This window comes from Salvelinus fontinalis, chromosome 34 (assembly GCF_029448725.1).
Source record: "Salvelinus fontinalis isolate EN_2023a chromosome 34, ASM2944872v1, whole genome shotgun sequence".
Lineage (NCBI taxonomy): Eukaryota > Metazoa > Chordata > Actinopteri > Salmoniformes > Salmonidae > Salvelinus > Salvelinus fontinalis.
The window spans coordinates 5,962,564-6,023,511 of record NC_074698.1 but is presented as its reverse complement, the minus strand read 5'-3'; the positions used below and the strand labels follow the sequence as shown (position 1 = coordinate 6,023,511).

At 43.8% G+C, this 60,948-nt stretch overlaps 2 pseudogenes; both read right to left on the bottom strand.

Annotated features, from left to right (window-relative positions):
- Positions 1-1,634: 1,634 nt before the first annotated feature.
- Positions 1,635-10,759, bottom strand: LOC129833906 (keratin, type I cytoskeletal 13-like; annotated as a pseudogene).
- Positions 10,760-31,678: 20,919 nt separating this feature from the next.
- Positions 31,679-36,281, bottom strand: LOC129833905 (uncharacterized; annotated as a pseudogene).
- Between the last annotated feature and the right edge of the window lie 24,667 nt (positions 36,282-60,948).

Sequence of the window (60,948 nt, the reverse complement as noted above, 5' to 3'; positions counted from 1 at the left end):
ATTATGGATTATTATTTTGTCCCAGTTTGGTGAAAATCCTCTGAGTGTCTTTAAATCCCAGACGTTAGACAATGAGATCAGACCAAACCCTTTCGAAAGATCAACAAAAGCTCAACTTCCCCTATGTAGTAGGCCTATCTAAAATGGTTACTGTACTCAAAGATAAAGCTAAGACACCCGAGGGTTATGAACAGAGCACGTCGACTGCACACGTGTATAAGAGCCTAGAAGACCTACCAGAGGGACCTCCTTCCTCTCTCAGTCCCGTGAATCAACTGACTCAACATTCCAATGCAACATCTTGCCATACAAAATCTGAATTGATAGCCTGCCCTACATAATCAGCTAGGCCAGTGCTTCCCAAACCTTTTCACTCATGCCCCCCTTTTATCATGGAACATCTCGTGTACCCCCATGCCCCACGCCTGCCCCAATAGAATACACTTCTACTCTTGTTACAATACAATATGTTAATGAAATTATAAAAATGTACTCTTTAAAATGAGCCTTTTAATGAACATGAAACAGAACATACAAGTACCAGTACTCAATCCATATTGAAATCAAGAAGAAAAAGAAGAATTGACCATCTTTCTGCTGTACAATGTCACATTCTTATAACTAGGGTGGGCCAATTTGTATTGTAGATTTTCTCAATTTGAAATCAAAATAAAAGCGTTTCTGGAAGTTTTCTAAGGGTGATTATTAGGTTGCATAAACATGAATAGAGCTTTCCCCTTACAATTCCGTCCCAAAAATATATTTTCTAAACATAATACAGAGGATAGATTACTACTGCTAGTCAGAGTCAGGCAGGCTGCTACTGACAGGGGAAACAGGCTTGCTTGTAGTATACCGTTATATCTGTAGCATACCGATTGGATGTTTTTGTGAGAAGATCGATTTTTCGGGATATGTCCTGGTCTGACACACAGCGCTGTAGGAGCTGCCACTTTCCACTGCAGATGCGGAAGGGCGGCATAGGCAGATGCGGTGGATTGAGACGCAGCCCATACAAGCCCATGCAACAGACATCTATAGCTTAAACTGATGTAGTTTGATTGGGATCTTTTTATTATGTTACTTAGATTGACACACCGGTGCGTCAATAGGGGGTTAAGTCCTACCCATTCGTACTTGATTTTCTATGTACCTGGCTGCTTGGGTGGTCCCACCCTGGAGTATCTTGTCCTTCTGATTATCCTGACACAAATTGGAGATTGGGAATGGTTGTCAAACTTTTACCTGAATTTCTGTAATTGTAACATATTACATTTAAGAATAAATGAGTGCTGGAAATAACATATTTCATGTAAATATGTTAGATTATCTTGATGGGACATGTACATGTAGGTTTGCTTATTAACATCTACTTGCATCCCTAAAGCCAACACTAGGTGACACCACGTAGCTAGTAATCACCTCAACACCGAGCTCAACCTTACCACTACTCTGAAACTATTTCATGATGTTTCATTGAATTGGCACACATGAAATCATTCATGAAACTAAAGCAGACGTTTTTTTTTAAATATATATAATTCTTGCGATTACGAAGACAAAGTAATTGAACAAACAAAGGATTTCAGATTTATAATTTTTATTGCTGTTGCCTTCCAGATATGCACTGGATGTTTAGTGAGTCAGATAATCAGGTGTTGTATTTCCCTCAGTACACTCATGGACTGCATCAGCGGCGTGCATATGAAGAAGCTGAGGATTGGGTGGAGGAGACCACTTTCCCATCCACCACCTCTTCTACCACTGTGAAGACCTTCCTGGTGCTGGTGGAGGAGGAGGAGTCCCTGTGGACCAAACAGAAAACACCAAGGAGCACAAAATCGACTGTACCAAACACAATATGGCAAGGTCTTGACCTTGCAAGGTTTTGACATGATTCTATTGGTAGTGTACAAACTGGTGGGGCCACTGTTTTGCTTTTAAGAAAGTAAGTGAGTCCAGCCTAGAACCTGCTCAAAGTTTAGAATCAAAACACCCTTGATAGCTTAAAAATCGAATTTGATGGACTAATAAAATAGGCTTGTTTGGCTCACCTGCTTGTCATCTCTCCGTCCCGCAGTCTCTTGTACTCAGCGATTTCCATCTCCAGCCTGGTCTTAATGTCCAGCAGCATTTTATCAACTGTTCCTCCAAGCTGGTCACCTGCTTCTTATAACTCGACAGCTGCATGGAGAAACGGTTCAGTGTCTCTGCGAGGGTATTTTCCATGGATGATTTCTATTGAAGAGAAATGAAGAGCAAAACTAAACATCAGGAAGCAGTTGAACAAATTAATTGATCGGTGGCAGACATTGGAACAAAATAAATATTTAAAAATATTTTTTTAACAGTCTAGCCATGCTCATTTGTAATTGAAGTTCGATTTCAAGACTCTGCACTGTGCATTCGACTTCTGAAATTTCAGATCTGGACGATTGGAGAACTTCTGTGCTAAATGCAACCTCCTTGTTCAGCGCCTCGGTCTGTGGACAACACCATCCAAAATAGTGTTTTTACATGAACAATTCAATTGATGGGACATTTTGGATATTGTGAACCTAAATTATGGAATCATATTTACAATGAGAAACAATATTACCTGTGGAACCAGCCCTCCAGATCTCTGTTATTCTTGGCAGCGACAGCCTGAGGTCTTCTGAGGTCTTCCTGTGGTGCAGCGTCAACCTCCACATGGACCTGGCCGCTCATCTGGGCACGCATGGACAACAGCTCCCAAAGAAGGACAATGAAACGGGTTCAGGTCTCTAGGTCATCATCATGGTTCAGAAAGTGCTTCTAGATTTAAATAGATTATGATGTATTACTTGCTCACTAAAATGTTGTACAGTAATGCCTGGCTGGATCTGTTATTTTAAGAGCTGACACTATAGATAGAGGAGCGACCCAAAAGAGGAGTGACCGAGGGATGTGTGTGCTTTGGGAACCTTTAACAGAATGTGACTGGAAGAAACGGGTGTTGTATGTGGAGGATGAGGGCTGCAGTAGATATCTCAGATAGGGTGAGTGAGGCCTAAGAGGGTTTTTATAAATAAGCATCAACCAGTGGGTCTTGCGATGGGTATACAGAGATGACTAGTTTACAGAGAAGTATGGAGTGCAGTGATGTGTCCTATAAGGAGCATTGGTGGCAAATCTGATGGCCGAATGGTAAAGAACATCTAGCTGCTCGAGAGCACCCTTACCTGCCGATCTATAAATTATGGTCATCTGAATCAGGGTTAGTTTGGCAGCTGGTGTGAAAGATGAGTGCATACGATAGAGGAAAACAAGTCTAGATTTAACTTTAGCCTGCAGCTTTGATATGTGCTGAGAGAAGGACAGTGCACCGTCTAGCCATACTCACAAGTACTTGTATGAGGTGACTACCTCAAGCTCCAAACCCTCAGAGGTAGTAATCACACCTGTGGGAAGAGGGGCATTCTTCTTACCAAACCACATGACCCTTTTTATTGCTCTGTGCATCTAGTACCGGGTGTTCTTCTTACCAAACCACATGACCTTTGTATTGGAGGTGTTCAGAACAAGGTTAAGGGTAGAGAAAGCTTGTTGGACACTAAGAAAGCTTTGTTGTAGAGCATTTAACACAAAATCATGGGAGCGGCCAGCTGAGTATAAGACTGTATCATCTGCATATAAATGGATGAGAGAAGCTCACTGCCTGAGCTATGTTGTTGATGTAAATTGAAAAGAGCGTGGGGCCTAGGATCGAGCCTTGGGGTACTCCCTTGGTGACAGGCAGTGGTCAAGATGTTCAATCAATGATATTTACAGTGGTCGAAAAAGTACCCAATCATCATACTTGAGTAAAAGTAAAGAAACCTTAATAGAAAATGGCTCAAGTAAAAGTGAGTCATCCAGTAAAATACTACTTGAATAAAAGTCTAAAAGTATTTGGTTTTAAATACACTTAAGTATCAAAAGTAAATCTAATTGCAAAAATATACTTAAGTATCAAAAGGAAAAGTATAAATAATTTTAAATTCCTTATATTAAGCAAACCAGATGGCACAATTTTCCTGTTGTTTTTTACGGTTAGCCAGGGACACACAGACATAATTTACAAACAAACCATTTGTGTTTAGTGAGTCCACCAAATCAGAGGCAGTAGGGATGACCAGGCATGTTCTATTGATAAGTGTGGGAATTGGGCAATTTTCCTGTCCTGCTAAGTACTTTTGGGTGTCAGGGAAAATGTATGGAGTAAAAAGTACATGATCTTCTTTAGGAATGTAGTGGAGTGACAGTAAAAGTGAATAAAAATATAAGTATTAAAGTGAAGTACTGATACTCCCAAAACTACTTAAGTGGTACTGAAGTGGAAAATTTTACTTAAGTATTTTTACACAACTGGATATTTACCAAATATCATGTTGAAGAAAGACTGAAAATTCAAGATTGTAGTAGAGAAATAGATTGATACATCAAACTTAAACAACAACTATGATAACAAAGGATTTCTACACAGTTTTTATCCTGGCCATGAGCATGGTAAAGTGCTGGCCACAGGGAAGCCTTTCAAACTGAGAATGTAGAGAGTGGGAGGGATCACCAATTACAGTGAGAGATTTCCTTGTAACTGAAATACGGAATGTCACCAAGGTTGCCAATTTTGCATACTAGACTTATCAAGTTAGAATGCTCTTGACCAATCTACTGTAACCCTCTCCAAAATATAGTTGCTGTCGGTTGACCTCCAAACAATCAACAATTTCTTATGGACATTGCAAAATGAGGTTTCTATTAACATCAATCCCTATGCTAGTATTATGAATATTTTAATGTGGTAATGTCAGTGCTGTTTTTGCAGACAGAAAATGTATCCCTTCATTGAAAAGAGATTTCACAGAAATTAATTTTGGGTTTATGGCGTAATTCACAAAATATTATAATTCAAAAGTTTGGGGTCACTTAGAAATGTCCTTGTTTTTGAAAGAAAAGCACATTTTTTGTCCATTAAAATAACATCAAATTGATCAGAAATACATTGTAGACATTGTTAATGTTGTAAATGACTATTGTAGCTGGAAACTGCAAATATTTCATGGAATATCTACATGAGCGTACAGAGGCCCATTATCAGCAACCATCACTCCTGTGTTCCAATGGCACGTTGTGTTAGCTAATCCAAGTTTATCATTTTAAAAGGCTATATGAAATTGATCATTAGAAAACCCTTTTGCAATTATGTTAGCACAGCTTAAAACTGTTGTGCTGAATAGAAGCAACAAAACTGTCCTTCTTCAGACTAGTTGAATATCTTGAGCATCAGCATTTGTGGTTTCGATTACAGGCTCAAAATGGACAGAAACAAAGAACTTTCTTCTGAAAGTCATCAGTATATTATTGTCATGCTATTCCATGCGAGAAATTGCCAAGAAACTGAAGATCTCGTACAAAGCTGTGTACTACTCCCTTCACAGAACAGCGCAAACTGGCTCTACCCAGAATAGAAAGAGGAGTGGGAGGACCCAGTGCCCCAACTGAGCAAGAGGACAAGTACATTAGAGTGTCTAGTTTGAAAAACAGACACCTCACAAGTCCTCAACTGGCAGCTTAATTAAATAGTACCCGCAAAACATCAGTCTCAACGTCAACAGTGAAGAGGCGACTCAGGGATGTTGGCCTTCTAGACAGAGTTGCAAAGAAGAAGCCATATCTCAGACTGGCCAATAAAAATAAAAGATTAAGATTGGCAAAAGGACACTAGACAGAGGAAGATTGGAAAAAAAGTGTAATGAACAGACAAACCTAAGTTTGAGGAGTTCGGATATGTCTGTTGCCCAAAATAAATACACGCACAAGACAACCATTTTTTTTTTAGCCTTCAGCCGTACTCTTATCCTACTCCTCCTCTGTTCCTCTGGTGATGTAGAGGTTAACCCAGGCCCTGCAGCCCCCAGCATCACTCCCATTCACCAGGCGCTCTCATTTGTTGACTTCTGTAACCGTAAAAGCATTGTTTTCATGCATGTTAACATTAGAAGCCTCCTCCCTAAGTTTGTTTTATTCACTGCTTTAGCACACTCTGCCAACCTGGATGTCCTGACCAACCTGCCCTCTAAATACACCTTTGCTGTCTTCAACCAGGATCTCAGCGATCACTGCCTGCGTGCGTAATGGATCCACCGTCAAATGACCACCCGTCATCATTGTCAAACGCTCTCTAAAACACTTCAGCGAGCAGGCCTTTCTAATCGACCTGGCCCAGGTATCCTGGAAAGATATAATGACCTCATCCCGTCAGTAGAGGATGCCTGGTTGCTCTTCAAAAGTGTGTTCTTCTCCATCATAAATAAGTATGCCCCATTCAGAAAATGTAGAACTAAGAACAGATATAGCCCTTGGTTCACCCCAGACTTGACTGCCCTTGACAAGCACAAAAACATCCTGTGGCGTTCTGCATTAGCATTTAATAGCCCCCGTGATATGCAACTTTTCCGGGAAGTCAGGAACCAATATACTCAGTCAGTTAGGAAAGCAAAGGCTAGCTTTTTCAAATAGAAATTTGCTTCCTGTAGCACTAATTCCCATACATTTTGGGACACTGTAAAGTCCATGGAAAATATGAGCACCTCCTCCCAGCTGCCCACTGCACTGAGGATAGGAAACACTGTCACCACTGATAAATCCACGATAATCGATCATTTCAATAAGCATTTTTCCACGGCTGGCCATGCTTTCCACCTGGCTACCCCAACCCCAGCCAACATCTCAGCAACCCCCTGCAGCAACTTGCCGCCGCCAACTTGCCGTTCTGATCATGGGTGCACCTCAGCCACGCTCAAGGTCCTATACGATATCATAACCAACATCGATAACAGTCTCTATGGGGGTGCCACAGGGTTCAATTCTCGGGCCGACTCTTTTCTCTGTATATTTCAATGATGTCGCTCTTGCTGCTGGTGATTCTCTGATCCACCTCTACGCAGACGACATCATTCTATATACATCTGGCCCTTCTTTTGGACACTGTGCTAACAAACTTCCAAACAAGCTTCACCGCCATACAACACTCCTTCCGTGGCATCCACCTGCTTTTAAATGCTAGTAAAACTAAGTGCATGCTCTTCAATGATTGCTGCCCGCACGACTAGCATCACTACTCTGGACGGTTCTGACCTAGAATATGTGGATAACTACAAATACCTAGGTGTCTGGCTAGACTGTAAACTCTCCTTCCAGACACACATTAAGCATCTCCAATTCAAAATTAAATCTATTTCACAACAGTGCCTCCTTCACTCATGCTGCCAAACATAGTCAGTTTTACGAGGGTATCTTACCGATCCTTGACTTTGGCGATGTCATTTACAAAATAGCCTCCAACACTCTACTCAGCAAACTGGATGTAGTCTATCACAGTGCCATCCGTTTTGTCACCAAACCCCCATATACTACCCACCACTGCGACCTGTATGCTCTTGTTGGCTGGCCCTCACTATCCCCATATTATTACTTACCAGAGGTGGGACCAAGTCATTGTTTTACAAGTCACAAGTAAGTCTCAAGTCTTAGCACTCAAGTCCCAAGTTAAGACAGGCAAGCCCGAGTCAAGTCTCAAGTCAAGACTGTCAAGTATCAAGTCAAGTCTCAAGTCCTAAACTTTGAGTTTCGAGTCCTAAACAAGTCATAATGTGCTCTTCACCAAATGTTATGCCTTTTCATATTCTTAACAATGGTAATAGTTAGTATATTACATTTACGTAAATCATGAATGCTTTTTAAAATATCTCTATATATTTATTACTTTCCAAATAAACATTATATTTCCATGGAAATACATGGGTAGCCATGAGAAAGACCCCCCCCCCCCCCCCCAATAGTGATCGACTATCAATGATCGCCATGGGGCGCAATCGGGCGATGTAGGCTTGTACACAATCGCCCCACCTTAACACACACACACTCTCTCTGTGTGGTTACAGTAGGCTAACTTATGATTTTACGAACAGCAGTAACATCAGGCAGGATTTAGGCTACCAACTGGCCAGTTGTAGCTCAATCTTGGGTGCAATGATCACGTTCCCGCACTGGCTGACTGTGTGGAGGCTCATTGATTTAACGTTACGTTAGTCTACATGCTACACTAGTAAAGTTATAAATTATATAGCTGTCGGCTATATTAGCCACGACTTACTGTTCTTTGTGCAGCTTCAAATGTCGAGCAAAGTTGGAAGTTGTTGCGCCTCCGTCTGTAATTTTCTTCCCGCGTGTTTCGCAAGTTGTGATCCATTTTTTGTTGATACAGCGTCGTCTTTATATCGGAAAATAATAATTTGGGGTATCATCTTTCCAAGGGTTCCATCTGAATTTACCCGCCGACGTTCCTCTGCACTTCCATGCACAACTTTTTCTCAGCTGGCACAATTTGATTGGCTGCTATCCGATTCAAACTGTAATCCCTTAAATGAAGAGTTGATGCGCTGCACACTTTTTTTATTAGCATAATTTTTAATATTTGGGCTTGGGGAGGGTATCAAGTCAGGTCGAGTCAAAAGGCTCAAGTCCAAGTCAAGTCACAAGTTATTGGTGTTAAAGTCAAAGTCGAGATGCAAGTCATTATATTTGTGACTCGAGTCTGACTTGGGTCCAAGTCATGTGACTCGAGTCCACACCTCTGTTACTAACCCTCTTGCTCTTTTGCACCCCAGTTTCTGTACTTGTATATCATCTGCACATATATCACTCCAGTATTAATGCTAAATTGTGATTATTTTCACCTCTAGGGCCTATTTATTCCCTACTACCTCCCTACTCTTCTACATTTGCACAAGCTGTACATAGATATTTCAATTTTTATTTTCTATTGTGTTATTGACCGTACGTTTATTTATGTGTAACTCTATGTTGTTGTTTTTGTCACACTGCTTTGCTTTATCTTGGCCAGGTCACAGTTGTAAATGTGAACTTGTTCTCAACTGGCCTACCTAGTTAAATAAAGGTGAAATATATATATTTTTAAATAAAAATATATATTACTTATTAATCACTACTTTATAGGAAACAGTTTTGATGTAAAAAAAAACAAAAAAAAACGCAAGAGACAAAAATGTTGTTCCATCACCTCGGAACACTTTTATTTCTTAATCGCTCTGAACAAGGTTGACAGCAGGCATCAGATGACTTGTGTTCTGTTATGTGTGGCTCCCAATTCAAGATTTATCTTCATACACGGCCTCTTGCTGTTGGTGCTGACCACCTCGCCGTCAACAATCTCCTGCACATAGGTCACCACCTTCTGCAAAAAGGTATTAGTGGTGGTGGCGGCGGTTGATGGACTGTAGAGGCAGAGACAATATTGTTAGAAAGGCCTACTTTTGCCTAATTATTTTTGGCACACACATTTCAAGACCTTCAATGTTTTTCAATGATTTATGTAAAGATCCAGGCTCAACTGGAAAACTATCCAGCAGCCTCCTGTACTCAGCGATCTCCATCTCCAGCCTGGTGTTGATGTCCAGTAGCATTCTATACTGTTGGCCCTGGCGGTCCAGGTCAGCACGAAAATGACCCAGCTGGTCCTCCAGGCTGGTCACCTGCCTCGGTTAGCCGGCCATCATATTGGCGTAGCGGCTCTGTGTGTCAGTGTAACAGTTTAGCTTCCGTCCCTCTCCTCGCCCCAACCTGGGCTCGAACCAGGGACCCTCTGCACACATTGACAACAGCCATCGTTACCCATCGCGCCACAAAAGCCACGGCCCTTGCAAAACAAGGGGAACAACTACTTCAAGGTTTCAGAGCGAGTGATGTCACCGATTGAAACGCTACTAGCGCGCATCCCGCAAACTAGTTAGCCATTTCACATCGGTTACATCAGCCAGGGTGCCTTCCAGGGATGCTTTCTGACAGGAATAAGAAAGGAAAAAGAAAGAAAGAGAAACTTTTATAGATGACAATGTAAGTGCAGAGGTATACAATTTTTCAACTTTGTATTTTTTGTTTATCTCAACATGCTGAGTTGGGAGTGGAGTTTGATTTCCAGACTTTACTGTGTGCGCTTAACTTCAGTGATTTCAGATTGGGATGATTGGAGGGTCTCTGTGCTGTCTGCCTGCCATGACATTGTTGATTTCTTCTGACTGTGAATGAAAGACAGCATACCGTTGGGGGTCATTACTGATTACATTCACTGAAGACTATAACTGGAAAACATAAACATGTCATTGGCCAAAAAGAAAGGATGTAGTATTACCTTGGCATTGAACCAGCCCTCCAGATCTTCACGGTTCTTGTTAGCGACTGCCTCGTAGTGGTCGCGGATTTCAGCCATGACTTTGGTGAGGTCTTCCTGTGGTGAAGCGTTCACCTCCACGTTGATCTGGCCGCTCATCTGATTATGCATGGCCAAGAGGTCCTGGGGACAAAGCATTAACATATATCTGGTCAATATTCAATCATGTGCCTTATCATTACAAAGTAGAGTAATGTTCAATCATAACACTGTTCACCCCATAGCCTCTGCTTGAGGTCTTTAGCAAACCCACCTCCTCGTGGTTCATCTTGATGTGGGTCAACTCCTCTCTAAGTCCTTCAATCTGCATCTCTAGGTCAGATCTGGCCAAGGTCAGCTCCTCCAGCACCCTCGTCAACCCATTGATGTCGGCCTCCACAGTCTGTGTCACGTATGCTCTCTCTCCGGTGCTCTAGGTCGCCATGTTCTCGCGCCTCAGCCGGACTGACAGGTTTCCCGCGCCTCAGCAGAGGTGACCGGTCCGCTCCTGATCCGCGGGATCATCATTTTGGTCGGCGTCCTGTGACTGGAGCCGCTTGTCGGGGATGGGGTACTGTCACGTGTTCTCCTTCTTCGGCTTCTAGGTCACCAGGCTGCTCGTTATGGCGCACACCTGTCACCATCGTTACAAGCACCTGCGCATGATCAGACTCACCTGGACTCTATCACCTCCTTGATTACCTGCCCTATATATATGTCTCCCTTTGGTTCGTTCCCCAGGTGTCGTTGTTTCAGGTTTGTAGGCCTCCTTGCTCGCACATGCTTTTTCAGTTCTGCCCCAAAATTTTCTATAGGATTGAGGTCAGGGCTTTGTGATGGCCACTCCAATACCTTGACTTTGTTGTCCTTTAGCCATTTTGCCACAACTTTGGAACTATGCTTGGGGTCATTGTCCATTTGGAAGACACATTTGCGACCAAGCTTTAACTTCCTGACTGATCTCTTGAGATATTGCTTCAATTTATCCTCATCATTTTCCTGCCTCATGATGCCATCTATTTTGTGAAGTGCACCAGTCCCTCTTGCAGCAAAGCACCCCCACAACATGGTGCTGCCACTCCCATGCTTTATGTGTTCTTCGGCATGCAAGCCTCCCCCTTTTTCCTACAAACATAACGATGGTCGTTATGGCCAAACAGTTCTATTTTTGTTTATCAGACCAGAGGGCATTTCTCCAAAAAGTACGACCTTTGTCCCCATGTGCAGTTGCAAACCGTAGTCTGGCTTTTTTATGCCGGTTTTGGAGCAGTGGCTTCTTCCTTGCTGAGCGGCCTTTCAGGTTATGTCGATATAGGACTCGTTTTACTGTGGATATAGATACTTTTGTACCTGTTTCCTCCAGCATATTCACAAGGTCCTTTGCTGTTCTGGGATTGATTTGCACTTTTCGCACCAAAGTACGTTCATCTCTAGGAGACAGAACACGTCTGTTTCCAAGCTGTTTAAAGGCACAGTCAACTATGTAAACCTTTGACCCACTGGAATTGTGATACAGTGAATTTTAAGTGAAATAATCTGTCTGTAAACAATTGTTGGAAAAAGTACTTGTGTCATGCACAAAGTAGATGTCCTAACCGACTTGTCAAAACTATAGTTTGTTAACAAGAAATTTGTGGAGTGGTTGAAAAACGAGTTTTAATGACTCCAACCTAAGTCAAATCAAATTTTATTGGTCACATACACATGGTTAGCAGATGTTAATGCGAGTGTAGCGAAATGCTTGTTCTTCTAGTTCCGACCATACAGTAATATCTAACAAGTAATCTAACAATTTCACAACAACTACCTTTTACACACAAGTGTAAAGGATTGAATAAGAATATGTACATATAAATATATTGATGAGCGATGGACGAACGGCATAGTCAAGATGCAGTAGATGGTATAGTAGATGGTATAGAGTACAGTATATACATATGAGATGAGTAATGTAGGGTATGTAAAGCTTATATAAAGTGGCATTGTTTAAAGTGACCTGCGATACATTTATTACATCCAATTTTTAATTATTAAAGTGGCTAGAGATTTGAGTCAGTATGTTGGCAGCAGCCACTCAATGTTAGTGATGGCTGTTTAACAGTCTGATAGCTGTGAGAGAGAAGCTGTTCTTCAGTCTCTCGGTCCCAGCTTTGATGCACCTGTACCGACCTCGCCTTCTGGATGATAGCGGGGTGAACAGGCAGTGGCTCGGGTGGTTGTTGTCCTTGATGATCTTTTTGGCCTTCCTGTGACATCGGATGGTGTAGGTGTCCTGGAGGGCAGGTAGTTTGCCCCTGGTGATGAGTAGTGCAGACCTCACTACCCTCTGGAGAGCCTTACAGTTGTGGGTGGAGCAGTTGCCGTACCAGGCGGTGAAAGAGCCCGACAGGATGCTCTCGATTGTGCAGCTGTAAAAGTTTGTGAGTGTTTTGGGTGACAAGCCAAATTTCTTCAGCCTCCTGAGGTTGAAGAGGCACTGTTGCGCCTTCTTCACCACGCTGGGTGGACCATTTCAGTTTGTCCGTGATGTGTACACCGAGGAACTTGAAACTTTCCACCTTCTCCACTACTGTCCCGTCGATGTGGCTAGGGGGGTGCTCCCTCTGCTGTTTCCTGAAGTCCACGATAATGTCCTTTGTTTTGTTGACGTTGAGTGTGATGTTATTTTTCCTAACACCAGGTTATTTTTCTGACACCACACTACGAGGGCCCTCACCTCCTCCCTGTAGGTCGTCTCGTCATTGTTGGTAATCAAGCCTACAACTGTAGTGTCGTGGTGTATGTAAACTTCCGACTTCAACTGTATATTTTATTTTTAATACACTTTTTTGTATATATATCTTTCTTTCAGACTCCTCGCAGGCGTATACAAACATAGAATACCAAATAAATCAAGAGGAAGAGGAGGAAGAGGACGCTGATGACATACAGAGTAAAACATCTACGCCTGTTGATACATTCAATGGTGTTAATGTCAAGGAGGCTAAGGTCAATGATGTTGCTGATGAATGGTTGCGCTATGATGAGGATGATGTGTTGATGTATGATGCGACTCAACAGCTTGATACAATCAATTCCGAGGTAGAACCAATAGTCATTGAAGATAGCATCAATGAGGACACTGATCCTGAAATAGAACTTCAAGATAGGTTTCTCACAGCCTTTTACAGGGCTCTAAAAGCCAGAGAGGTTCAGCTACACACACGTATGGTTGCTTTACTAAGACGTCAGTACAGTCAAGATCTATCCTTCTGGCATAAAATAATGCCACGCTTGTTAAGCATCGATCTGATTAAAAAACGGCCAAACAAATGATTAAAAAACGTATGTAACATGGATACTTCTAGAATACCACCAGAACTGATCTCCTTAATTAACCAAATTAACGAGAGAAGTCCAACCCCCCCCCCCCCCACATCAGCCCTCACCTCCTATAACCCTTACACATGAACACCCATTATCACAGGTTCCCCTTGAACTCATATCCTTAATTAACCAAATGAATGAGAGCACACAGCTTTCAGCAGACACACACACACACACACACACACACACACACACACACACACACACACACACACACACACACACACACACACACACACACACACCTCTTATAACTCCTATACCTGATGACAATGAGCAACCACATGATGCTTTTGATGAATTGGAAAATTGTGTAATAAATCAGAGGTGGGGATGGTATTGATAGAAGTGTCCGTGTTCTGTACCACAATAAATTTAACAATACAGAGATTTGTCCGGTGTCACGCCCTGGCCTTAGTATTCTTTGTTTTCTTTATTATTTTAGTTAGGTCAGGGTGTGACATGGGGAATGTTTGTGTTTTGTTGGTTTTGGGTGATTCTATGGTAAAGGGGTTGTTGGGTGTAGTATATGGGTTTGTGTTGAGTACATGTGTCTAGCGTTGTCTATGTATGTTTAGTTGTCTAGGAGAGTCTATGGTTACCTGAATGAGTTCCCAATTAGAGACAGCTGATTTCGGTTGTCTCTGATTGGGAGCCTTATTTAGGGTAGCCATAGGCTTTCATTTGTGGTGAGTAGTTGTCTATGTGATACGTTTGTAGCCAGTGTGTGCACATCGTTGTTTAGCTTCACGATCGTTTTCTTGTTTTGTTTAGTGTTTAAGTGTTTTTGTTTCGTTTGCCTTCTTCGTTAATAAAAAGGAGATGGCTTATTTTCCTGAAGCTGCGTTTTGGTCCGTCAATCCTCCACACGATCGTGACAGAATTACTCACCTATACAGGACCAAGCGGCATGGAAAGCGGCAACAGGACCCACCTACACAGGATTCGTGGACATGGGAGGAGATACTGGATGGTAAGGGGCCGTGGGCACAACCGGGAGAATATCGCCTTCCTCGTGAAGAGCTGGAGGCAGCTAAAGCCGAGAGGAGGCGATATGAGGAGGCAGCACGGAGACAAGGCTGGAAGCCCGTGAGTACAACCCAAAAATTTCTTGGGGGGGGCTTTAAAGGGAGTGTGGCGAAGTCAGGTAGGAAACCTGCGCCTACTCCCTGTACTTACCGTGGAGAGCGAGAGTACGGGCAGACACCGTGTTACGCAGTAGAGCGCACGGTGTCTCCTGTACACGTGCATAGCCCGGTTCGGTACATTTCAGCTCCACGTATCGGCCGGGCTAGACTGAGCGTTGAGCCGTATGTCATGAAGCCGGCCCAACGCATCTGGTCACCAGTGCGTCTCCTCGGGCCGGCGTACATGGCACCAGCCTTACGCATGGTGTCCCCGGTTCGCCTACATAGGCCGGCGCGGGTTTTTCCACCTCCCCGCACTGGTCAGGCGATGGGGAGCATACAACCAGGTAGGGTTGGGCAGGCTCGGCGCTCAAGGGAGCCAGTACGCCTGCACGGTCCGGTATTTCCGGCGCCACCTCCCCGCCCCAACCCAGTACCACCAGTGCCTCCTCCACGCACTAGCTATATGGTGCGTGTCTCCAGCCCTTTACCACCAGTGCCTAAACCACGCACCAAGCCTCCTGTGTGTCCCCAGAGTCCTGTGCGTCCTGTTGTTGCTCCCCGCACTAGCCCTGAGATGTGTGTCCCCAGCCCGGTGCCACCAGTCCCGGCACCACGCATCAGGCCTACAGTGCGCCTCAGCCGGCAGGAGTCTGCCGTCTGCACAGCGATGCCTGAACTGCCCGTCTGCCAAGCGCCATCTGAGCCATCCGTCTCCCCAGCGCCATCTGAGCCATCCGTCTCCCCAGCGCCATCTGAGCCATCCGTCTGCAATGAGCCTGCAAAGCCGCCCGTCTGCCATGAGCCTACTGAGCCGCCCGCCAGACAGGAGCCGCTAGAGCCGCCAGCCAGACAGGAGCCGCTAGAGCCGTCCGTCAGACAGGATCTGCCAGAGCCGCCAATCAGACAGGATCTGCCAGAGCCGCCAATCAGACAGGATCTGCCAGAGCCGCCAATCAGACAGGATCTGCCAGAGCCGCCAATCAGACAGGATCTGCCAGATCAGTCAGCCAGCCATGAGCAGCCAGATCCGTCAGCCAGCCATGAGCAGCCAGATCCGTCAGCCAGCCATGAGCAGCCAGATCCGTCAGCCAGCCATGAGCAGCCAGATCCGTCAGCCAGCCATGAGCAGCCAGCCATGAGCAGCCAGATCCGTCAGCCAGCCATGAGCAGCCAGATCCGTCAGCCAGCCATGAGCAGCCAGATCCGTCAGCCAGCCATGAGCAGCCAGATCCGTCAGCCAGCCATGAGCAGCCAGATCCGTCAGCCAGCCATGAGCAGCCAGATCCGTCAGCCAGCCATGAGCAGCCAGATCCGTCAGCCAGCCATGAGCAGCCAGATCCGTCAGCCAGCCATGAGCAGCCAGATCCGTCAGCCAGCCATGAGCAGCCAGATCCGTCAGCCAGCCATGAGCAGCCAGATCCGTCAGCCAGCCATGAGCAGCCAGATCCGTCAGCCAGCCATGAGCAGCCAGATCCGTCAGCCAGCCATGAGCAGCCAGATCCGTCAGCCAGCCATGAGCAGCCAGATCCGTCAGCTAGCCATGAGCAGCCAGATCCGTCAGCTAGCCATGAGCAGCCAGATCCGTCAGCTAGCCATGAGCAGCCAGATCCGTCAGCTAGCCATGAGCAGCCAGATCCGTCAGCCAGCCATGGGCCGTCCCTCGGTCCGGAGCTGCAGTCCCTCGGTCCGGAGCTGCAGTCCCTCGGTCCGGAGCTGCAGTCCCTCAGTCCGGAGCTGCCGTTCCTCAGTCCGGAGCTGCCCCTTATCCTGGTGCTGCCCCTTATGCTGGTGCTGTCCCTTACCCTGGTACTGCCCCTGACCCTGGTACTGCCCCTGACCCTGGTACTGCCCCTTACCCTGGTACTGCCCCTTACCCTGGTACTGCCCCTTAGTCCGGAACTGCCCCTTAATGCAGTGGGGTTAATGTGGAGGGGGGTCATTTGGAGGAAGCTAAGGAGGCGGTTAGGGACTGTGGTGACGTGGGGACCACGACCAGAGCCGGAGCCGCCACCGTGGATGGAAGCCCACCCAGACCCTCCCCTAGACTGGTTAATGGTGCGCCCGGAGTTTGCACCTCAAGGGGGGGGTTATGTCACGCCCTGGCCTTAGTATTCTTTGTTTTCTTTATTATTTTAGTTAGGTCAGGGTGTGACATGGGGAATGTTTGTGTTTTGTTGGTTTTGGGTGATTCTATGGTAAAGGGGTTGTTGGGTGTAGTATATGGGTTTGTGTTGAGTACATGTGTCTAGCGTTGTCTATGTATGTTTAGTTGTCTAGGAGAGTCTATGGTTACCTGAATGAGTTCCCAATTAGAGACAGCTGATTTCGGTTGTCTCTGATTGGGAGCCTTATTTAGGGTAGCCATAGGCTTTCATTTGTGGTGAGTAGTTGTCTATGTGATACGTTTGTAGCCAGTGTGTGCACATCGTTGTTTAGCTTCACGATCGTTTTCTTGTTTTGTGTTTAAGTGTTTTTGTTTCGTTTGCCTTCTTCGTTAATAAAAAGGAGATGGCTTATTTTCCTAAAGCTGCGTTTTGGTCCGTCAATCCTCCACACGATCGTGACATCCGTTTTTTTATTTCACATGTATGAATCAAAGCCATGATTATGCAGTTTTTTATGTGATGATTTCGGATACTCTGGGAGAACTTTTAAAAAGGGCTACACATTTTGCCGAACCTCGGGATGTCTTACAGCTTGAAATATGTGGCGATAGTATGCAAAACACAGTATCTCTTGTTTTACCCAAAAGTGAAGCAGATCTTGAACAATTTATAGCCCTGCTGGAACGTCTTGTTCAATCTAATTCATCCATCATAGCTGATAGGACCTTAGAACTTGTTGTACAAATAGTCCGCCAACCCCTAGGCGGAGGGGGTCAGAGAAGGAAACATGATAGTCTCATGCATTCAGAAATCATCAAAAATAAGCAGACCTCTTAAACGTTTACAATCCTAGCAATCAGCTATGCTTTGCAATAGGCCTGTCACATTTACTCCACCTTGAATGTACTGATCTAGAAGCTTTACAAAAGGTTAGTGAGCTCCAAACGGCTGTAGGTCTAGGTATTACAGGAGGCCTTGGCTTTCTCTGACATTGTCAAATTTGAAAATTTGCTGAACATCAAGACTGTGGTGTTGTACCATAGTAGAGCTAATTCAGCTCTATTGATATTCCAAAACAACCCTCAACCTCATCCTCATATTCTGTACTTTTCTGTGCAAAACAACCATTTTTATGGTATTACCAACATCAGAGCTTTCTTACGAGCACAATATGTGTGTCCATCCTGTCATTCAGGCTACAGCCGGCAGGGGTGGGGGTACTCTTGTCGTTATAACTGTTCAGTGTGTCAGGACAAAAAATGTCCGATGCAGCCCTTTACACCTAACACCATGTGAGGATTGTCATCGTACATGTCGTTCCGCCTACTGCTACGAAAAACACCAAATTTAAACATGGCACCCCAAGGCATATAAATCTGTAAGCAGTTGTGACATTAACAAGAAATGTCCAAAATGCCAATGCAATTACAACCTTAAAATAGACAACCCAGCCTCCCGGGTGGCGCAGTGGTCTAAGGCACTGCATCGCAGTGCTAGCTGTGCCACCAGAGACTCTGGGTTCGAGCCCAGGCTCTGTCGCAGCCGGCCGCGACCGGGAGGTCCATGGGGCGACGCACAATTGGCCTAGCGTCGTCCGGGTTAGGGAGGGTTTGGCCGGTAGGGATATCATTGTCTCATTGTGCACTAGCGACTCCTGTGGCGGGCCGGGCGCAGTGCACGCTAACCAGGTCGCCAGGTGCACGGTGTTTCCTCCGACACATTGGTGCGGCTGGCTTCCGGGTTGGATGCGCGCTGTGTTAAGAAGCTGTGCGGCTTGGTTGGGTTGTGTTTTGGTGGACGCATGGCTTTCGACCTTCGTCTCTCCCGAGCCCGTACGGGGGTTGTAGCGATGAGACAAGATAGTAACTACTAACAATTGGATACCACGAAAATTGGGGAGAAAAGGGGGTCAAAAAAATAGACAACTCCCAACCTCACGTATGTGGTATCATATGCTGCCCAATTTGTAAAGGGGCTTTGAAAAGCAGAGACACTGAAGTGGTTCAAGAAGTGGAACATGAGTGCTATATTCAGCCCTTGGCTGAAGATGAACATTCAGAGAAATGTGTTTTATGACTTTGAGAGTAATCAGGAATCAGGGACTCATTTGCCTATTTTTGCATCTACCATGACTTTCAATGGTGAAAAGTGGTCGGCAGAGGGCCCCAATTGTGCACTACTCTTTCTAAAACATTTCAGAAAACCCCAGTACAAAAACTTCACATTTGTAGCTCACAATTCCTATCTTCTTTTGAACCCCTTGATACAACAAGGGGTTGCACCCAGGGTCATAGCCCAAGGTAGTAAAATCTTGTGTTTTGTAGACCCCGCCTTCAACCAGAGATACATAGACAGTTTAAGTTTCTTACCCATAAGATTGGCTCATCCATGTAGGCCTTGGGTTTTGAAAACTGTGAAAGGTTGGTTTTCTAATTTCTTTACATCTGAGGAGGAATTATATTATATGCCAATAAAAAAGCCAGTCTTCAGAAGAAAAGACATACCATACAACAGTATGGGGGTTTTCTTCTACCTTCTAAGTATAGCCGTGCCCTTCATCACCAGCCTTATTGCTGCCAGACGTGGGGGTTGAACACGGAGTGTGATGGCCAATAATTTGTACTTAGTATCTCAAAAAGAGTTGAGACTTAAACAGCAATTACAGGGTTCTGAAAATATCAGACAAACAGCGGGAAATTATTTGGATACGGCCATGAAGGATATTTTGAACAGAAAAGGATTGAATCCCTATGATAAGGTCCAAAAATACACAAACCTCTTGCAAAGGTATTTGTGAGAGAGAGACCAACCATTTATCGCTTTCCCTACTGGAACCCTTAAAGGGTGAAGGGCAGAGAGAGAGCCATGCCCATGTAATGCCTGGACCGGAGATCTTACCGGTTGAAGATCAAATGCATGTTGAAGATGATGTTATGCATGACATGTTGACACATGTTCCGGTACGTAACAGGAAAAATGTTAGATACATTATGAACCAGATAAAAGACTCAAAGGGGGCCGCTACTTGGAATGATAAAGGAGAGTTTATCTTTCAGGGGGATGTTGTCAGGGGTTCTCATATGATGGACTTGATTAAAAGTACCACTGCAGCCCACCAAATTGTTGATGACAGAAGACCTCCTGGGTGGTGTCAGTTTACTAAAGCCCTGGCCATTTATCGGTGGTGACAGTGTTTCCTAGCCTCAGTGCAGTGAGCAGCTGGGAGGAGGTGCTCTTATTCTCCATGGACTTTACAGTGCCCCAGAACTTTTTGGAGTTTGTGCTACCGGATGCAAATTTCAGTTTGAAAAAGCAAGCCTTTGCTTTCTTAACTGCCTGTGTATATTGGTTCCTAACTTCCCTGGAAGTTGCATATCACGGGGGCTATTCAATGCTAATGTAGAATGCCACAGGATGCTTTTGTGCTGGTCAAGGGAAGTCAGGTCTGGAGTGAACCACGGGCTACATTTTTTGAATGGGGCATGCTTATTTAAGATGGTGAGGAAAGCACTTTTAAAGAACTACCAGGCGTCCTCTACTGACGGAATGAGTTCAATATCCTTCCAGGATACTCGGGCCAGGTTGATTAGAAAGGCCTGCTCGCTGAAGTGTTTTAGGGAGTGTTTGACAGTGATGAAGGTTGGTCGTTTGACCGCAGACCCATTACGGATGCAGGCAATGAGGCAGTGATCGCTGAGATCCTGGTTGAAGACAGCAGAGGTGTATTTGGAGGGCAGGTTGGTTAGGATGATATCGATGAGGGTGCCCGTGTTTACGGATTTGGGGTTGTACATGGTAGGTTAATTGACAATGTGTGAGATTGAGGGTATCAAGCTTAGATTGTATGATGGCCGGGGTGTTAAGCATGTTCCAGTTTAGGTCACCTAACACAAAGAGCTCTGAAGATAGATGGGGGGCAATCAATTCATATATGGTGTCCAGGGCACAGCTGGCAGAATCTGGTCTATAGCAAGCGGCAACGGTGAGAGACTTGTTTCTGGAAAGGTGGAATTTTAAAAGTAGAAGCTCAAATTGTTTAGGCACAGACCTGGATAGTAAGACAGAATTCTGTAGGCTATCTCTGTAGTAGATTGCAACTCCGCCCCCTTAGGCAGTTCTATCTTGTCAGAAAATGTTATAGTTAAGGATGGAAATTTCAGGGTTTTTGGTGGTCTTCCTAAGCCAGGTTTCAGACACGGCTAGGACATCTGGGTTGGCAGAGTGTGCTAAAGCAGTGAATAAAACAAACTTAGGGAGGAGGCTTCTAATGTTAACATGCATGAAACCAAGGCTTTTACGGTTACAGAAGTCAACAAATGAGAGCGCCTGGTGAATGGGAGTGGAGCTAGGCACTGCAGGGCCTAGATTAACCCCTACCAGAGGAACAGAGGAGGAGTAGGATAAGGGTGCGGCTAAAGCCTATAAGAACTGGTCGTCTAGTACGTTCGGAACAGAGAGTAAAAGGACCAGGTTTCTGGGCACGATAGAATAGATTCAAGGCATAATGTACAGACAAAGATATGGTAGGGTGTGAATACAGTGGAAGTAAACCTCTGCATTGAGTGATGATGAGAGAGCTATTGTCTCTAGAGACATAATTTAAACCAGGTGTCACGATCGTGTGGCGGATTGACGGACCAAAATGCAGCAGTTGGAAAATAAGCCATCTTCTTTTATTTAACAACACGAAGATGAACACGACACAAAACTCTATACAAAATAACAAAACAACAAAACGACCGTGAAGCTACAAACGTTGTGCACATACATACAGGCTACAAACGTTCTACATAGACAATTACTCACAACCAATGAGAGCCTATTGCTACCCTAAATAAGGCTCCCAATCAGAGACAACCGAAATCAGCTGTCTCTAATTGGGAACTCATTCAGGTAACCATAGACTCTCCTAGACAACTAAACATACATAGACAACGCTAGACATCTACACTCAACACAAACCCATATACTACACCCCATAACCCCTTTACCATATAAACACCCAAAACTAACAAAACATAAACATTCCCCATGTCACACCCTGACCTAACTAAAATAATCAAGAAAACAAAGAATACTAAGGCCAGGGCGTGACATAACCCCCCCCTTGAGGCGCGAACTCCGGGCGCACCATACACAGTCTAGGGGAGGGTCTGGGTGGGCTTCCCTCCACGGTGGCGGCTCCGGCTCTGGTCGTGGTCCCCACTTCACCACAGTCCCTAACCACCTCCTTAGCCTCTTCAAAATGACCCCTCTCCACATTAATCCCATTGCATTAAGGGACAGCTCCGGACTAAGGGCCAGTACCAGGGTAAGGGGCAGTACCAGGGTCAGGGGCAGTACCAGGGTAAGGGGCAGTACCAGGGTAAGGGGCAGTACCAGGGTAAGGGGCAGCACCAGGGTAAGGGGCAGCACCAGGGTAAGGGGCAGCACCAGGGTAAGGGGCAGCTCCGGACTGAGGAATGGCAGCTCCGGACTGAGGAATGGCAGCTCCGGACTGAGGAATGGCAGCTCCGGACTGAGGGACTGCAGCTCCGGACTGAGGGACTGCAGCTCCGGACTGAGGGACGGCCCATGGCTGGCAGACAGATCTGGCTGCTCATGGCTGGCTAACTGATCTGGCTGCTCATGGCTGGCTGACTGATCTGGCTGCTCATGGCTGGCTGACTGATCTGGCTGCTCATGGCTGGCTGACGGATCTGGCTGCTCATGGCTGGCTGACTGATCTGGCTGCTCATGGCTGGCTGACTGATCTGGCTGCTCATGGCTGGCTGACGGATCTGGCTGCTCATGGCTAGCTGACGGATCTGGCTGCTCATGGCTAGCTGACGGATCTGGCTGCTCATGGCTAGCTGACGGATCTGGCTGCTCATGGCTAGCTGACGGATCTGGCTGCTCATGGCTAGCTGACGGATCTGGCTGCTCATGGCTAGCTGACGGATCTGGCTGCTCATGGCTAGCTGACGGATCTGGCTGCTCATGGCTAGCTGACGGATCTGGCTGCTCATGGCTAGCTGACGGATCTGGCTGCTCATGGCTAGCTGACGGATCTGGCTGCTCATGGCTAGCTGACGGATCTGGCTGCTCATGGCTAGCTGACGGATCTGGCTGCTCATGGCTAGCTGACGGATCTGGCTGCTCATGGCTAGCTGACGGATCTGGCTGCTCATGGCTAGCTGACGGATCTGGCTGCTCATGGCTGGCTGACGGATCTGGCTGCTCATGGCTGGCTGACTGATCTGGCTGCTCATGGCTGGCTGACTGATCTGGCTGCTCCTGTCTGGTTGGCGGCTCTGGCAGATCCTGTCTGGTTGGCGGCTCTGGCAGATCCTGTCTGGTTGGCGGCTCTGGCAGATCCTGTCTGACGGACGGCTCTAGCGGCTCCTGTCTGGCTGGCGGCTCTAGCGGCTCCTGTCTGGCGGACGGCTCAGTGGGCTCATGGCAGACGGGCGGCTTTGCAGGCTCATGGCAGACGGGCGGCTTTGCAGGCTCATTGCAGACGGATGGCTCAGATGGCGCTGGGGAGACGGATGGCTCAGATGGCGCTGGGGAGACGGATGGCTCAGATGGCGCTGGGGAGACGAGCAGTTCAGTCATTGCTGTGCAGACGGCAGACTCCTGCCGGCTGAGGCGCACTGTAGGCCTGGTGCGTGGTGCCGGGACTGGTGGCACCGGGCTGGGGACACGCATCTCAGGGCTAGTGCGGGGAGAAGGAACAGGGCATACTGGACCCTGGGAGCGCACATTAGGCCTAGTGCGTGGTGCCGGAACTGGTGGTACCGGGCTGGGGACACGCATCTCAGGGCTAGTGCGGGGAGCAGGAACAGGGCATACTGGACCCTGGGGACGCACATTAGGCCTAGTGCGTGGGGCCGGAACTGGTGGTACCGGACTGGGAACACGCATCTCAGGGCTAATGCGGGGAGCAGCAACAGGACGCACAGGACTCTGGGTATACACAGGAGGCTTGGTGCGTAATTTAGGCACTGGTGGTAAAGGGCTGGAGACACGCACCATAAGGCTAGTGCGTGGAGGAGGCACTGGTTGTACTGGGCTGGGGACCGTCACAGGAGAGTTAGTACATAGGGCTAATATAGGAGGTGCAGGACTAGGGAGGCGTACAGGAGGCCTGGTTCGTGGGATTGTCCTTTCCAGACGGTTAGCACGCACATCAGGACGAGCATGTAGAGCTGACTCAGGTAACCTCACATCCCGCACACGCTCTGTCGGGTGGATCTTGTGCCTCACACACCAACACAGCAGCTCCCTCATTTTACTCTCTTCCAACCTCCCCAATAAATCCTTAACCGTCTCTGCATCACTCCCATTGCTCCCCTCCAATCTCAGCCCGACTGGCTCAGGTTCCCTCTTAGAGGAAGCACGGGAAGCACGGGAAGTTGACGCAGTTCTCCCATCTGGACTCGCCCCATTCCCCATGAGCCCCTCCCCAAGAAATTTTTGGGTATTACTCACGGGTCTCCAGCCTTGCTTCCTTGCTGCCTCCTCATATCGCCTCCTCTCGGCTTTCGCTGCCTCCAGCTCTTCACGAGGGAGGCGATATTCTCCAGGTTGATCCCAAGGTCCATCTCCTTCCAATTCGTCCTCCCAACTCCAGAAATCCTGTGTAGGTAGGTCCTGTTGCCGCCTTCCATGCCGCTTGGTCCTATGGTGAGTAATTCTGTCACGATCGTGTGGCGGATTGACGGACCAAAATGCAGCAGTTGGAAAATAAGCCATCTTCTTTTATTTAACAACACGAAGATGAACACGACACAAAACTCTATACAAAATAACAAAACAACAAAACGACCGTGAAGCTACAAACGTTGTGCACATACATACAGGCTACAAACGTTCTACATAGACAATTACTCACAACCAATGAGAGCCTATGGCTACCCTAAATAAGGCTCCCAATCAGAGACAACCGAAATCAGCTGTCTCTAATTGGGAACTCATTCAGGTAACCATAGACTCTCCTAGACAACTAAACATACATAGACAACGCTAGACATCTACACTCAACACAAACCCATATACTACACCCCATAACCCCTTTACCATATAAACACCCAAAACTAACAAAACATAAACATTCCCCATGTCACACCCTGACCTAACTAAAATAATCAAGAAAACAAAGAATACTAAGGCCAGGGCGTGACACCAGGTGAGGTCACCGCATGTGTGGGAGGTGGGACAAGAGGGTTAGCTGAGGCATATTGAGCAGGGCTGGAGGCTCTACAGTGAAATAAAACAATAATCACTAACCAAAACAGCAATGGACAAGGCATATTGACATTAGGGAGAGGCATGCGTAGCCGAGTGATCATAGGGTCCAGTGAGTAGCTGGGCGGGATGGAGACACAGCGATTCAATAAGCTAGCGTGCCGGGGATAGCAAGCTAGCAGACGGGCCTTAGAGGGACATCGCAACGGAAGAAGTCTGTTGTAGCCCCCTCGTGCGGTTACGTCGGCAGACCAGTCGTGATGGATCATCAGGGGTCTGTGTAGTAAAAGGGTCCAGGCCAATTGGCAAAATAGCTATAGTAGCCCAAGAAATTGGCTGATGGACCTCTTTAGCTAACAGTCCGGTATGCTCTAGACAGCTAGCGGGCCGCGGATAGCAGGCTAGCAGATGGGCATTCAGGGGACGTCGCGACGGAGGAGCCCCCTCGGGCGGATTACGTCGGTAGTCCAGTCGTGAGGGATCAGCGGGGCTTCATGGTCATGGAGAAAGAACGAGAGAACTAGCTTTTGCCCCTGACTCATGCCACTAATGAAAACAGTGATACACCATATTTTCAAAGTAGAATTTGATTCCTATTTGTAAAGCCACCACATGCTTATTTCTGATTCAACCCCATTAATTCATACCATCCCAGCAGGCACAATGGTATCGGCTGTGCCAGTTTAATGGCCTTGCTACTTGACTGCACTATTGAATGCAATATTATAATATTTGTATTTGTATTTATTAGGGATCCCCATTAGCACTCTTCCTGGGTTACAAACACATTAAAGCACTTACATTACATATAAAACAAAAGATAAAACAGTACATCATATAATATTACTACACCACTATATACTGTATCTACAATACAAAATGTATAATACCACCATACAACAATAAGTCCCTTTTGTGGCACCTGACCACAATACTGAACCGTAGTCTAGGTGTGACAAAACTAGGGTCTGTAGGACCTGTCTTGATGATAGTGTTGTTAAGAAGGCAGAGTAGCGCTTTATTATGGACAGTCTTCTCCCCATCTTAGCTACTGTTGTATCAATATGTTTTCTTTGTAAAGACAGGATGCATGAGGTATTTAGTTGTTCTCTACATTTCCCTTATATACTCTCACAAGCCCATTACTCTGTTGGAACTAATTATGCCAACTTCTAGGACACTTCACTTTTCAGTCACAGAGACTACACTGAGTGTCCAAAACATTAGGAACACCTGCTCTTTCCATCACATAGACTGACCAGGTGAATCCAGGTGAAAGCTATGATCCCTTATTGGATGTCACTTGTTAAATCCACTTCAATCAGTGTAGATGAAGGGGAGGATACAGGTTAAGCCTTGAGACAATTGAGACATGGATTGTGTATGTGTGCCATTCAGAGGGGGAATGGGCAAGACAAAAGATTTGTGTCTTTGAACGGGGTATGATAGTATGTGCCAGGCACACTGTGTTAAGAACTGCAACGCTGCTGGGTTTTTCACGGTCAACAGTTTCATGTGTGTAAAAATGCGGAAACATGAGGTGATGGTGGCTGCCCTTTACATAGCAAAAGTCAACTCTATACCAAGTCATGGACATTTTGATGAGCCACCTCCAGATGCTTACAAACCCTCCCATTCACCTACTCCCATTCTGGCATTTCTTCTTGTCAGCCCAGCCCTTTGATGAATGAGCAAGAAACTCAAGTCATTGCTCATTCTCTGCAGCATCCTACTTCCTTCCATAACATTGGTTTTAATTGCCTGTAATTGTATGTTCAGTTGAAGTCGGAACTTTTCATACACCTTAGCCAAATACATTTAACCTCAGTTTTTCACAGTTCCTGACATTTAATCCTAATAAAAATTCCCTGTCCTAGGTCAGTTAGGATCACCACTTTATTTTAAGAATGTGAAATGTCATAATAATAGTAGAGAGAATTATTTATTTCAGCTTTTATTTCCTTCATCACATTCCCAGTGGGTCAGAAGTTTACATACACTCAATTAGTATTTGGTAGCATTGGCTTTAAATTGTTTAACGTGGGTCAAACATTTTGGGTAGCCTTCCACAAGCTTCCCACAATGAGTTGAGTGAATTTTGGCCCATTCCTCCTGACAGAGCTGGTGTAACTGAGTCAGGTTTGTAGACCTCCTTGCTTGCACACGCTTTTTCAGTTTTGCCCACAAATGTTCTATAGGATTGAGGTCAGGGCTTCGTGATGGCCACTCCAATACCTTGACTTTGTTGTCCTTAAGCCATTTTGCCACAACTTTGGAAGTATGCTTGTGGTCATTGTCCATTTGGAAGACCCATTTGCGACCAAGCTTTAACTTCCTGACTGATGTCTTGAGATATTGCTTCAGTATATCCACATAATGATGCCATCTATTTTGTGAAGTGCACCAGTCCATCCTGCAGCAAAGCACCCCCACAACATGATGCTGCCACCCCCGTGCTTCACGGATGGCCAAACAGTTCTATTTTTGTTTCTTCAGACCAGAGGACATTTCTCCAAAAAGTATGATCTTTGTCCTCATGTGCAGTTGCAAACCGTAGTCTGGCTTTTTTATGCCGGTTTTGGAGCAGTGGCTTCTTCCTTGCTGAGCGGCCTTTCAGGTTATGTCAATATAGGACTCGTTTTACTGTGGACATTAATACTTTTGTACCTGTTTCCTCCAGCATCTTCACAATGTGCTTTGCTGTTGTTCTGGGATTGATTTGCACTTTTCGCACCAAAGTACGTTCATCTCTAGGAGACAGAACAAGTCTCCTTCCTGAGCAGTATGACGGCTTCATGGTCCCATGGTGTTTATACTTGCGTACTATTGTTTGTACAGAGGAACGTGGTACCTTCAGGCATTTGGAAATTGCTCCCAAGGATGAACCAGACTTGTGGAGGTCTACAATTTTTTTTCTCAGTTCTTGGCTGATTTCCTTTGATTTTCCCATGATGTCAAGCAAAGAGACACTGAGTTTGAAGGTAGGCCTTGAAATACATCCACAGGTACACCTCCAATTGACTCAAATGATGTCAATTAGCCTATCAGAAGCTTCTAAAGCCATGACATCATTTTCTGGAATTATCCAAGCTGTTTAAAGGCACAGTCAACTTAGTGTATGTAAACTTGTGATACAGTGAATTATAAGTGAAATAATCTGTCTGTAAACAATTGTTGGAAAAATGACTTGTGTCATACACAAAGTAGATGTCCTAACCAACTTGCCAAAAGTATAGTTTGTTAACAAGAAATTTGTGGAGTGGTTGAAAAACGAGTTTTAATGACTCCAACCTAAGTGAATGTAAACTTCCGACTTCGACTGTATCTAACCTTAAAAAAACGATCTTTCTACACATGCAGAATTCAGTTATTATCTTGTAGGTGGAAGTATCAGCGTACGATAGAATTATGAGTGTAGAGAGCATAATCTTAAAAGCTCCAGTGTGGTAGAGAGAAGTTACAGAAGTGTGTCGCATGGCGGCAGTGTGGATAGCTCTGAAGTGTGCATGTGACAGTGTTACATAAGGGAATAATTTCTTATGGAAGTGGAGGTGGCAGAAGTTAATCTACATCAGTGTTACAGGTCCTTTTCCGCATTAAAATGGAGCTATCGGGAATGAGAAAACTGCCCGTTTTTATATATATTTTTTATTGTTGGACAAAAACAGGAAAACAGGAAAAATGGCTTGATTTTTGTTATCTCGTTTTTGAATATAAACCCCCAAAAAGGATGACATTTTGATTTTCACATGTGGGTGGGATTAAATGTGGAATGCCTGTCATTGGCCAAATGCACAGCCAACACTTCCTCCCAAGCAAATTAAAAATATATATTTTAAAACATTGAACAAATATATAAATGCAACATGTAAAGTGTTGTTCCCATGTTTCATTAGCTGAAATAAAACATCCCAGACTTTTTCAATACGCACAAAGAGCTTATTTCTCTCAAATGTTTTGCACAAATTTGTTTACATCCCTGTTAATGAGCATTACTCCTTTGTCAAGATAATCCATCCACCTGACATGTGTGGCATATCAAGAAGCTGATTAAACAGCATAATCATTAGACAGGTGCACCTTGTGCTGGGGACAATAAAATGCCGCTTTAAAATGTGCAGTTGTCACACAATACAATAACACAAATGTCTCAAGTTTCAAGGGAGCACGCAATTGGCATGCTGACTGCAGGAATGTCCACCAGAGCTGTTGCCAGAGAATTTAATATTAATTTCTCTATCATAATCCACCTCCAACGTTGTTTTAGAGAATTTGGCAGTACGTCCAACCAGCCTCACAACCACAGACCACATGTAACCATGCCAACCCAGGACCTCCACATCCGGCTTCTTCACCTGCGGGATCGTCTGAGACCAGGACAGCTGATGAAACTGTGGATTTGCACAAACTGTCTTAGGGAAGCTCATCTACGTGCTTGTCATCCTTACCAGGGTCTTGACCTTACTGCAGTTCGGCGTCGTAACCGACTTCAGTGGGCAAATGCCACTGGCACACTGGAGAAGTGTGCTCTTCATTAATGAATCCCGGTTTCAACTACTGGGCAGATGGCAGATAGTGTCTATGGCATTGTGTGGGCGAGGGATTTGCTGATGTAAACGTTGTGAACAGAGTTCCGCATGGTGGCGGTGGGGTTATGGCAGCGTTTCCTCACCTCGGTCCTCGTGACTCCAAGGGATGCAAGTTTTGGTTTTTGCTACACAGCTGATTCAAATTATCAAAGCTTGATGATTAGTTCATCATTTGAATCAGCTGTGTATTGCAAGGGGGGGGGGGGGGGATGAACGTGCACCCCTTGGGGTTCTGAGGACCGAGTTTGGGAAACCCTGCATTATCGTATGGGCAGGCATAAACTACGGACAATGAAAACAATTGCATTTTATTGATGGCAATTTGAATGCGCAGAGACACCGTGAAGAGTTCCTGAGGCCCATTGTCGTGCCATCCATCCGCCAAACATCACCTCATGTTTCAGCATGATAATGCACGGCCGCATGTCACAAGGATCTGGACACAATTCCTGGTAGCTGAAAATGTCCCAGTTCTTCCATGGCCTGCATACTCACCAGACATGTCACCCATGTATGACAGCGTGTTCCAGTTCTCAGCAATATCCAGTAACTTCGCACAGCCATTGAAGAGGAGTGGCTAGTGGGACAACATTCCACAGGCCACAATCAACAGCCAGATCAACTCTTTGCGAAGGAGACATGTCCTGCTGCATGAGGCAAATGGTGGTCACACCACATACTGACTGGTTTTCTGATCCACACCCCTACCTTATTTGTTAAGGTATCTGTGGCCAACAGACGCATATCTGTATTCCCAGTCATGTGAAATCCATAATTGGGGCCTAATTTAGTTATTTACATTATCTGATGTTCTTATATGAACAGTAACTCAGTCAAATCTTTGAAAGTGTTGCATGTCGCGTTTATATTTTTGTTCAGCGTATATTTTCAGAGTAGCTTCCCCAACACTGTTCACTGAGCTCTGTAGAGTAGACAGTACCTTACTACCTCACTAAACATGTTTTTTTTCTGTCAGCTGTTTAGACTGTCACCGGAATTAAATAGCATTTACGAATGCACCAACTAAGGGTGCGTTTGTAAATTCACTCTGGAGTGCCAGAGTGCGCTCTGGGCGTTTCTAAATTGCTGCTCCTGAGTGTTGTCAGTTCAGAGCGCACACTGGACACTCTGGCAGAGTAGAGTTGATCAGAGCGTTCTGACCTCACAGCTGCAGTCAAGCACTCAAGCTAACGGGCTAAAGTTGGCTAACTTGCTAGCTACTTCCAGACACAAATGCGAGAACACTTCACTCTGACCATTTTACTCAACGTAGCAGAGCTAGTTAGGCTGTTTTCATGTTATCTGTAGTGTTGGTGACTGTAACTGTGCTGCTGGAAATTACGTTTTTTTTTTGCTGAGGTTTACACTCAGACGAGAGTGCTCTGAAATCGGAGTCGATAGCCAGAGTGACTTTATGAACACACCCAAAGCCAGTTTGTTTCATGTTTGAAGAAAGTAACACTTTATTATAAGCACACTTTCTAATACACATTTGAAATGTAGTACAATAAAACGAAATAAGATGAGAATAATATTCCAGAACAAGTGTATTCATAAGTGTGAAGTAATTACAGCAAAATGTTTTCATAATTAAAAACAATATCAGGTAATAAGTAATCAGAAACTTTATTTAAGCTTTGATACATTGATTTCAAACTACTAAAATAAAATCTAAAAGTTATACTAACTTGCGTGAATGTGTCAAATGAGATGACCAGCTGACTCGCTCCACAACTGATCACCTAAATGTATATACTGCCATCTTCTGGATAAATGTAAGTGTAAGCGCCTTACAAGGAAACTGAATCCAATAAGATACATTTGTTTGGCGTAGAACAAATTCCATCACCCCTGCGTCCCTATGTCAGAGTATATTTCAGAACTTTATAGATTACTGTTCAAACAGAAACCTCTGTGCATTACTTATTAACAGCAATGATGAAAGGCACAGTAACAGGTATTTATTGCAGACAGAGATCCAGTGAAAACATGTTTTCTAGCATGAAGGTGCATTATGATACTGGTCATTTAAAGGTAGTAATGCTCGTTTGATGGAATGCGGTTCTCACCTGACACCTGTTTTGTGTAGGATTCCCGACGGACCTCCTGGGCTTTCTATTTTTCTTTTACGGCAGCTGATATGGAGCGGGCGGCCATTTTACAGACGCTGATCTGCTCTCTGCCTCCACTGCCTCCGCTTCCTGTGTTCCTGATGGTCACTCTGCTGGGGCTGCTGGCTGGACCCCCACTGCTGATCCTGACATCACCCTCTGTACTACTAATTTTCTGTCCACTAGTACCTGCACTACTGATCATATGTCCACTACCTCCACTTCCTGTGCTACTGCTACTCAGTCTACCTCTACTTCCTGCACTGCTGATCATATGTCCACTACCCGCACTACTTAGTCTACCGCCACTTCATGTGCTTCTGCTACTTAGTTGACCTCCATTTCCAGCACTGCTGATTCTATTCCTGATCTGTCCATTATTTCCACTATAAACGTTCCATTCTCCACTTCCTGCACTGCTAAGTCTACCAGTCCTCTCATTGCTCGCGTTTCTGTTAAACTGAGAGACACTTTCGGAATTGACATGGGTCCAGACTCCATTGCCGGTACTATTACATTTAATTTGATCTCCACCGCTGGTACCACTTATCTTATGTCCACTACCTGCACTACTGAGTCTACCTCCGCTACCTGGACCAGTGAGTCTGTCTCCGCTACCTGGACCAGTGAGTCTGCCTCCGCTACCTGGACCAGTGAGTCTGCCTCCGCTACCTGGACCACTTAGTCTGCCTCCGCTACCTGGACCAGTGAGTCTGCCTCCGCTACCTGGACCAGTGAGTCTGCCTCCGCTACCTGGACCACTGAGTCTGCCTTCGCTACCTAGACCAGTGAGTCTGCCTCCGCTATCTGGACCAGTGAGTCTGCCTCCGCTATCTGGACCAGTGAGTCTGCCTCCGCTATCTGGACCAGTGAGTCTGCCTCCGCTATCTGGACCAGTGAGTCTGCCTCCGCTATCTGGACCAGTGAGTCTGCCTCCGCTATCTGGACCAGTGAGTCTGCCTCCGCTATCTGGACCAGTGAGTCTGCCTCCGCTATCTGGACCAGTGAGTCTGCCTCCGCTATCTGGACCAGTGAGTCTGCCTCCGCTATCTGGACCAGTGAGTCTGCCTCCGCTATCTGGACCAGTGAGTCTGCCTCCGCTATCTGGACCAGTGAGTCTGCCTCCGCTATCTGGACCAGTGAGTCTGCCTCCGCTATCTGGACCAGTGAGTCTGCCTCCGCTATCTGGACCAGTGAGTCTGCCTCCGCTATCTGGACCACTGAGTCTGCCTCAGCTACCTGGACCACTGAGTCTGCCTCCGCTACCTAGACCAGTGAGTCTGCCTCCGCTACCTGGACCAGTGAGTCTGCCTCCGCTACCTGGACCAGTGAGTCTGCCTCCGCTACCTGGACCAGTGAGTCTGCCTCCGCTACCTGGACCAGTGAGTCTGCCTCCGCTACCTGGACCAGTGAGTCTGCCTCCGCTACCTGGACCAGTGAGTCTGCCTCCGCTATCTGGACCAGTGAGTCTGCCTCCGCTATCTGGACCAGTGAGTCTGCCTCCGCTACCTGGACCAGTGAGTCTGCCTCCGCTACCTGGACCAGTGAGTCTGCCTCCGCTACCTGGACCAGTGAGTCTGCCTCCGCTACCTGGACCAGTGAGTCTGCCTCCGCTACCTGGACCAGTGAGTCTGCCTCCGCTACCTGGCCCAGTGAGTCTGCCTCCGCTACCTGGCCCAGTGAGTCTGCCTCCGCTACCTGGCCCAGTGAGTCTGCCTCCGCTACCTGGCCCAGTGAGTCTGCCTCCGCTACCTGGACCAGTGAGTCTGCCTCCGCTACCTGGACCAGTGAGTCTGCCTCCGCTACCTGGACCACTGAGTCTGCCTCCGCTACCTGGACCACTGAGTCTGCCTCCGCTATCTGGACCACTGAGTCTGCCTCTGCTACTTGGTCCACTTCCTGCACTAGTTATCATGTGTCCACTTCCTGCACTAGTTATCATGCGCCCACTTCCTGCACTAGTTATCGTATGTCCACTTCCTGCACTAGTTATCGTATGTCCACTTCCTGCACTAGTTATCATGCGCCCACTTCCTGCACTAGTTATCGTATGTCCACTTCCTGCACTAGTTATCATGCGCCCACTTCCTGCACTAGTTATCATGCGCCCACTTCCTGCACTAGTTATCGTATGTCCACTTCCTGCACTAGTTATCGTATGTCCACTTCCTGCACTAGTTATCGTATGTCCACTTCCTGCACTAGTTATCACGCGTCCACTTCCTGTACTAGTTATCATATGTCCACTTATCACATTATACATCATATGCCCACTTCCTGTCCCGCTGGTCTGACACACGGATGGAAACACAGTTTCCACAGTGCTTATGTCATCTGTAGAGACGGAGTCAATCATTTGAACATCCCTGCTAATCCTACCTTCACTCTCCATCAAGGGTGTTTGAGCTCTGTACTCCCTGTGGACAATCGGAACCTCACATTCCACAGGGCTGAATGCCATTGATATCTCTGTGCTGATCATCTCAACCACACTTGCTGCCATTTTAGTTAGATCCCCACCCTCAGCACTGTTGATCTCAACCACACTTCTAGTCAGGTCACCAGCCTCATCAGCACTCTTCATCTCAATCACACTTATTGTTAGGATTGTGCTAGTCAGGTCACCACCCTGAGCAATGCTCATTTGACCTCTACTCTCCTTACAGTTTGTTTGACCTGCATCTTCTGCCTCACCAACTACAGCTGTGACTTCCAGCTCATCAACCGGTCCGACACTTTCAACTCTGCTGCTTTCCACGGCGTCACTTTTTCTGGATATACTGTTTGTCTCCTCAATGATAGTTTCCTCTACGATAACACCCTCTCCCTATTCAACATTTCTCACCTCAAACCTGTCTTCTGATTGGGTGATAATTACTTCTGTTGGCTGATCTTCATTTCCTGTGATGTTTATCTCCAAGGAGCAGAACTGTGCTCCAGGTTCAACACAGCTGATCTGAATGCCATTTCCTACACGGGTTATCTGAACAACACTTTCCAAGACAATCAGAACTCCACCTTCAGGACTGCTAATCTGAGTTTCAATTTGGCAGCTATTCATCGGACTCGTAACCTCCACGCTGTCAATCGGAGTCTCCTCACTTCTGAGTTGGTTTTCTTCCTCCGCTGAGGTAATCTGAGCATCATGCACAGTACTAACAATCTGATTTTCACTGTCAATATTAGTCTCACTTTCCACACTTCTCTCCTGGATCTCAGTTTCCCTGCATTTTATCTGACCTGTGCTTTTTACATCACTGACACTAACCACCTCGGCCTCCTCACTGCTAACTTGTACTGTGTCATTGGCAATGCCTATCTCTTCTTCATTCACCTTGCTAGCAGTCTGTCCTCCACAGTTAACATTGGTAACATCAACATCGCTACTAGTGATCTGAACAACTTCTGTGTCTTTCATCTGAGATGCATCTTCGCTAATCTGAGCTGTTGAAATAATCACAATGATATTATCAAGTGGTCTGACTCTACCCTCAACGCTGCTCACAACGTGAGCTCCATGTTGTGCAGAGCTGGTGTTAGCGCTACCGCCATGTTGTGCAGAGCTGGTGTTAGCGCTACCGCCATGTTGTGCAGAGCTGGTGTTAGCGCTAGCTCCATGTCGTGCAGAGCTGGTGTTAGCGCTAGCTCCATGTTGTGCAGAGCTGGTGTTAGCGCTACCGCCATGTTGTGCAGAGCTGGTGTTAGCGCTAGCTCCATGTTGTGCAGAGCTGGTGTTAGCGCTAGCTCCATGTTGTGCAGAGCTGGTGTTAGCGCTAGCTCCATGTTGTGCAGAGCTGGTGTTAGCACTAGCTCCATGTTGTGCAGAGCTGGTGTTAGCGCAACTCTCTGAATATCCAACTCGATGCCCACTTTCTAAACTCTTGCTTTGGACTTCTTTTACAGTGCTAACCTGATTAGTAGTTTGTGTACACTGTACTCTTCTCTTTTATCAAAGGCGTTGTACAGAAACACTTTCTGCACACCAGTAACCTGCTCCCCAATGGCTGCACCTACCACTTGTCCTCCATTTTCTAAACTGCTTGAGGTCTTTCTTGAGGTTTCACTAATACTTGGTACACTGCTCTTGGTACGCTAATGGAGGAACTCTGAATTGGCATGAAGATGTGTTGGAAGGCAGTTCCATTGCTCATTGCACAGTGAGACGTGACACTAGCCATGGCGTTGGAGCTTGACTTCCTGCTGAAGACAAAGGTATCAGTCAGACCTCGGACATGAATTTAGCTTCTGTCAAATCACCCGTTTCTCCCTTTTCTTAGGTAATCACTGGTGACAACCCTTTTCTTGGCCTTACCTGGCTCCCACTGCATCCAGCAGCCTCCTGTACTCAGCAATCACCCGCTCCAGCCTGGTCTTGATGGCCAGTAGCATCAGGTACTCGACAGCCTGCTGCTCTGTGGCTGTACATAGCTGCAGCACCTCCTCCTCCAGGCTGTCTAAGTGCTGCAGAAGCCGATTGAGGTGAACACTGTATTGCTCGTTCACTTCCATCTCGTCCCTCTCCATTGATAGATTCTGTAAGCGAGTGAGTAAAGTGAAAGAGCAGCCCTTTTAAACTTGTAAAGCTCTGATTCTGTCTCCAGAGTGTCAGTGCAACAAAGACTGCAAACTTCATTGTGTAAAACAAAAAAATAGGCATATGTGGTTTATTACCTGGGTCTCCAGTGGCTGCAACTCTAGAGTTAGGTTCTGGACAATTCTCTTTAGGTCATCTATCTCTGTCTACCTGACCTCGGACCCATTGGAACAGATGGTCACTTGGGTCTTCATGCTGTCCACCTGAGGGTTCAAAACAAACATGGAGAATATATGAAAATACATTTTGTATGTCTAACATCTTCAGGACTCAGTGTTTGTGTTGACAGTGGCCCACCTTGCTCTGAAACCAGCTCTCAGTATCTGTTTTGTACTTCAGGACCATCGCTCCACACTGCTCCCTTAGGCGACTCAGTTTATTATTCAGGTCCACTGAGTGAGCACAGTCCATCTCCACGTTAACCAACCCAGACATCTGGGCCATCACTCCCTGCACTTCCTATACAGACACAGGAACTACAAACGTGGACGTCATTTTGTTTCCAAAAGCTCTCAAACAACATTGACAATAGAAAAGCAATGCAAACAGTATGTGCTGTAATGGTAATAGACCTATGGAACCATACAATATATAAAATGTCATTGAAACAGTAACAGCATAAAGAACCCACCTCCTCATGATTGCTTTTGAGGAGGTCCATTTCCTCTAGGTTTCCATCCAGTTGGATGTGCAGATCTCCTTCCCTATAGATTAACTCATGCTGAACACTCTGCAGGTGCCTCAGCTCTGCCTCCGCTGCCAGAAGAAGCCTCTCCTCCTGTTCACACCTACACCAGACAGCAGATTAACTTGTGTGTGTGTGTGTATTTGTGTGTATGTGTGTGTCTGTGTGAATTGCATTCTTGTCCATACACGTGGGACCTTTCAAAGATTACATGAGCAAGAAAAAGAATGCAATTGACTTGTAACCAAAATTCATGCCCTTGTTTGCGCAATCCTTCATGGTGGACGTTCAGGACACAGTGGATCCACACACATATATTATAAACAAACTAACTTGTATTTATAGTCAGACTCCCAGTTGAGCATTGATGACCTGCAGCCTGAGTTGGTAATGGGTTGTGTACCAGTCAGAAATCTATGGGAGAAACAGATAGGCAGAAGATAATACCTTTCATTAACATGTTTACTATCAGTCTTTGTCATTGCAAGTCAGTGATGCAGTTAAACTGTTCCAATGAAATTAGTAATCTGACATTTTAATTTAAGAGCACATGCACTCAAGTCAAAACCTGACATAAAAGGACTGTGCCAAGTCCTGTGCCAAGTCCTTTGTCTTTTTTAATGATTTACCCCATGAGATGTTGGCTTTATCCCACAACTGTTACACCTTCCTTCCCACTGGGCACACACTGGTTGAATCAACGTTGTTTCAGCGTCATTTCAATGAAATTACATTGAACCAACGTGGAATAGATGATGTTGAATTGACGTTTGTGCCCATTGGGTTCCTTCCTTCACTTAGTTGCTTTCCCTCCTTCCCACTACTGTTTGCTGAAAGGATGGGATAGAATTCCACTTCAGTGTCTATATCTGTCAAGTCTTTTCTAAATCAGAGGTCACTGGTCACAAAGGAACTGGAGAATGACCCTGGTCACAAGATTATGTTTAGGAGAATGAAAATGAGGAGAAGGTGAACTGGAGAAGGTGTTCCCCATGTAGGACTACCTGGTTCTGAAGGCTATCAACCATCCCAAACTGTCCACCCATGTCTTTACAGTCACCAAGGGAGCTTCTCTCCAAATGTGCCTTGATCTGTAGCTCAAGCTGTTTTTTGGCTGCCTCTAGTGTGTGCACCTGAGCCACACAGACACCCACAAATCAACATAGAGCCTCACACATTTATACAACACACATCCTAGGTAGGCTTCTCACTGTTTTAGCTAGGAGAGGAATCACACCAGAGCAACCGATGGCCGAGTGTACTTAAAAACAGTGGGTGGCCGTCGCATCTGACCAGAATATTGTCCGTCGATTTCAGTTAATTTCTTGACGATTATACACCTAACTTTCTCCTAACATCGCAAAAAAGAAAACCCTACATTTGTTAGAAGAAATGATGGTGAAAAGGTATCTGATTTACCTTTTCCAGGTAGGCGGCAAAGTGATCGCTTAAATCTTGCATGTTCTCCCTCTCATTGATGCACACGGGGACACTTGATGCATATTCCATTGAGATGTGGGTTCCATACCCTCCCGCACCACTGCAAAAGCTGTTCCAGCGTCCCCTTCTGTGGCCGTGGGAGAGCCGTTTAGCGCCACTGGCAAGGTACACCTGCCAGGTTTCCATCTCCTGCGCAGATGCAGCCATGACTGCTGTCAACAACACTCCAACTTGGGATCTGATGTGACGATATAAAGGGCTTTTTTAACTGTGCAAACTGCAAAGAGATTACATATTTCTATCTATTGAAAGCAATTGTAGGCGTGATGAAACCCCATCCACTATAGGCCTACAGATCTACAAAAAACATTTGAGGGCATGTCTAGGGTGTAATTATGTTTTCTTCTGTCTTTCAAATGTTCTGGAGGCAGGAACGCAGTCAAAAAGGTCAATACGGAGACAAAATCCCTTATAAAACCAGTTTTCTTTTGGGAAGTGGACCAATAAATTGGATTAAGTTGCCTACAGTGAAAAATACCCATTGGGCACACACTTCAATGAAATTACGTTGAATCGCGGGCCTCCCGTGTGGCACAGTGGTCTAAGGCACTGCATCGCAGTGTTAGAGGCATCAATACAGGCCCGGGTTCAATCCCGGGCTGTATCACAACCGGCTGTGATCGGGAGTCCCATAGAGCAGGGCACACAGCGTCTTCCGGGTTAGGGGATGGTTTGGCCTGGGCACACAGCGTATTCCAGGTTAGGGGAGGGTTTGGCCTGGGCACACAGCGTATTCCGGGTTAGGGGAGGGTTTGGCCTGGGGGGCTTTACTTTACTCATCGTGCTCTAGCAACTCCTTGTGGCGGGCCGGGTACCTGCAGGCTGACCTCGGTCATCAGGTGAACAGTGTTTCCTCCGACACATTGGTGCGGATGGCTTCCAGGTTAAGCGGGCGTGTGTTGAGAAGCGTGGTTTGGCTGGTCATGTTTCGGCGGACGCATGACTCGACCTTCACCTCCCGAAGGTCGAGTCATGCAGCAATGAGACAAGATCAACATTGAGGAGAAAAAGTATGTACAAAAAATATATAAATATAATAAAAAAATGTAGAAATTACATTGAACCAATGAGGAATAGACATTGAATTGACATCTGTTTGTAGTGGGATACATTTACCTGTTAAGTGAAATATAAATAATGCAACATCAAAAGTCACAAAGTCACATTTGAAGTGGTAAATTTAATAAAACATGATGCTCTTTTTTCTTTATTAGAACACTGACCCAAAGTCATCCCAAAAATATTCCTTCCACAAACGTAGACACATTGCTAAAAGCTTTATTGTTGAAAGGTTATCACTTCATCTCAGTGCTTGAGTCGTCACTACAGACCCTGGTTCGATTCCAGGCTGTATCACAACCGGCCGTGATTGGGAGTTCCAGAGGTGGCACACAATTGGCCCAGCGTCGTCACTTTTCTGCAATAAGGCTGAGAGACAATTTTGCTGTTTTAGAGCTCGGGGATTCTTGAAAGAAGGGACAATCTAAAATATTTATCTTAATAATATAAATATAATAATGAATTACATATTTTGATAGACCAAAGTGTTAACTATCACGCCATGTAAATGAACAACCAATATTTTTTTGTTTGATAAATTGTAACTAACTGGATTTATGTCAACTCCCATCAGACACCATAAAAGTAATTTAATTTTTACAATGGTCCAACAACTGTATAAAGGCCTTGACTATTTAATTCGAACATTAGATTATTCAAATATGTAAAACAAATCTCCACATTTATTTTTGTTAAGTTTTATAGCACTATTAAATGCTCCAGGGCCAATTTTGTTTGCATTTTGGCATGTTTTTCTAGATTTAGAACATAAAATAACATTTATAAAGCAAACATTATCCCTTAAATCTAGCACAGAAAATACTTCAATTGTTTAAGCATAAGTTGCAGAGCATTGACTACAACAACAAAAAATCTGAATATTGACAAAAGCAAGAGGGTTAGCCGTCAGTGAAGGAGTTGACAAGCCACTGATGGAGTTGACAAGCCACTGATGGAGTTGACATTTTTATTTTTTTACAAACATTTGTGAAATATGGAAAATTATTAATTTTAAAATCCCCAATAAAACAACCATTCTTTCAGAGTTGACGTTAGACAAAAATCTGACGGAGTTTATGTTTTACAGAGAGAAAAATTGCTTTTTTCTTATTCATTCAAGTGGTATACACAGTAAAATAGTGGTTTTTCTTCAGTTGCTTTATGACTCTAAAACCTAATTAAATGTAACATATTTGAACCAAAATTCATATTGCATTTTAATCTCTACTGAAGATGGAGTTGACAGTTTATGGTTGTGCCCATGGTGATTCCAATGTTGTTTGTTTAAATCTATCAAAAGGAGAGAACTTTACAGACCATGAGTGTTGTTGTTGTACTACATGTAATGAGGACATGAATAAGGGGTCCTTATGGTATAGCTGACCCTGCTCATTCCTGATTCATTTTGGATTTTAGACAAATCTGACGCAGTAAACAAAATCTCTGCACACATCTTTTAGGAATCTAAGTTGAGAGAAATTTTTGTAATTTTTTTTTAAGGTATCTGTGACCAACAGATATATATCTGTAATTCTGTGAAATCCATATATTATGGCCTAATGAATTTATTTAAATTGACTGATTTCCTAACAGTATAAAAACTGTAACTACGTAAAATCTTTGAAATTGTTGCATGTTGTGTTTATAATTTTGTTCAGGGTACAAACCATAATTTCAGTTAATATACATTTTTGCCAATTTCAAACACTTTTTTTGGAGGGCATTTCCAGGCAAAGAGCCGACATGAAAATGAATAATATTGAAAGTATTTTGAAAATTCCCAAAACAAATCTTTTCCCTTTTAAAATTCCCTAAATGTACATTTGAAACATAGATAATGCAACAAAATGTATTTCTTTAAACTATTAAAAAAAAGTGTTTCCTTGCTGGACAAGGATTGTCCCGATTTTAAATCTTTTTTTAGATTTTGAGGGGAGTTGGAGGGCCCCCAAAACTCGTGGGCACCCGGGTTGTGTGTGTGCTAACCCAGTGCCTGTAATGTCTGACAAAAACAATTCTGACTATCAACAGCACATAATCTTTAAGTTCAAAAGATCCCTTTCTGCTTTTCTTCCATAATGAGAGTAATTTACACTGCCACAAAAAGATTAATGACTTGTTTATTCCATGGGAAAATGTTATCAGGCCAGCTTGACATTATTTATATGTGAAGATATGAAAAGTGACAATGACGATAAAAGCCACTGGCTCCGTGGATGATATTCTGTCTCTACACCAGTTTTTCCCAAATGGTGCGTCAGGACTTGGGACCAATTGATGGGTTGAGGACAGTTCCTAATAGGTCAAGGGCCCCAACCAAAGAGTGAGTAGAAGTGAGGGGGGTCACAAGACAGAAACAACAGTAGCTAACTGCAAGACCATTGAGTGCCAATAGGTGTGCTGTTTACAGCAAGAAAGCCACTCATTACATTTGTTTCTCCTTTAGTGACACTACAGCAATACTATGTTGATGATGTACAATAGCAGTAATCTCTTAACGATCATTTTGTGTCACCGTCAAAAGATGACCTTTAAAGAGCAACTGCCCTTAAACTAATTCTCATTAGGACATCGACACGAGTCAGAAATATTAATCCTACTGTCAAAATTGACTACAAAGTGTAAACAGGATCATTTTGGTAAAAAGTCAGTCTCATCCAAAATGGAGTTTTGTGAGATTTGTGGTTGTGACTGCATCCCGATGGAAATGAAGGTTGGGTTTGTTTCAATCCTGCCCACATGCCCTCAGCTGGCAGCACACAAGTAATCATCCATTTGGAATGCAGCTGCGCGCAACCCAATAGTAATGCCCATTATACATTTGGGTCAACTTTGGATATTCCCATGAGGCTAGCTAGGGACCATCGGTAAATTACACAATGTACATGGGAGAATATGTGAAAATTCCAATAGCTCCAAATTTCAAGACTTAAAAACCTCTAACCGCACACCAGGCAGTTGAAGCTAATTGGCTAAATCATTTGTTTAACTCTGCGAACACACGCACAAGAGACACCCACATCAAACCACACCCCGAAACCAACTCATGTTTGAATTCAGTCGTGGCTGCTAGCATTTCTTAATTAACCAAATCTAAAACATGGCCAAATGAGGTAAGCAGAAAGACCTGTTGTTTGGAAAATTAAAAATAACATTGAGAGAAGTTATGCCTGCATGGGGCTGGTCTAGCGGCCAATTAATGTCACCGGCATTACTCTGTGAGCGTGGGAACAAAACCTGGTCTGTCTGTCAGTCTCTCTCTCTCTTACAAGTCCCATTATTGTTTACGGCAATAAAATAGTGTAGTATTACAGTTAGCAGCATCTGAATACTTTTAGATTCACCCATTATGTTCAATTTCATAAAGAAAGTCGACAAGTCAAGTCAGTTTTTTTTACAGTGTGTTTACCAATGAATTCTGCTACTGGAAAATTGATATCAGAGGAAAGTAAATACCTCACACTCCTAAAGTAATCTGGCGATCTTTAACGTTTGAACACACGTGTAAAGATTCTGCTTCAATTATATGTAAATCTGCTCCGTTGAGAGACAAGTTGATGCACAGGATCACGTAACACACTAATTTCCAAAACACAGCCATAAGGTTAGGTTGAGTTGTGACTTGTTGGGCTGTGGTCTTTACTGTTCTGACGAGGTGCTACATTGAGGGCAATTCAAAAAGCGTGGCTTGTAAAGTTTACTCTGGGTCATACAAGAGCCATACCATCATTGAATTTACACTAGGGTTTGGCCTGGCTGGAATATCAATCCTACCCAGAGGACTAAAGTGAACTATACAAAAGGTCCTTGAGTTCATCCCAGCTGATGACAACACTGTCTCAAACTCTGTACCAGGCGGTGATAAGTAGTTGGTATTGGTCAAGATGAGACAAGTTTACCCATGATGCACCTCCAGACAATGGAGAAGTAAAGGTTGGTTTCCCTGATCAGGTGTTGCATGCATCAACCAATGGTTGCGTGCCTCGTTATCGACTGTGTCTGGCAACAGATATGCTAATATGCTATAACATATTATGTGGTTAGCTAATACGTAAAATACCTATCCAGGCATTGTGACCTGGCATGCGTCAGCAACGTCTGAGCAGCAGCTAAAATTGTTGGGTGTGCACGTTTTACACAGACCAGGTCATGCAAAACTATTAGGAGGTGGGCTGGGGCATCGTATCTGTTTTCGTAATGATCGGTCTCTGGCAATGGAGGAGCTGGTTTTGAAATATTGTGTATGTTTATTTATTGTAAACAAATGACAATTTGTTGCCAATGTCAATTTTAGCAAATGTTTTCAACATACTTTTATGTTCGCTAGCTGGACCGGCAAACGCTGCCGAGTACTAAACAGTAAACCAATAGAAAATGGTGTACTATCCAACAGGGGTGTCCTGCTGTCAGAGCGAAGAGGAGCGGCGCTCCCTCACTTTTTTTCAACTTGACAATACACAGAGCTTGTAAAACTATTTCTGGAAAATGAATTCTGATACATTTGGAAATAAATAATATTTAATTACCACAAAAAATCCATGAAAAACGATAGAATGACAAACCAAATAAATACATATAGCAGTCCAGAATTATGTAAATTGTGTTCCCCCCCTGTCTCATCTCTGGCGGTGGCGAAAATGATGAAGAACTATAGGCTACGTGTGCATGCACTACATTTGAGGCTTGACCACTTTAGCCAATCAAAATCTAAATTCACTGTGCGTCTGCCTTGATGTTCATAACTCTACGGACCCCTCTTGCGCTGTGGAACCCAGAATCAGGGGCGCCGCCAGGGATTTGGGCCCCATGAAAAGATATCAAATCGGGCTCCACCACCACAGGCCACACCAACCCTGCGCAATTGCTGTAACCACACACCTCCAGAACCCAATCAAAGCTTTAAAAAGCTCTACCTTTGCAGGCTTGCTACTCTCTTGTAGTCCAATATTTCCTGTACGATATTTACTGACAGTGAGCTATGAAAATATAACACTGTGCAGACATGAATGCAACATTCTGCATACAGTGGAATTCACTATTTGATGCAAGACAGATACCCTCTATAAGAAATGTGCTGAAGGCCATCTTTTACAGTCTGAATGTCATTTTAATGGAAAATTGTCTTAACATTAATGAATAACTTAAAATAAATATAACTTAACCTCTTCAATTAAAATAAATGAACATTATCATCTATAGAATGATATAACAAACAAAATAATAAAATCAGTAACATATTTTTGAACTAAGTTTACATACCAACTACAAAATAAGCAGCTGTAAAAGTGGAAATGGAAAACAAAATGGAAATAAAAGGCCTGATGGTGGCGCTAGAGGAAAGGTCAAGTGGCCACCAAATCAATAGGTTTCTTCCACTCGGGGTCTTGATTGTGCACAACAAATACAAAGGTTCTCAGGATGTTTACTCTTTGCCAAAAACAACACAAGAAAAATAAACCGTTAGTTTTATTAGTACATTGTAAATAAAATATTATATTAATGATGGTAGGCTAATAATTTAATATCGGAAAAAAATGTACCTAATGTTCTAATAATTTTTGGGGGCCCCTGTCAGTCACAGACCCCTAGAATCGTCCTTACATCGCCCCTGCCCAGAACAATATGTGACCACTTAGTTACAGCGACACCCTTCTACCGTGGACACCCAAACCAGAAGGTCCACCACATTTAAATTATAGTTTATTGAGAAGCATGAATTACACAACACCAAAAGCTTGATTTTATGACTGTTTCAAAATTAATTTCCTGCATTTCGACGTAGAGTGGCCTACAGCATGTTAGCCACCAGGGGGACACTCATCGAGGCATGGTGGACAGACGGAGTCTACATCATGCGGCGATGGCTCCCTCTGCTGGTCGTGCCAGGTCTCGGCGGGCTCTCCGGTTGACTAATTGAGGCTGATTGTGGTTGAGTAATAATGGGGCTGATTGCTCACCAATTGGACGACTCTCATAAAGCTACCAGAAGGGCAGCACACGGGAGTGGGGGAAGAGAGGTTACTCCCGTATAGACGTGCGCAGTACCTGTGATAACCGAGCTCCTCCGTTTTCTTCCCCACAGGATACAGCAGGAGCCCAGAAGACGGTATCCCGGAGGAGGTCTCTTTTTTCCTCTTTGTTTATTTAAATAACCCACAAACACCATTGAAACCGAGCTAATACAATTCTGTCCGTGTCTGATCTGTGTAAATTCTTGACCAAACCCTCTGGTCTGTCACACTAGTAATGATTTATGTTCACTACTTGGTCAATTGATTTGATAGCATGTTTAATCCATGCAAATGCATTATATGAATAGTTCACCTCTGTTTTCTTTAAATCTGTAATAGGGAATATTGTAACCATATGTTCAAGCAAATCAAAGTTGATTTATGTAAGCTACACAATACAATGGTACAAATGCCTACTCCCAATAAAGCTCTCCTCGCAAACATTGCAATAGGTATTTACATTAGGCTATAGCCCTCAAACTGAACTCTGGGCCTCAAAGCCAGTTACACTGCATTTTTTCATTATTCCCTTTTAATCAGGGACTGATTTAGACCTGGGACATCAGGTAGGTGCAATTCATTAACAGGTAGAACAGAACCACATCATGACTAGCATGTCATTCTGGGACAGGGGAGCTTTAGCTATCATTATTCCAAGTAATCATTTAAGACAACACAAATCTATAGGACAAGTGTTGTAAAGTTAATACAGGCATCAAGGCAGGACTCACTGATTTCATTCATGCTGACAAATAATAAATTCCACATTATCCCTGCCAAAAGGCCTAATTGGAGTTAGCTAAAGATTGTTATGCCAGATAATGTGATTTAACCAAAAAAAATGGTTATCCATTACTAGGAGTTACAAGATAGATACTGTTTGGTGTAGCAGAGAATTGTGGGTGTCCACCCCAAAGTGCCGCATGTCATGATGACAGACACCTCTCTTGAAATAGACAAAATGGCAGCGTACCCATTATTGGATTGGATTACTTCATAGAACAAAACAAGTTTTTATTTTAATAAGTGTTTTCTACATTCAAAATGGACCCCCTGCAACTCTATACAGACTTTTTAATGAGACTCCTGTTTCCACGAATCGAGGACAAAGACCGTATTGCCAAGCTAAGGTTTGTCCAAAAATTCTCTGTGCCACACCAAACAGTGCCTTTCCTGTAACTCCCAGTAATGGATACCAAAAATCGTTGGTTAAATCACATTATCTGGTGTAACAATCTGTACCTAAGTTGGAGTAAGATGCAAAGTACCCTGACTCTGTCCTTATCCTAGTAGCCTAGTAGTTGTAACATGTCAGGATGTTCATTTCTAGCATAAACTACCCACAGGGCACACTTCAATGTGGATAATTGGCTAATATTTGGTTGACGTTGATCAATGAGATTGCAACCTAATATTCACCCACTCGAAAAAAACAGACAAAAGTTAGTTGAATTTCCAATATGTTAACACAATGCTTTCAACCTAAAAGCACGACCAAATTCCAATGGAAAAACAATGTCTGATTTGTGGTTTAGTTGTCACCCAAATGTCTATCACTGTGCTTTCAACCATTTAAAAAGCACAGCAAAGTTCAAATGGGAATACAATGTCAGATATTTTGTTTATGTGTACAACAGATGAATGTGTCATCCCTGTGTTTCAACTCACAGCAGAACCAAATGACTTGGATTACCCAGCCAGTATGGCAATGGAACTTTTAGGATGAACGACTGGGTTGCGTCCATAGATACAGAACAAAAAGACTGAACGACTGGGTTGCGTCTTTGACAACTGAACCGATAGAACGAATGACCAGCCGGCTTGGGTAGCAACCCTAGATGTGTCGGGACTATATCTTTTGGAAGGATGAAATATAAGGCACCTCGGGTGTTTGTGATATTTAAGTGACAATGCCCAAGAAGCCTGTGTTTGGAGGATATATTGGCACGGTTTGCGGGCCCTCGACAAATATATCCTCAAACACAGGCTTCTCAGGCATTATCACTTAAATATCACAAACCCCAGAGGTGCCTAATTGCTATTATAAACTGGTTACCAATGTAATTAGAGAGGTAAAAATACATGTTTTGTCATACCTGTGGTATACGGTCTGAGATGTACCAACACTGTCAGCCAATCAGCATTCAGGGCTCAAACCACCCAGTTTATAATACTAAATATCATTGCATTTGAAATGATCACGAGCTTGAAACTCTTGGCCTATTGTATTGTCTATTTTTAGTTGACGTCTGGGTTGAATTGTAACAATAGTTGTTGATGACTTTGCAAATGCGATGTAGGCCTAAATAGCATCATTGATGAGTGATAAAGTATGGTCACATTTCACACCTTTTTTTCCTTCAATTTTCACTTAAAATGACATACCCAAATATAACTGCCGTAGCTCAGGACCTGAGGCAAGGACATGCATACGCTTGATACCATTTGAAAGGAACAACTTTGAAGTTTGTGGAAATTTGAAATGAATGTAGGAGAATGTAACATATTAGATCTGGTCAAATATAATACAAACATAAAAACATGTGTTTTCAAAAAGAAAAATCCATCATCTTTGAAATGCAAGAGAAAGGCCATACTATAATATTGCAGTTTAGGCGCAATTTAGATTTTGGCCAGTAGATGGCAGCAGTATGTGTGCAAAGTTTCAGATCGATCCACTGAAGCATTGCAATACTGGACAATATTTTGTATCAAGTCTGCCCAAATGTGCCGAATTGGTCAAATTATACATTTAAGTACATAACTATAGAGAACATACAAAAATTATATGGTAATACAAAATTTTACTTTACACACTCCCAGGAATGTCATACATGATGGATCATTAGCTTATACAGTAACTTTCTCACATCTAGATGGCCGCGCGGGGTGGGTGTGGAGCCAGAGATAGCAGGGGTTCAAACTGTAGAACCCAGTAACTACATTTGAATTAAAAAATGGATTTTATCAAACCAAACTGTTACATTTTATCTCTGGGACCCTCAGGATGACAAATCAGAGCAAGATTACTGAATATACAGTGGGGCAAAAAATAATTTAGTCAGCCACCAATTGTGCAAGTTCTCCCACTTAAAAAGATGAGAGAGGCCTGTAATTTTCATCATAGGTACACTTCAACTATGACAGACAAAATGAGAAAAAGAAAAATCCAGAAAATCACATTGTAGGATTTTTAATGAATTTATTTGCAAATTATGGTGGAAAATAAGTATTTGGTCAATAACAAAAGTTTCTCAATACTTTGTTATATACCCTTTGTTGGCAATGACAGAGGTCAACGTTTTCTGTAAGTCATCACAAGGTTTTCACACACTGTTGCTGGTATTTTGGCCCATTCCTCCATGCAGATCTCCTCTAGAGCAGTGATGTTTTGGGGCTGTTGCTGGGCAACACAGACTTTCAACTACCTCCAAAGATTTTCTATCGGGTTGAGATCTGGAGACTGGCTAGGCCACTCCAGGACCTTGAAATGCTTCTTACGAAGCCACTCCTTCGTTGCCCGGGCGGTGTGTTTGGGATCATTGTCATGCTGAAAGACCCAGCCACGTTTCATCTTCAATGCCCTTGCTGATGGAAGGAGGTTTTCACTCAAAATCTCACGATACATGGCCCTATTCATTCTTTCCTTTACACGGATCAGTCGTCCTGGTCCCTTTGCAGAAAAACAGCCCCAAAGCATGATGTTTCCACCCCCATGCTTCACAGTAGGTATGATGTTCTTTGGATGCAACTCAGCATTCTTTGTCCTCCAAACACGACGAGTTGAGTTTTTACCAAAAAGTTATATTTTGGTTTCATCTGACCATATGACATTCTCCCAATCTTCTTCTGGATCATCCAAATGCTCTCTAGCAAACTTCAGACGGGCCTGGACATGTACTGGCTTAAGCAGGGGGACACGTCTGGCACTGCAGGATTTGAGTCCCTGGCGGCGTAGTGTGTTACTGATGGTAGGCTTTGCCACTTTGGTCCCAGCTCTCTGCAGGTCATTCACTAGGTCCCCCCGTGTGGTTCTGGGATTATTGCTCACCGTTCCTGTGATCATTTTGACCCCACGGGGTGAGATCTTGCGTGGAGCCCCAGGTCGAGGGAGATTATCAGTGGTCTTGTATGTCTTCCATTTCCTAATAATTGCTCCCACAGTTGATTTCTTCAAACCAAGCTGCTTACCTATTGCAGATTCAGTCTTCCCGGCCTGGTGCAGGTCTACAATTTTGTTTCTGGTGTCCTTTGACAGCTCTTTGGTCTTGGCCATAGTGGAGTTTGGAGTGTGACTGTTGGAGGTTGTGGACAGGTGTCTTTTATACTGATAACACGTTCAAACAGGTGCCATTAATACAGGTAACGAGTGGAGGACAGAGGAGCCTCTTAAAGAAGAAGTTACAGGTCTGTGAGAGCCAGAAATCTTGCTTGTTTGTAGGTGACCAAATACTTATTTTCCACCATAATTTGCAAATAAATTCCTTAAAAATCCTACAATGTGATTTTCTGGATTTTTTTCCTTCTCATTTTGTCTGTCATAGTTGAAGTGTACCCATGATGAACATTACAGGCCTCTTTCATCTTTTTAAGTGGGAGAACTTGCACAATTGGTGGCTGACTAAATACTTTTTTGCACCACTGTAAGTACATTATTTACCTTCAGAGGTGAATGTATCAAACCAGTTGCCGTGATAAAAGTTTTTGTTGTTGTGCACTCTCTTCAAACAATAGAATGGTATTTTTTCACTGTAATAGCTACTGTAAATTGGACAGTGCAGTTAGATGAACAAGAATTTAAGCGTTCTGCCCATTTAAGACATGTCTATGTCGTGGAAAGTTTGCTTTACTTAAAACGTCATGCTAATCACTTTAGCGCACGATAGCTCAACCTTCTCGGTATAGGGACACTGATCCCATAGAGGTTAAACCTACCATTTGGAATGACTTCTATAGCAACAGTGAACCTATTTCATTTTTAAGTGGACAATCATTCTCACGATAGCACAATGGTAATAGTCAATGACAAACATCATAGCTTAGCAGGGCAGGGCTTGGTTTAATCCTGACTGGGAGTCCGAAGGGTAGCAATAGATAAATTATCCAGAAGGAGGTGCTGCCCAGACTGTTGTTTTTGTCTGATAGTGGATATAACGTTAAAGATCTGATGTAGTTTTAAAGGTTCAAATTCAACATATTTTATACAAGGTTTGTCTGTGCTGAAATTTGGTTGCCATAATGACATAATCCTGTGATTGAAATGTCACCCTCAAAACAACAGTTGATGACTTTTTTTCAAATCAAATGTATTTTACACATAGATTCCAAGTCACAAGTTGAAACAACATTGATTCAACCACTTTGACTAGTGGGCACACTCCTTTGCTATGATTTATCAGATTGATTCTTCACTCACTTTTGTCACACATTATATATTCTGATGATCTATTCTATTCAGCTCCCCTCTCCTGTTTCCTGCTCCCAGTGATCAACCAAGTGCTATTCACCAAGCATGGGCTCAGCTGTTTCACACCCCTGTGAGGAGAACCATCCTTCTGCAGAACTAGCCCTGCCGTCACGATCAGACATTGAGACCACATACAGTATGCATTTGCATGTTGTCTTTTCTTTGTGGGTGTTGTCTTACACAGTCTACCGTCTAGTGCATTTTAGAGTTGAAGAGCACCAACAACCGATAAAAATGCTTTTTACGGCATCTCGAAGACTAAATTCAGTACACAATCAGTTTGACGATGTGACAAACAGATTACGTTTTACTATTGTAACATGAAGTGGTGAGAATTCTGTTGTCCCCATCAGGAGCCCAGGCTTTTGCCGTAGATGGAAGCATTCTCATCTCTGGACCACATGATCTTAACATTGCATTCCGCTAAGGCACTTCTCTCTCTCTCTACGTCGGATTGGCTACACTGGTGACCAGGATGGGATCCTTTCAATACACACCTATTGCTTCTGGCTACTCAAATGCTCCTAGAGAGAGGGGGGGTATACTGAAGCATGCATTGATAAGATCTACTGTTTCAATCAGAGGCTCAGGCTTTTGGCACTTCTCTCTCTATATATACATTGATTGGTAACTGCACTATATTTAGATACTTTAAATACTGCCGGAGACATGTGCAAAATAGCAAAGGTGTCACAGTGTTGCTTCTGTCCCTCTCCTTGCCCCTACCTGGGCTCGAACCAGGGACCCTCTGCACACATCGACAACAGTCACCCTCAGAGCACCGTTACCCATCGCTCCACAAAATCCGCAGCCCTTGCAGAGCAAGGATAACAACAACTTCAAGGTCTCAGAGCAAGTGACGTCACCGATTGAAACGCTATTAGTGCGCACCCCGCTAACTGGCTAGCCATTTCACACCGGTTACACACATTACGGACAATATGCCTAAAACTCAGTCATCGTTAGTAGAATAATGGATTGGCAAGAATTTGGCAAGGTCAACTTTTAGGTTAGTAGGAAAGTTAGGCTAATCATTTAAACCCACTAAATATATTCACATTCACTATTTGAAACTCAAACGTTTATTTCCCTATTTTTCGATAATCCTGCAAACTCTTTATCATTCTCCATACCTTAAATTATAATACATCCAACATTATGCATGCCCACCATGGTATTGGGCAGATGCAGACATTTGAGAACTCATCTGGTTTAGAAATCAATCTCTGGTCATCTTATTGCAGAGCACATTGTAAGCTACACATTTTTGCCCAGCTGTTTTTAGAGAAGATTGTATTGCAAGTTATGCGATATGTATATGCAGTAGAAGTCTAATATGCATATGCAGTAGAGGTCTTCACGGATCCACCTGTACCCGAATACCCAAGACCCGATCCGGGACACGAGTGGGTACGGATCCAGAATTCTAAATAATGTCACGGGTCTGGGTCAGATCTGATTGTCACGGTTTCAGATGCCATAATTTATGCTGCTGCTCTTGCTTTTCACAAGAGTGGGAGTGTGGGGCATGTTAAAAAAATAGAAGTGGCAATAGGCTACAGTCATACAGTCACACTGTGTGGCAAAAGTTAGGAGATATCTTATCAATGGAAGATGGAATTAAAATGATGGAATTAAAAGTTAAAGGACAAGGATAGGCTATAACGACCAAGAGCCAACAGGTAGGCTTCTACTTTATATTCTGAATGGAGTGGTTGTTATTTGTAACTGTAGGATGAGAAAGTGCATGCAATTCAGCCTCAATTAGCCTAGCTAGCTAACTTAACTAGCTTCCCCTGGTTTGATGCCATCAAGACAGGTACTACTTAATCATATTTGATGAAAAATAGCCTAGCTATGGCAGCTATTAGTCTAATATCGCGTGAGTCAGTTTGGTTGTTTGCTGTCTCTCCCTTGCTGCTCCCCATGTTACTCACTTCACTGACAGTATGGCCCCTCATAGCCCCTCCCCCGCCTGTTAGAGAGACACCTCTCTCTCCCTCCTCTCATGCTTTATCAGCTCCGGTTAATAAAGTAGCTTAAAAATACCTTTTCTGCTGCTTCCCTCACTCGGATCGGGTCTAGATCTGACAAGGTTTATATGGGACAGGTCTAGTTGTCCACGGGTCCGTTTGAATGTGTCTCTATATTTATGCATATCGGGCCCGGGTTGGAAAGCCTTCGGTCCATTTCATAACTTGGACCAGTGAAGACCTATAATATGCTGCTGTTGTTTTTAAACCTCCATTCTAGCGAACATGACACACAGTTGGCGACGGGTGTCAAATGGAAATCGAGGTATAAGTGCTCCAGTAGTTCAGAGATGGAACCTGACGAAAGTGAGGATGAAGTACCTGCGGTGAGGAATGCTGAGTTTGTGCCTTGTCCTGATGATGACCAGGATGATTCTGGCCCAGTGGGAGTGGAATTTGTGGAGAGAACGGATCCTTGTATTCTGGTTGATCCAGAAGGTTGGTTACTGTTGAGTTGGTGAAAGTAACACGAAGTGGACTCCTGATGATTTGTGTTTCTTCTGTCCAGAGGGAGCGGGCTTTCCAGACGATGCGAATACGGACTAGAACTGTGATTTGTTTTACTCTCCGTAGCAGGGCGCCGTTGAAGGAGTGACATTGGGGGAGGCATTAATTTAGTGTTGAGAAGGATCAGCTGAAATTGAAGATTCCCGTTTGATGCGAAGCAGACCTGTGGAGAGTGTGGTGAAACGGAGAAGACATTGTCTGTCCTGCTGAGTTTTGATGCAGAGTCTTTGCCTGACAAGGTCAAGTTAGGTGTTAGTTATCCCGTGAGAGCTTTTGTTTCGAAAATACTATGGTGTTTTAGGTGCCAAGCTTATGGTCATGTTGCAGAAGTGCATAGGATAGAGATTCCTAGATGTGAGAAGTGTGCAGTAGGGGATGAGATGAAGGAATGTGTAGTATCGGTGGAGAAAGTTGTGTGTGCAGACTGTGGGGGTGCCCATGAGGCTGGAGATCGGAGGTGTCTGGTGAGAGAAAAGCAGGTTGGGGTTGCCAGGATCAGAGTAGTACATAAAGCGTTGTATGCTGAAGCAGTGAAGAGAGTGGTAGAGGAAGATGGTTACAGGGTGAGGGATAATGAGAGGATTCCTGTGAGTAAGCAGAGACCAATAGAGAGGGATGGGAATAATATGTGCTTCAGTAAGGTGGGTTTCTTAGCATTCATAGCCATGGTTGTCAACAGCACTGCAGAAATGGAACGTAAGTCACAGAAAATATAGGTTGTGTCAGCTGCAGAGAAGTACTTGGGAAGGCATTTTACTGCAGAAGATTTGCAGGGGGTGTTGAATGGTAGTGTTGTGTCCTCTCAGACCGTTGGCCTGGAGTAGGATTAGATAGGGTTAAATAGTGGAATGGGTGGTGTTTTTTTTATAGAGGGCTAGTAGTTGGCAGGGTAATTTTCCTTTTCCCCAAATTTGTATTACCCTAATTTAATGTAGGTAGGCTGTGAATGGCCCCAAACTCCAGTACAGTAGGTGGCGGTGTACGCACCTAAAAGTTGGATGCGCTCCGCCAACCCAATCTCAAAGAAGAAGAACATGAGCCACACATCTTTCTACACAATATCTACCTACTTTTATTTAAGTTTCTATGCAAAGTATATGATTGAATGTTTCTTTAAGCCTGCAACTAATTACTTGGAATTAGACATATAGGGGGGTTTCGTGGACAGTTTAATTTAATTTAGGACTAGGCTAATTCTGCTTAAATTAATCCAGATTTAAAACATGTCTTTCTGAGACTTTGCTTAACTACAGATTAATTAGTTCCAGACTAGGGAGTCCCAGTCTAAGGTAAGTAAGAACTAACCAGGTAATCTTTGTGAAGCCTGATTAGATTAACAATGTGCACTTCGTGCTGACCTGAGGATGATTAAAAAAACAGGGATGGGACACTAATACATAAGTATTGTGTGGAATTGGAACAAGTCACCTAAACCAAACAATGGATGGATGTAAAAAAATATATATATTTTTTTTAAACGTTCAAAGGATTTCAGTGACTTAAAAAAAAAAACTCTTGAAGTGATTTGTGTCAAATCACCCAATTATCGAGAACAAACATCATGATTCATCAACAGAAAACAAAAATAATGCCTCAACTACCATTTGTAATGAATTCAACTCAAATGAAAAAGTAAACATTAGGACGCTATAACAACTTCAAGTAAGATACTGTATTGTTGGCCCACTTTTACAAATCAGTGTCACTTTGAAATGTTAGTTTTCTTGTGTAACACAACACAGTGGGGCCTAATGTACTGTATTTGTGTGACAGAAATGTAACACAAACAATATCATACATATTTACTAAAATTGTTTCCATACTGAACAAAAATAAACACAACATGTAAAGTGTTGATTTCATTAGCTGAAATAAAAGCTCCCTCCCCCAAAAAGAATGTGCACAAATGTATTTGCATCCATGTTAGTGAGTATTTCTCCTTTGCCAAGACAATCCATCCACCTGATAATAAAAGGCCACTCTAAAATGTGCAGTTTTGCCACACAACACAATGCCACAGATGCCTCAAGTTTTAAAGGAACTTGCAAATTGGCACGCTGACTGCATGAACGTTCACAGGAGCTGTTGCCAGAGAATGTAATGTTACTTTCTCTACCATAAGCCACCTCCAACGTCGTTTTAAAGAATTTGGCAGTACATCCAACCGGCCTATTAACCGCAGACAACATGTAACCACGCCAGACCAGGATCTCCACATCCGGCTTCTTCACATGCGGGATCGTCTGAGACCAGCCACCCTCCCAGGCCCACCCATGGCTGTACCCCTGCCCAGTCATGTGAAATCCATAGATTTAGGGCCCATGGAATTTATTTCAATTGACTGATATCCTTATATGAACTGTCACTCAGTAAAATTGCTGAAATTATTGCATGTTGCATTTATATTTTTGTTAAGTATATTGTAGGGTCCTGTGAAAAAACATCAACATCTATTTAAAGAAGACAAAAGCTGTTGATTGTAGGGAGGGTTTTCAAGGCTGGTAAGACCAGCGACAGATGAGCTGGGGGACTTGTTGACCGGGATCATTGATAGTCTGCAACCCCTGGAATCTATCCCCGATGATGAACCATTTGGGCTGTGTTTACACAGGTAGCCCAATTCTGATATTTTTTTTCACTAATTGATCTTTTGACCAATCAGATCAGCTCTGAAAAAGATATGATGTGAAAAGATCTGATGTGATTGGTCAAAAGACCAATGAGTGGGAAAAAAATAGCAGAATTGCTTGTCTAAACCCAGCCAGTTCAGATGGTGGACCGTTCCAATCCTCATTTGGTAGGACATTCATTCAACAAGTGCCATCGCTGGACTTCAGGGATTATGCAATGTTGTCAGTCATCTCTTGCACTCCCATAATAAAAGTTATGTAATGAACTCAACTTTTGAAGAAATAATGTTCTCTAATGCAGCAATGTAATCACTTTTTAGGGGCAGATGATCACCCGTAGCTTTGACGGGATAAGACAGTATGAAGGTCAGCACACTACAACTGCAGCAGCCAGGAGAGAAGATTATGCTACTAACACGGGCCGGAGGTCAAAGACAAAGAGGCTGAGCACGCATGAGAAACTGGCCATGGAATGGCATGAGCACAAACGAATGTATTTAAAAGAAGAGCCTGATATGAAGATGCACATCCTTCATGTTGAGTTGGCTATGAAGGAGGAGAGAAACATGAAACAGAAGCAGTACCAATGTTCCTCTCAAACCAGCATCAGTTCATGGTCCCAATATTTCCATTTGTGAATGCATGGCTATTGTTTGCTTCAATCACTTGAGCTATCTTTGTTGTGAGAAGTGCTGCATTGCAAAAGCATCTCTGCAGGCTTGTCAATTGCTGTTATTGTCTGCCTCAACCATGGGAACATCTGGGTCATCCTCATATTTCAATGCGAGGATCTGGGCAGCCATGCTGTTTGAGGTAATTGTAAAGCACTGCTGTTGAAATTATGACAATTCAGGATCTTCTTGGTTGAAAGCGCAATGTGTTTTGGAGACACTGGAAACGATTCTTCAATACACCAAACATGTGCTCCACTACACCCCTGGTGCGGATATGAGCTTACATGAACTTAGTGGGTGAACAAAAAGTTGGTCTGTGCATAAGCATTACCCACTGCCACCAAGTATAATTACACTATTGCTGTCCGCCTTCAAGCTGAGCTTTGGAAAATCGTTGAGTCATGAGTTTCACCTTTCCAATATGCAACAATGTTGGAGAAATGCAAAATGGGTGCACACACACTTTGTACATTTATTGAGACCATAAAAAAATAAAAAGATTCCTGTACTCCTCAGCATCTGCTGAAGAGGGAAACCTAATGGGAAAATTACATCCATCTATACAGCCAATGACTCCAGGCAAATTCCCATATTCATAGAACTAGACCTTATAGTTAGCTAAGGTCTTCACATTTAATTCACCCTTCCAGTAAAATAGGGTGGCGTACCGCAGGTCAAAAACGTTGGTGACAGTGGTTTCTGGGAGGCGCTGTAAGTGGTTGTGTAGAAATGAAGTGTAGCTGGAGCTGGGCCTGTCTTAAGCTGGATGCCACCATAAAGGTGAAAGGAACACCACACACTTTCTCACTTTTTTGGTCAGTGGATAAAAAGGAGTATGCCAGGTGCACTCTGCCTGAAATAAATCAATTATACCAACAAAGGGTTTCATGCTCTGCTGGCAGAGTGTAGAACAGATGTCCACAAGCAGAAAGTGTACAATGTAATAGTGTGTAGCCCAAATATGTTGCTTTTGTTGTGTTGAACTTGGCAGTAACACGTGTGGGGGGGTTATTGAATTTTTTACTCAGTGAATTATTTTTGCACACATGTAGTCTTGTGCACTTGATTGATGTCTACTATAGTGGCCAGTATAATATAGCAAAAAATAAATGCCTGTTTCATTCTATTTCTACTTTAAGATGTTTTTTCCCCAAGTGCAATATTTAGATGTGTGGTCACAAGCGTTCTATTATAAAGGCTGTCATGACTAACTGCAATATCAGTGTATTGTTTTTTCTCAAGACTTGTGTCATTTGCAGTAAAGTCTAGGCAACCAATAACATTTTTTTTAGCTGTGAGTTAGGTTCACATTAACCACTTTATTTTACACAGACTGATCATGTTGATCATATTCTTTGTTTAATTAGTTAACCTGCATTTCCCCTTAGCAGGGATTTTTTTTTTTGCATGTTTCAGTGCAACAAAAAAAAGTCACCTTTTTGGGGCCGTCACCAGTTTGAATCCCTGAGTGATAGGTAGGCCTACCTGGTTCTGAAGGCTATTGATCATCCCCAAGTGTCCACCCATGTCTTTTAGTCACCAAGAGAGTTGTAGCTCAAGCTGTGGGTTGGCTGCCTCAAGTGAGTGAACCTGCGCCACAGACACCCACAAATCAACATAGAGCCTCACACATTCATACAACACACATCCTAAGTTAGGCTTCTCACTGTTTTAGCCACTAAGAGAGGAATCGCACCAGAGCAACTGAGTGTACTTGAAAGCAGCGGGTGGCTGTTCTATCGCATCTGACCAGAATATCAGCCTATTCTACATCTAATGATAGCCTGAAAAACTACCCTTCACTTTCTCTTAACAGTTAAAAAATAATCCTACATTTGTGATGTGAAAAGGTTTATCTAATTTAGATTCTCCATGTAGGATACAATATACATTAAGATATTGCATGTTTTCCCTCTCGCTGACGCACAGGGAGCCTGATAATTTTCTCACGCTTCCCGGGACACCTGATGAATAGCCCATTGAGATGTGGGTCCCATACCCTCCCGCACCACCACAAACACTGTTCCAGCATCCCTCTCTGGTCGTGGGAGACATGCTTAGCGCCACTGGCACGCAACAACTGCATTGATACTAGAGGTCGACCGATTATGATTTTTCAATGCCGATACCGATTATTGGAGGACCAAAAAAGCCGATACCGATTAATCGGCCAATTTTATTTTATTATTATTTTATTTTTTTGTGTGTATTGATTTTAAGAAAGGCATTGATGTTTATGGTTATGTACACATTGGAGGAATGACAGTCATTGATTGATTGTTTTTTATAAGATAAGTTTAATGCTAGCTAGCAACTTACCTTAGCTTACTGCATTCGCTAACAGGCAGGCTCCTCCTGGAGTGCAATGTAATCAATGCAAGATTGGATCCCCCGAGCTGACAAGGTTAAAAATCTGTCGTTCTGTGTCATTGAAAATAAGAATGCGTTCTTAACTGACTTGCCTAGTTAAATAAAGATTAGATAAAGGTGTAAAAAAATAAAATAATAATCATTTAAAAAAATTTAACCGGCGCCCAAAAATACCGATTTCCGATTGTTATGAAAACTTGAAATCTGCCCCGATTAATCGGTCGACCTCTAATTGATACTGCCACGACTGCTGTCAACAACACTCCAACTTGGGGTCTGATGTGATCCTATAAAGGGCTTTTTTGAACTGTGCAAAAACGTTACATGTTTTTGTCTATTGAAAGCAAGTGTAGGCGTGATGAAACTCTGCATCTACTCAGATCTACAAAAAACATTTGTGGGCATGTCTAGGATGGAATTATGTTTTCTTCTGTCTTTCAAATGTAAATTGGATGGTTCTGGAGGCAGGATCACAGTCAAAAAGGTAAATATGGATACAAAATACCTTGTAATACTTTTTTTCTTTATGGATATGGACCAATAAATCTTAATTAAGTTGCCTACAGTGAAAAATACATTAACCAGTTAAGTGAAATATACATAACGCAACATCAAAAGTCACATTTTAAGTGGTAAATTCAATTAAACATTAGGCTCTTTATTATAAACTGGGTGGTTCGAGCCCTAAATGCTGATTGGCTGACAGCTGTGGTAAGACTGGATATCCCATCTAAAAACATGAACCCCTAGTAGTCTGAATATTGACTTTGATCTCAGACCCTTATGAACAATTCTCTCTACAGCTTGTTAGCGTACACCTAATATGTTCCCCCTGTTGGTAATGCTCATTATGCATTAAGGTTGAACCAAAAGATTACATGTAACAAATATAAATGAAATGGGAAACAAATATGTGACATTTAACAACAATGTATGTTGATTCTACTATTATGTACAATATTCAATTATGTTTGCATATGATAACAATAGTCTAATATATTTAATATGCCATAAACTATTGTTTTTTTTAAACAGTTTCACTCAATTCATTCTAATTAACTTAATCATTATGACACACCCCTCACTATTGTCATTGGTTGCACTAATTGCACTGTTTGTCTACATAACCTGGTTCAAGTATTCATGACATTACCCTGAAGAAGGCACAGTGATGCCTAAACGTTGGTGATTTACCCAATAAATTACTGGGAGTTTATATATGGAGTGTGCGACTATTTATTTTTATAGTTTATATAAATGTATACAATGGGTAGGACAAAACATTTATTTTTACTGCTCTAATAACGTCGGTGACCAGTTTATAATAGCAATAAGGCACCTCGGGGGTTTGTGGTATATGGCCAATGTACCACACCTTCTCGGGCCTTATTGCTTAATTAGGACACTGTCCTAAAGTCACCAGAAGAATATTCCTTTCCAAAATGTTGACACATTGCTTAAAGCTAATTTGTTGTTCAAGGGTAATCATTTCCACCCAAAATGACACGTACTTTTTACATGTTATGTCTGACAAAAACTGTTCAAGCTAAATTCTAGCTATCTACAGCATATTATCTTCGAGTTTAATGAAGTTCAAAAGATCACTTTCAGCTTTTCTTCCATAATGAGAGTAATTTACATTGCCACAGAAAGATTA